Raw genomic sequence first — 72089 nt, forward strand, 5'->3', positions numbered from 1 at the left:
ATATATATATATATATATATATATATATACTTATATAGAAAATATTACAAATTCGGCGCCCTTTTTTGCTATTTTCGCTCCCCCTACACCGAAAACCTGGATACGCCTCTGCATGAGGGTACCTGGGTTTTCGGAGGTGTGGAAAGAGGATCAGGCAAGTGTTTTTGTTAGAGGTTACGGACTGGACAGCTGCAAACTCTGGAGCCCATTATTCATAGTAAATCATATTCTCCCTGGAAATCACATAATCTCTGATGGTTGGGCCTCCTACAACAGTATTAGCAATTTGGAATAGCATCTACACTCAATCAGTGGTGGGTACATGAGCGCCATTTTGTTGACCCGGATGATGCTGACATCCATACTCATAGTATAGAAAATCTATGGATGAGGGCCAAACGGAAGCTGAAACGACAATTCGGAGCCAGGCAAATTCTATTTCCATCTTACTTGAAAGAATTTGTATTTTGTTGTTCTGTTGTAGGCAGGAATGTTTTCAGCTCATTCCTTTTGGTGCTGGCTAAAATGTATCCAGTCAAGTAGGTAATGTTTAAAGTTATCGAGTAGGCTACTTTTTACGATGCATGAAGATTACTAAATTTAAATATAACCCAAGTTTAACTTTAGGATTATCAATAAATTACGTCACACTACTGCAGTAAAGAGGGGGATTGAACTTTAGTCACATGTTAGGAGGAGATGGGACATCTACTTAAAAATTTTGACATCATTTACAGATGACCCCCCCCCCCCCCCCAAATAAAAAAATTGCCAACAATGTTGGAACTTCAAACTTAGTGTGATGTATGTTGATAGAGAAACAAATCTCTACGTTGTATGTAGCCTTTATAGACCTACTATATACATACAAACATAACACATACTTCCATAAGCTGCCAAAATATATCTTGTTTCTTCTAATACAGTATTCATTTATCCAGCATAAACTAAACAGTAAAAAAAATGTCCAAACTTTGTTTCTTATCCAGTTGTCAGCAGTCAGTATGCAGACATTTGTTCTGGACGTACCTGCAGTGAGTGTATTGCCCAAGACTACAGCTGTGCCTGGTGTAAACAAAAGGTATCATCTGATGTAGTAGGCCTACATTGTATTTTTTTATTTATTTTCTTTTTTCAAAGTCACAGTATTAAATCAATTTTTAAAATGTTAGCTTGGAAGTTTAGTGATATCATGAAAGGTAACATGTCTTTAAATGTATACAATAGAACTTTAGTTCTTCAAGATGTCAGCATGAGACACGCCTAGAGAATGCAGGATGTGACCCTCAGTTTATTGAAAAAACCATCACTACACAATCATTTATTAAGGTAAAATCTATTTATGTTCTTTCTAACCAAACTTTTGTGCCTTCACTTGCTTGTAACATACCACCCCTACCTCATGACACCTCCACAAACATGACCCCCCCCCCCCACCACAAAAATGAACATGACAGCCCCACAAAGATACCACCCCACAAACATGACACCCCCCCCCCCCACACACACACACACAAACATGACACCCCCACAAACATACCACCCCACAAACATGACACCCCCATCTTTGCAGTTTATACCCTACAGAGACAGTGGAATCAGTAATCCACAAACCACCTCCCACTTTGTGGATGTAATGTCTTAACCACAATCCCTTACAACCCCCCCCCCCCCCCTCCAATCAGCAGGCATGATCAAGCTTATGACACTCAAATGAAATGTATTGTATGAGTATACTGTTATTACTTTTAACAAAAGTGTTTTAGTCACTGTCTAACAGAATATACAATCAATGACCAAAACAAGTTATAAAATCATTGAATAGGGGTCTATAAATGACATGGCACTCCTAAGAGGAGGAACAGAATTTGGTGATAATATGTGATGATAGGGAGGAGGTACGTTAGAAAATATGACTTCAATCTAAAAGTTCTAAAAACACTGATTGAAACAAGTTATAACACACCCGAAAGTACACAAACAGTATTATAAAGAAAATCAAATACAAAGTAAGTTGGAGTGTGTTATTATTTTAATCAACAACACATCAGATAATTTTAAAACTGTTAACATGAAGGATTTTTTACCACTTGTAGATTTTAGATGAAAAATAAATCTGAACATCAAATTTTAAAACTAATAATTGCTGGTAGAATTGATTTTTTTAAAGAAAAACAAAAGTAATTTTTTATTAATGTTAAAACAAAGTCAAAACACCAACTTTAAAGAATAAATACTAAAACTGAGACAATATTTTGACTACATATTTTCCCTAGAAAAAAAAACTAATTTAAATTCATATGTGAGTGGTGGGTTAACCCTTAAAGCGCGCGCCACATGGCTTTACGCGTTATAAGTTATGTAACAGCAAAGCCACAATCGTGGCTTGGCGGGCTTTCAGGGTTAATAAAAGTAACAATAGCTGGCTAAAGATGGAGAGACTTCTCCATAACTAGGCACTGTCAGATTTAATGGCATAGTTTTTCTTTGTTCCCCCAATTTAGAATGAACCTGTGCGAGACAGTAACTCAACCAATCGGGATGCCATCCAAATTCAGCCACAAAAAGTTGCTCTCACTACCAGAATTAGTGAGTCAATTTCTATTTTTGTTGAAGGCTGAACAGCTAACACACTTATGTCTTTATTTTTTACTGCCAAAGTTATTGATTGCTTTTTGCTTTTAATCTATAACTGTTTTCATTACAGGAGAGGACAGAGTTATCCAATTGGTCTTCAGGGCTGCCAATAACTTCCCTGTTGATTTGTATTTTCTCTTTGACAACTCTCTCAGTATGGAAAAGCAAATTCAAACCCTGGGCACACTGGCAAACAATATTGGTAAAAAAAAAGTCTCTCTGATTATTAACTACAGTTTAGTTTGAATGTGCAGCTTAACAAATCTGCCAGGTCAAATGTTATAAATGTTGGCCAGATATTTTATTAACCTAACCAAGTTGATTTAATAAGCTTGCTTTGTCCCTCTGTTATGATTATAGCAGAAGGGGAATGACACGTTGAGATTAAAGAATGATTAAAGTGTCTTCAAGTTGCTTCTATTTGTGTTGCCAGGGCTGTCTATTAGAAATATCTCCAGTAACTTCACCATGGGATATGGGGTGTTTCAAGATAAAGTCATTCTTCCCTTCACAGACACAAGTCCGCTTAAGTAAGATTTCCTGCACATTTATGCTCTTGTGTTTATTGTTCCACTCATGTTGATCAAATTTTTTTTGTTTTAGAATTCTAACGTGTTTGTAAACTCTTGCGCTGCAAAAGCAGAATTTTTTTTTTTCAAGCTGGTTAAAAGAATGACCGTTTTTAAGGACTTGTCATCTTCACTTGTCCCATGTCTTATGTTGTCATCCCATCTTGTCATCTCATCTTGTCATCTCATCTTGTCATCTCATCTTGTCATCTCATCTTGTCATCCCATCTTGACATCCCATCTTGACATCCCATCTTGTCATCCCATCTTGTCATCTCATCTTGTCATCCCATCTTGTCATCTCATCTTGTCATCTCATCTTGTCATCTCATCTTGTCATCTCATCTTGTCATCCCATCTTGTCATCTCATCTTGTCATCCCATCTTGTCATCCCATCTTGTCATCTCATCTTGTCATCTCATCTTGTCATCTCATCTTGTCATCTCATCTTGTCATCTCATCTTGTCATCCCATCTTGTCATCTCATCTTGTCATCCCATCTTGTCATCTCATCTTGTCATCCCATCTTGTCATCTCATCTTGTCATCTCATCTTGTCATCTCATCTTGTCATCCCATCTTGTCATCTCATCTTGTCATCTCATCTTGTCATCTCATCTTGTCATCTCATCTTGTCATCCCATCTTGTCATCTCATCTTGTCATCCCATCTTGTCATCTCATCTTGTCATCCCATCTTGTCATCCCATCTTGTCATCTCATCTTGTCATCTCATCTTGTCATCTCATCTTGTCATCTCATCTTGTCATCTCATCTTGTCATCCCATCTTGTCATCTCATCTTGTCATCCCATCTTGTCATCTCATCTTGTCATCTCATCTTGTCATCTCATCTTGTCATCTCATCTTGTCATCCCATCTTGTCATCTCATCTTGTCATCTCATCTTGTCATCTCATCTTGTCATCTCATCTTGTCATCTCATCTTGTCATCCCATCTTGACATCCCATCTTGACATCTTGTCTAATCGTCATGTCAATCAATTAACTTATTGAACCACCACTACAACTTGCACAGGTTGCAGAATCCCTGTGTTGGAACAAGCAGGGGTCAGTGCGCTCCTCCATTTGAGTTCAAACATTTGCTGACTATGACTAATGATATCAAGCTATTTACAGTGAGTTATTGAATGTGTCAATATCAAACAATTTAAAGAGAGTTATTAAAGGTGTTGATATCAAATATTTTACATTGAGATGTTGCATGTATCAAAGGCATTAATAGTGAAACCAAATAGCTGTTAATTTTTATTTTCTACCAGAATGCAGTACAAAGCACTTCCTTAACTGGCAACTTGGATCACCCTGAAGGTTCTACAGATGCCATATTGCAAGCCGTTGCATGCCAGGTGAGATGGCTCATGAAGTACTTGAAGCAACTGTAAAATCCATCCTTTAAACATGTCAGCTATTTTTAAAAGTAGAGTTGGAATCTAACTGTTGACTTGATCTCATGTTTTAATTTCAGTTAGAATTGACATTTTGATTTATGTTTTATTTTCAGCAAGAAATTGGGTGGAGAAATAAGAGCCGTAAATTGTTGATTTTTGCATCAAATGATAGATTTCATTTAGCAGGTGATGGCAGGGTACGTGGACCATCACTTGTTGCACAAAATAAATGTTTGTTAATATGTCAGTAGATGCAATAGATTTATCTAAAATTGGACCATAACTTGTTGCACAAAATAAATGTGTTAGTAGATGCAATAGATTTATCTAAAATTGGACCATAACTTGTTGCAGAAAATAAATATGTTAGTAGATGTAATAGATTTATCTAAAATTGGACAGTTTAACACTAGTCATCACATCTGTCTTCACTGTTGAGAGATAGCTTGTGTATGATCTGTCATCACTGACAGCTTGTGTATTGTGTGTTCCAGCTAGCTGGCATTGTCCTGCCAAATGACGGCCATTGTCACTTGGATTCACAAAAGAGATATTCAAAAGAACTTGAGCAGGTAAAGAGAATGTCCATTGGCTTGACCTTGAACACATATTAAAATATTTATAGTTTTAGCATGATCTTTAACGCATTTTTAAAATATTTTTTCATTTGTTTAAGTTTAATGGAATTTTTTTTTAATAATTTAACATTGGTAGATCTATATATTTTCCTCATTAAAGTTATACAAGTGTTTAAAATATTTTGTTTATATAAATTCAAAATACAACTTTTCCATGTTATTCTTATGTGTCATAAAATAACACAGGTACTATGAGAATATGAATTAATTCAACTTTCCCCATCTAGGACTACCCATCTGTGAGTCAGCTATCCCACATTGTGAACAAGAATGATGTACACATCATTTTTGCTGTCACTGAAGCTCAGGAAAAACTTTTTAAAAGTTTTTCTGAGAGAATTCCTGACTCAATAGTGGAGATTTTACATGAATCTGGCGGGCCAACAAGCCAAAACATCAAAGATATTATTGAAAAAAAATACAAGGTAAACAGTTTGTCTTGACAGATTAACCCAGGCTTGACTGTTAAAAGCTCATCTATAAATAATGTCCTGCACTTCAGGAAAAGGGATTTAAACTATATTAATGATGTTCTATATGGGGGGGGGGGGGGGGGGTAGAGAAATGCCACTAGTATTTGTTATTTAAAAATTGTTAATTTCCTTAAAATTATAGTTATATAAGGAAATGGATGGAAATATGAGACATCATTGTAGAAGGGGTCTTGCTTAGGTTGATATTTGGGATAGGATATAAAACGGATGGAATTTATATGTCATTAATGGGTGACTTAAAATTAACTTAAACTCTTTCAACAAAGAGCATATAATTTGTCCATAGTCTAGACAGTTAGCAGTTGACCAATAGCAGGGGAGAGTATACATGCATATTTAACTGTCCTGTCCAAAGTCCTCTAGTAAGACTTTAGAAATCTGAAGGGAGACCAAATGCTTGCCATTGACATCTTTAGCACCAAATTTATACTTTAGAAATCAAATTTGACTTTCAGCAAGCTAAAGAGTGGTGTAATATGCCATCATTTGAAGGCTGTTGTAACAGTAACGTATAAGGATTAGAATCAGTATAGAGGACTGACCCTAGTGATAGTGCTGCTAACCTTTAGAGTGATAGGACCTAGTCAGTTTTTTTCCGCTTTGGTTTACACTAACCTATCCTCTGCACTTGTGGTCACTTTTTCCTAATCTTCATGGTCATTGGTCCTGTACAGCGACATTATGGTTCACATATGCAAAAAGTATTAATCTTGTGTTAGGATATGTTATATCTCTATAGAATGTGGTCAGAAAAACTGACTGCTCCCATTCAAATTAAACTGGGCAAGATTGTACAAATGTACAGAAATTAACTTTTATGAACTATAGACCTACTACAAAAATACTGCTTTATAAAATATAGAACTACTACAAAATTACTTCTTTATAAAATATAGAATTACTCCAAAACTACAGCTTTTATGAAATATAAATATCCAGTACAAATATCATTCCCTCAACAGGAAATGTTATCAGAAGTAGAAATCATGCACACATCAGTGGAAGGTATTGATGTCCAGGTTAGGGCAACAAGTCCTAAATGTGATCTGTGAGTTTTTTTAGGCTTATATTTTTTTTAAAAGATCAAGATTTAGGTTTTATTTTGCCAACAGTTACTTTCAATACTAATGCAATTGTCAAATATTAACTATATATGTTTAAAACTATTTGCATTATTTCATTTTTTCATCATAAATATATTTTAATTCTAGGCTGAAAAAATCTAAGTAACGTTTTAATATATATTTGGATAAAGAATAAAAATGTACCTTTCATTGACACATTATTTGTTATCATTGCTTTAAGTTTCTATAAACTTCAATATTTCAGTTCAACATATTCATAGATTAAGAAAGAATCTACGGATTATTCAATTATTTATTGCTGTTACATAGTCATTTTTGCTATTTTAAAAGTGTCAATACCATATTTTGCAGGTCAGAGAATCTTAACAAATGTAAAGGCATTAAAATTGGCGATGAGGTAAAGAAAATTTGAAATCCTTTTTTGTTGTTGGTCTGATATTACAGTGGGTTGTAGTCACTAAATATTCTGATCAATCAACTATTGGCATGCTAAGATTAAATTTGTGGATATTTAACAAAGAAATTATTAAAAGCATTTTAAAATTTCATTTCCATTTCTTTTCCCAAAATGTGTTTGATTTTTAAATTGTAAAACATCAAATGAAATATGAAGCTCTAAAGTTATAACTTTCCTGTAAGATTTAAACAGCATTTTATACAGTTTTATCAGTGGAAACTACCTCTTGTTCCCTAGGTGCTTCATTGCTAATTTGATAATAATTTTTTTTTAACAGATCACATTTGAGGTACACATCAAAGCTACGCAATGTCCTAAAGTCAAAGGTCAAAAAAAATTTATTGAATTTAACCCAAAGTCTTTGAAAAGTGACAAAATGATCCTGGAAATTGACATCATTTGTGATTGCCCATGTGACTCTGATAATTCAACTTGGGTAGGTAACTCTTTTTCTTTTTTTTTTAACCTTCTTGGGACGACCGGGCCAATCTATCGGCCGTCGGTTTTATAACCAAAAAGACGCGCAGCCGATCTATCGGCTGGGTGTCAGCCGTGATAGTAGAAGCCGCACAATTGGCTTTCTAGTAACATATCAGCCAATCAGATTGCTAACTATTTTAGTACATATCTAGCACTTCAATGGCAGCTTCCATTGAAAGTTTACTTATTTTTTTGTTTTTTATCTATTGTTTTTAGTGCCGTGAGTCCTATCGTAAATTTTCTTATGTCCAAAAGTCCAGTCATCAAAATATACTTAGAAATTCTAATGTAGAAATAATAATCAGTAAATTAGTACAGATTATTGAATAGATGTTTGTTGATTATTTAGATTAGCATTACAGAGAGAGAAAATGTGTTTTTATAAAAATTAATGTAATTTAGTTCAGTCAAATTTTTTTCGTGCATAAATTATGCAAATCAGAAAGCTTACATATAAATATGTTGAGATTTTTATTAGATTCATCAAAATCCTATTAGCTCATTCAATAATTAGTTTATTTTTTTCAAGTTTTTTGTGTGATACAAGTGCAAAACTTGAAAGTAGGCTCTGTCTTCTTAGCACCGGCTCTCTAATTTAGCTACGTCTTAAGAGGGTTAACAAGAGGATAAAACAAAGTTCAAGAACTGTTAAAAAAAATAGCACCTTGTATTATATATACATATCTTAGTGATGTCCCTTGAATGTCTAGTCTGTGTTTACTGTGTAGTTTATATCAGTGAGTTTACTATTAATAAAGTCTTGAGAGAAGATGTTATTTGAGCTGTATTCTCTATGTCTAATAAAGTATTGACATTAACTTGATGGTGTCTACTGTTATATTCCAAGTGCTAGAAAAAGAGCAATGTAACACCTAAACTAGATCTATGTATTTTGTAATATTGCTGCTGTTGCTCTATTTAGGAGTACAACAGTAAAGATTGCAGTAATGGAAATGGCACTTTAAAATGTGGCATGTGTGAGTGCCACAAGGATTACTTCGGTGCATTTTGTGAGTGTGACCAGAAAGGGCTGATCCTGGAAAACTCACCCTGCATAAAGTATGTCTGATTTTATCAACCTTTCAGATAGTTCAGTCTAACCTTAAACTCACCCTGCATAAAGTATGTCTGATTTTATCAACCTTTCAGATAGTTCAGTCTTTAATCTAACCTTAAACTCACCCTGCATAAAGTATGTCTGATTTTATCAACCTTTCAGATAGTTCAGTCTTTAATCTAACCTTAAACTCACCCTGCATAAAGTATGTCTGATTTTATCAACCTTTCAGATAGTTCAGTCTTTAATCTAACCTTAAACTCACCCTGCATAAAGTATGTCTGATTTTATCAACCTTTCAGATAGTTCAGTCTTTAATCTAACCTTAAACTCACCCTGCATAAAGTATGTCTGATTTTATCAACTTTTCAGATAGTTCAGTCTTTAATCTAACCTTAAACTCACCCTGCATAAAGTATGTCTGATTTTATCAACTTTTCAGATAGTTCAGTCTTTAATCTAACCTTAAACTCACCCTGCATAAAGTATGTCTGATTTTATCAACCTTTCACATAGTTCAGTCTTTAATCTAACCTTAAACTCACCCTGCATAAAGTATGTCTGATTTTATCAACTTTTCAGATAGTTCAGTCTTTAATCTAACCTTAAACTCACCCTGCATAAAGTATGTCTGATTTTATCAACCTTTCACATAGTTCAGTCTTTAATCTAACCTTAAACTCACCCTGCATAAAGTATGTCTGATTTTATCAACTTTTCAGATAGTTCAGTCTTTAATCTAACCTTAAACTCACCCTGCATAAAGTACGTCTGATTTTATCAACCTTTCAGATAGTTCAGTCTTTAGTCTAACCTTAAACTCACCCTGCATAAAGTATGTCTGATTTTATCAACCTTTCACATAGTTCAGTCTTTAATCTAACCTTAAACTCACCCTGCATAAAGTATGTCTGATTTTATCAACTTTTCAGATAGTTCAGTCTTTAATCTAACCTTAAACTCACCCTGCATAAAGTACGTCTGATTTTATCAACCTTTCAGATAGTTCAGTCTTTAGTCTAACCTTAAACTCACCCTGCATAAAGTATGTCTGATTTTATCAACTTTTCAGATAGTTCAGTCTTTAATCTAACCTTAAACTCACCCTGCATAAAGTATGTCTGATTTTATCAACTTTTCAGATAGTTCAGTCTTTAATCTAACCTTAAACTCACCCTGCATAAAGTATGTCTGATTTTATCAACTTTTCAGATAGTTCAGTCTTTAATCTAACCTTAAACTCACCCTGCATAAAGTATGTCTGATTTTATCAACCTTTCAGATAGTTCAGTCTTTAATCTAACCTTAAACTCACCCTGCATAAAGTATGTCTGATTTTATCAACTTTTCAGATAGTTCAGTCTTTAATCTAACCTTAAACTCACCCTGCATAAAGTATGTCTGATTTTATCAACTTTTCAGATAGTTCAGTCTTTAATCTAACCTTAAACTCACCCTGCATAAAGTATGTCTGATTTTATCAACTTTTCAGATAGTTCAGTCTTTAATCTAACCTTAAACTCACCCTGCATAAAGTATGTCTGATTTTATCAACCTTTCACATAGTTCAGTCTTTAATCTAACCTTAAACTCACCCTGCATAAAGTATGTCTGATTTTATCAACTTTTCAGATAGTTCAGTCTTTAATCTAACCTTAAACTCACCCTGCATAAAGTACGTCTGATTTTATCAACCTTTCAGATAGTTCAGTCTTTAGTCTAACCTTAAACTCACCCTGCATAAAGTATGTCTGATTTTATCAACTTTTCAGATAGTTCAGTCTTTAATCTAACCTTAAACTCACCCTGCATAAAGTATGTCTGATTTTATCAACTTTTCAGATAGTTCAGTCTTTAATCTAACCTTAAACTCACCCTGCATAAAGTATGTCTGATTTTATCAACTTTTCAGATAGTTCAGTCTTTAATCTAACCTTAAACTCACCCTGCATAAAGTATGTCTGATTTTATCAACCTTTCAGATAGTTCAGTCTTTAATCTAACCTTAAACTCACCCTGCATAAAGTATGTCTGATTTTATCAACTTTTCAGATAGTTCAGTCTTTAATCTAACCTTAAACTCACCCTGCATAAAGTATGTCTGATTTTATCAACTTTTCAGATAGTTCAGTCTTTAATCTAACCTTAAACTCACCCTGCATAAAGTATGTCTGATTTTATCAACTTTTCAGATAGTTCAGTCTTTAATCTAACCTTAAACTCACCCTGCATAAAGTATGTCTGATTTTATCAACCTTTCAGATAGTTCAGTCTTTAATCTAACCTTAAGCTCACCCTGCATAAAGTACGTCTGATTTTATCAACTTTTCAGATAGTTCAGTCTTTAATCTAACCTTAAACTCACCCTGCATAAAGTATGTCTGATTTTATCAACTTTTCAGATAGTTCAGTCTTTAATCTAACCTTAAACTCACCCTGCATAAAGTATGTCTGATTTTATCAACCTTTCAGATAGTTCAGTCTTTAATCTAACCTTAAACTCACCCTGTATAAAGTACGTCTGATTTTAACAACCTTTCAGATAGTTCAGTCTTTAGTCTAACCTTAAACTCACCCTGTATAAAGTACGTCTGATTTTATCAACTTTTCACATAGTTCAGTCTTTAATCTAACCTTAAATCAAATATGTTTGAGTTAACTTGAATTATTTTTAAAAAACGCAACATCTTAAACTATGACAATTTTTTTCTGATGAATCCCACATTAAAAGCATATAGAAAAGATCTTGCAGGCAGTAACGAACTCTTTAAATTTTAACGAGCATGTAAATTGTGTGGCAGACCAGGGGACAACTCCTCCCTCGAGTGCAGTGGACAAGGCAAGTGTGAGTGTAAGGTCTGCAAGTGTAATGATGACTACAGCGGGACTTACTGTGATTGTTACGACAAGGGCTGTGAACTTTATAACAAAGAAATATGTGGAGGTAGGCGTGGTTACTGTGATTGTTATATGTGGAGGTAGGTGTGGTTACTGTGATTGTTATATGTGGAGGTAGGTGTGGTTACTGTGATTGTTATATGTGGAGGTAGGTGTGGTTACTGTGATTGTTATATGTGGAGGTAGGTGTGGTTACTGTGATTGTTATATGTGGAGGTAGGTGTGGTTACTGTGATTGTTAGGAAAATATCAGTGGTGTGTGGTGGAATTGCCAACAAGTTGATAAACTGTAGTGACAATTTAAGCGCAATTTCTTTATGTTATCCATAACAATTTTAAATCGAGATAAATCATATATTCAGCAAATAAATAATGCAACACAAGTAGTTTTAATAATTCAAAACAAAATAGAAAAAATATTTATTAACGAGATTTTAAAAAATTTGCGGACATGTAGGGGGTATTTTATATATCTATCTCTATATTGCTATATAGTACTGTAGTGTATTATGTATAATGTAATATTTTTTAAAAATTTTATGACCGAACAAGCTGCGGTAAAGCTGCGGACACACATCCAGAAATGACGAATTAATAATCGCAATTCCAGTATGGAAATTGCCCTAAAAAGACATTAACAATGATGACATGTTATATACAAAGTTGTCAAAATTTAGTATTTTGGACTATTAGGGGAATCCCACGAACGCAGAAATATGTGGAGTTTGGTTTGTTTACTGTGACTGTAAAAACTGAATTGCAAAGAAATGTTATGCACAATTTTCCTAAGCTGTTCACATACTTTGTATAGACACATATTTTAAAATTTTGGTTATCTAAAAATTATTTATTGGACAACAAATGTGAGATTTCTGCCTACAGGACCCTCCCGTGGCAAATGTGTCTGTGGTCAGTGTCTTTGTCAGCCAGAGTTCTCAGGAAGTAACTGTGGATGTTCCAACTCAAACCAAACCTGTATGCTCAACAATGTAGGTTTCTCTGTCAGTCTTGTAAACAATGTAGGTATCTCTGTCAGTCTTGTAAACAATGTAGGTGTCTCTGTCAGTCTTGTAAACAATGTAGGTGTCTCTGTCAGTCTTGTAAACAATGTAGGTTTCTCTGTCAGTCTTGTAAACAATGTAGGTGTCTCTGTCCGTCTTGTAAACAATGTAGGTGTCTCTGTCAGTCTTGTAAACAATGTAGGTTTCTCTGTCAGTCTTGTAAACAATGTAGGTGTCTCTGTCAGTCTTGTAAACAATGTAGGTGTCTCTGTCAGTCTTGTAAACAATGTAGGTGTCTCTGTCAGTCTTGTAAACAATGTAGGTGTCACTGTCAGTCTTGTAAACAATGTAGGTGTCTCTGTCAGTCTAGTAAACAATGTAGGTGTCTCTGTCAGTCTTGTAAACAATGTAGGTGTCACTGTCAGTAAACAATGTAGGTGTCTCTGTCAGTAAACAATGTAGGTGTCTCTATCAGTCCTGTAAACAATGTAGGTGTCACTGTCAGTCTTGTAAACAATGTAGGTGTCTCTGTCAGTAAACAATGTAGGTGTCTCTGTCAGTAAACAATGTAGGTGTCTCTGTCAGTAAACAATGTAGGTGTCTCTATCAGTCCTGTAAACAATGTAGGTGTCACTGTCAGTCTTGTAAACAATGTAGGTGTCTCTGTCAGTAAACAATGTAGATGTCTCTGTCAGTAAACAACGTAGGTGTCTCTGTCAGTAAACAATGTAAAAATTTCCATTTGATTGTATCAGAAAACAATGTAAAAACTTCCATTTGATTGTACCAGTAAACAATGTAAAAACTTCCATTTGATTGTACCAGAAAACAATGTAAAAACTTCCATTTGATTGTACCAGAAAACAATGTAAAAACTTCCATTTGATTGTACCAGTAAACAATGTAAAAACTTCCATTTGATTGTACCAGTAAACAATGTAAAACCTTCCATTTGATTGTACCAGAAAACAATGTAAAAATTTCCATTTGATTGTACCAGAAAACAATGTAAAAACTTCCATTTGATTGTACCAGAAAACAATGTAAAAACTTCCATTTGATTGTACCAGAAAATGTGCAGTGATGCAGGAGACTGTGTCTGTGGTGGCTGTGATTGCAAAAAAGGCTACACTGGACTTTTTTGTGAAAACTGTTTTGTAAGTACACATATCTTAACTGTCTGACTGCAAGTGAAATATTCAGTGGTTTGTTTTATTTAATGCTTTAAAGAACTACTTGAAACAAGCAATGATTGTATTGTTATATATTTGCTCCCAGCAAATTTTATTCACTATAGATATATGGTTTCTGCCCTAGACATGTGGCAGCTTTAACATTGACTCACTATTTCCCTTCAGTTGTGTGGGGACACAGTGTGTGTGTGTGACATTAACATTGACTCAACATTTCCCTTCAGTTGTGTTAGGACAGTGTGTGTGTGACATTAACATTGACTCACTATTTCCCTTCAGTTGTGTGGGGACACAGTGTGTGTCTGTGTGACATTAACATTGACTCACTATTTCCCTTCAGTTGTGTGGGGACAGTGTGTGTGTGACATTAACATTGACTCACTATTTCCCTTCAGTTGTGTGGGGACAGTGTGTGTGTGTGACATTAACATTGACTCACTATTTCCCTTCAGTTGTGTGGGGACAGTGTGTGTCTGTGTGACATTAACATTGACTCACTATTTCCCTTCAGTTGTGTGGGGACACTGTGTGTGTGACATTAACATTGACTCACTATTTCCCTTCAGTTGTGTGGGGACACTGTGTGTGTGACATTAACATTGACTCACTATTTCCCTTCAGTTGTGTGGGGACAGTGTGTGTCTGTGTGACATTAACATTGACTCACTATTTCCCTTCAGTTATGTGGGGACAGTGTGTGTGTGTGTGACATTAACATTGACTCACTATTTCCCTTCAGTTGTGTGGGGACACTGTGTGTGTCTGTGTGACATTAACATTGACTCACTATTTCCCTTCAGTTGTGTGGGGACACTGTGTGTGTGACATTAACATTGACTCACTATTTCCCTTCAGTTGTGTGGGGACAGTGTGTGTCTGTGTGACATTAACATTGACTCACTATTTCCCTTCAGTTGTGTGGGGACACTGTGTGTGTGACATTAACATTGACTCACTATTTCCCTACAGTTGTGTGGGGACAGTGTGTGTCTGTGTGACATTAACATTGACTCACTATTTCCCTTCAGTTGTGTGGGGACAGTGTGTGTCTGTGTGACATTAACATTGACTCACTATTTCCCTTCAGTTGTGTGGGGACAGTGTGTGTCTGTGTGACATTAACATTGACTCACTATTTCCCTTCAGTTGTGTGGGGACACTGTGTGTGTCTGTGTGACATTAACATTGACTCACTATTTCCCTTCAGTTGTGTGGGGACACTGTGTGTGTGACATTAACATTGACTCACTATTTCCCTTCAGTTGTGTGGGGACAGTGTGTGTCTGTGTGACATTAACATTGACTCACTATTTCCCTTCAGTTGTGTGGGGACACTGTGTGTGTGACATTAACATTGACTCACTATTTCCCTTCAGTTGTGTGGGGACAGTGTGTGTCTGTGTGACATTAACATTGACTCACTATTTCCCTTCAGTTGTGTGGGGACACTGTGTGTGTGACATTAACATTGACTCACTATTTCCCTTCAGTTGTGTGGGGACAGTGTGTGTCTGTGTGACATTAACATTGACTCACTATTTCCCTTCAGTTGTGTGGGGACAGTGTGTGTGTGTGTGACATTAACATTGACTCACTATTTCCCTTCAGTTGTGTGGGGACACTGTGTGTGACATTAACATTGACTCACTATTTCCCTTCAGTTGTGTGGGGACACAGTGTGTGAGACGCTGTGTGTGACATTAACATTGACTCACTATTTTCCTTCAGTTATGTGGGGACAGTGTGTGTCTGTGTGACATTAACATTGACTCACTATTTCCCTTCAGTTGTGTGGGGACAGTGTGTGTCTGTGTGACATTAACATTGACTCACTATTTCCCTTCAGTTGTGTGGGGACACAGTGTGTGTGACATTAACATTGACTCACTATTTCCCTTCAGTTGTGTGGGGACAGTGTGTGTCTGTGTGACATTAACATTGACTCACTATTTCCCTTCAGTTGTGTGGGGACACAGTGTGTGTGACATTAACATTGACTCACTATTTCCCTTCAGTTGTGTGGGGACAGTGTGTGTCTGTGTGACATTAACATTGACTCACTATTTCCCTTCAATTGTGTGGGGACTGTGTGTGTGTGACATTAACATTGACCCACTATTTCCCTTCAGTTGTGTGGGGACAGTGTGTGTATGTGTGACATTAACATTGACTCACTATTTCCCTTCAGTTGTGTGGGGACACTGTGTGTGTGACATTAACATTGACTCACTATTTCCCTTCAGTTGTGTGGGGACACAGTGTGTGTCTGTGTGACATTAACATTGACTCACTATTTCCCTTCAGGTGTGTGGGGACAGTGTGTGTCTGTGTGACATTAACATTGACTCACTATTTCCCTTCAGTTATGTGGGGACAGTGTGTGTGTGTGTGACATTAACATTGACTCACTATTTCCCTTCAGTTGTGTGGGGACACTGTGTGTGTCTGTGTGACATTAACATTGACTCACTATTTCCCTTCAGTTGTGTGGGGACACTGTGTGTGTGACATTAACATTGACTCACTATTTCCCTTCAGTTGTGTGGGGACAGTGTGTGTCTGTGTGACATTAACATTGACTCACTATTTCCCTTCAGTTGTGTGGGGACACTGTGTGTGTGACATTAACATTGACTCACTATTTCCCTACAGTTGTGTGGGGACAGTGTGTGTCTGTGTGACATTAACATTGACTCACTATTTCCCTTCAGTTGTGTGGGGACAGTGTGTGTCTGTGTGACATTAACATTGACTCACTATTTCCCTTCAGTTGTGTGGGGACAGTGTGTGTCTGTGTGACATTAACATTGACTCACTATTTCCCTTCAGTTGTGTGGGGACACTGTGTGTGTCTGTGTGACATTAACATTGACTCACTATTTCCCTTCAGTTGTGTGGGGACACTGTGTGTGTGACATTAACATTGACTCACTATTTCCCTTCAGTTGTGTGGGGACAGTGTGTGTCTGTGTGACATTAACATTGACTCACTATTTCCCTTCAGTTGTGTGGGGACACTGTGTGTGTGACATTAACATTGACTCACTATTTCCCTTCAGTTGTGTGGGGACAGTGTGTGTCTGTGTGACATTAACATTGACTCACTATTTCCCTTCAGTTGTGTGGGGACACTGTGTGTGTGACATTAACATTGACTCACTATTTCCCTTCAGTTGTGTGGGGACAGTGTGTGTCTGTGTGACATTAACATTGACTCACTATTTCCCTTCAGTTGTGTGGGGACAGTGTGTGTGTGTGACATTAACATTGACTCACTATTTCCCTTCAGTTGTGTGGGGACACTGTGTGTGACATTAACATTGACTCACTATTTCCCTTCAGTTGTGTGGGGACACAGTGTGTGAGACGCTGTGTGTGACATTAACATTGACTCACTATTTTCCTTCAGTTATGTGGGGACAGTGTGTGTCTGTGTGACATTAACATTGACTCACTATTTCCCTTCAGTTGTGTGGGGACAGTGTGTGTCTGTGTGACATTAACATTGACTCACTATTTCCCTTCAGTTGTGTGGGGACACAGTGTGTGTGACATTAACATTGACTCACTATTTCCCTTCAGTTGTGTGGGGACAGTGTGTGTCTGTGTGACATTAACATTGACTCACTATTTCCCTTCAGTTGTGTGGGGACACAGTGTGTGTGACATTAACATTGACTCACTATTTCCCTTCAGTTGTGTGGGGACAGTGTGTGTGTGTGACATTAACATTGACTCACTATTTCCCTTCAGTTGTGTGGGGACAGTGTGTGTCTGTGTGACATTAACATTGACCCACTATTTCCCTTCAGTTGTGTGGGGACAGTGTGTGTATGTGTGACATTAACATTGACTCACTATTTCCCTTCAGTTGTGTGGGGACACTGTGTGTGTGACATTAACATTGACTCACTATTTCCCTTCAGTTGTGTGGGGACACAGTGTGTGTCTGTGTGACATTAACATTGACTCACTATTTCCCTTCAGTTGTGTGGGGACAGTGTGTGTATGTGTGACATTAACATTGACTCACTATTTCCCTTCAGTTATGTGGGGACAGTGTGTGTGTGTGTGACATTAACATTGACTCACTATTTCCCTTCAGTTGTGTGGGGACACTGTGTGTGTCTGTGTGACATTAACATTGACTCACTATTTCCCTTCAGTTGTGTGGGGACACTGTGTGTGTGACATTAACATTGACTCACTATTTCCCTTCAGTTGTGTGGGGACAGTGTGTGTCTGTGTGACATTAACATTGACTCACTATTTCCCTTCAGTTGTGTGGGGACACTGTGTGTGTGACATTAACATTGACTCACTATTTCCCTACAGTTGTGTGGGGACAGTGTGTGTCTGTGTGACATTAACATTGACTCACTATTTCCCTTCAGTTGTGTGGGGACAGTGTGTGTCTGTGTGACATTAACATTGACTCACTATTTCCCTTCAGTTGTGTGGGGACAGTGTGTGTCTGTGTGACATTAACATTGACTCACTATTTCCCTTCAGTTGTGTGGGGACACTGTGTGTGTGACATTAACATTGACTCACTATTTCCCTTCAGTTGTGTGGGGACAGTGTGTGTCTGTGTGACATTAACATTGACTCACTATTTCCCTTCAGTTGTGTGGGGACACTGTGTGTGTGACATTAACATTGACTCACTATTTCCCTTCAGTTGTGTGGGGACAGTGTGTGTCTGTGTGACATTAACATTGACTCACTATTTCCCTTCAGTTGTGTGGGGACACTGTGTGTGTGACATTAACATTGACTCACTATTTCCCTTCAGTTGTGTGGGGACAGTGTGTGTCTGTGTGACATTAACATTGACTCACTATTTCCCTTCAGTTGTGTGGGGACAGTGTGTGTGTGTGACATTAACATTGACTCACTATTTCCCTTCAGTTGTGTGGGGACACTGTGTGTGACATTAACATTGACTCACTATTTCCCTTCAGTTGTGTGGGGACACAGTGTGTGAGACGCTGTGTGTGACATTAACATTGACTCACTATTTTCCTTCAGTTATGTGGGGACAGTGTGTGTCTGTGTGACATTAACATTGACTCACTATTTCCCTTCAGTTGTGTGGGGACAGTGTGTGTCTGTGTGACATTAACATTGACTCACTATTTCCCTTCAGTTGTGTGGGGACACAGTGTGTGTGACATTAACATTGACTCACTATTTCCCTTCAGTTGTGTGGGGACAGTGTGTGTCTGTGTGACATTAACATTGACTCACTATTTCCCTTCAGTTGTGTGGGGACACAGTGTGTGTGACATTAACATTGACTCACTATTTCCCTTCAGTTGTGTGGGGACAGTGTGTGTCTGTGTGACATTAACATTGACTCACTATTTCCCTTCAATTGTGTGGGGACTGTGTGTGTGTGACATTAACATTGACCCACTATTTCCCTTCAGTTGTGTGGGGACAGTGTGTGTATGTGTGACATTAACATTGACTCACTATTTCCCTTCAGTTGTGTGGGGACACTGTGTGTGTGACATTAACATTGACTCACTATTTCCCTTCAGTTGTGTGGGGACACAGTGTGTGTCTGTGTGACATTAACATTGACTCACTATTTCCCTTCAGTTGTGTGGGGACAGTGTGTGTATGTGTGACATTAACATTGACTCACTATTTCCCTTCAGTTGTGTGGGGACACTGTGTGTGACATTAACATTGACTCACTATTTCCCTTCAGTTGTGTGGGGACACAGTGTGTGAGACGCTGTGTGTGACATTAACATTGACTCACTATTTTCCTTCAGTTATGTGGGGACAGTGTGTGTCTGTGTGACATTAACATTGACTCACTATTTCCCTTCAGTTGTGTGGGGACAGTGTGTGTCTGTGTGACATTAACATTGACTCACTATTTCCCTTCAGTTGTGTGGGGACACAGTGTGTGTGACATTAACATTGACTCACTATTTCCCTTCAGTTGTGTGGGGACACAGTGTGTGACATTAATATTGACTCACTATTTCCCTTCAGTTGTGTGGGGACAGTGTGTGTGTGACATTAACATTGACTCACTATTTCCCTTCAGTTGTGTGGGGACAGTGTGTGTGTGTGACATTAACATTGACTCACTATTTCCCTTCAGTTGTGTGGGGACAGTGTGTGTCTGTGTGACATTAACATTGACTCACTATTTCCCTTCAGTTGTGTGGGGACACTGTGTGTGTGACATTAACATAGACTCACTATTTCCCTTCAGTTGTGTGGGGACAGTGTGTGTCTGTGTGACATTAACATTGACCCACTATTTCCCTACAGTTGTGTGGGGACAGTGTGTGTCTGTGTGACATTAACATTGACTCACTATTTCCCTTCAATTGTGTGGGGACTGTGTGTGTGTGACATTAACATTGACTCACTATTTCCCTTCAGTTGTGTGGGGACAGTGTGTGTGTGTGTGACATTAACATTGACTCACTATTTTCCTTCAGTTATGTGGGGACAGTGTGTGTCTGTGTGACATTAACATTGACTCACTATTTCCCTTCAGTTGTGTGGGGACAGTGTGTGTCTGTGTGACATTAACATTGACTCACTATTTCCCTTCAGTTGTGTGGGGACACTGTGTGTGTCTGTGTGACATTAACATTGACTCACTATTTCCCTTCAGTTGTGTGGGGACACTGTGTGTGTGACATTAACATTGACTCACTATTTCCCTTCAGTTGTGTGGGGACAGTGTGTGTCTGTGTGACATTAACATTGACTCACTATTTCCCTTCAGTTGTGTGGGGACACTGTGTGTGACATTAACATTGACTCACTATTTCCCTTCAGTTGTGTGGGGACACAGTGTGTGAGACGCTGTGTGTGACATTAACATTGACTCACTATTTTCCTTCAGTTATGTGGGGACAGTGTGTGTCTGTGTGACATTAACATTGACTCACTATTTCCCTTCAGTTGTGTGGGGACACAGTGTGTGAGACGCTGTGTGTGACATTAACATTGACTCACTATTTTCCTTCAGTTATGTGGGGACAGTGTGTGTCTGTGTGACATTAACATTGACTCACTATTTCCCTTCAGTTGTGTGGGGACAGTGTGTGTCTGTGTGACATTAACATTGACTCACTATTTCCCTTCAGTTGTGTGGGGACACAGTGTGTGTGACATTAACATTGACTCACTATTTCCCTTCAGTTGTGTGGGGACACAGTGTGTGACATTAATATTGACTCACTATTTCCCTTCAGTTGTGTGGGGACAGTGTGTGTGTGACATTAACATTCTCACTATTTCCCTTCAGTTGTGTGGGGACAGTGTGTGTGTGTGACATTAACATTGACTCACTATTTCCCTTCAGTTGTGTGGGGACAGTGTGTGTCTGTGTGACATTAACATTGACTCACTATTTCCCTTCAGTTGTGTGGGGACACTGTGTGTGTGACATTAACATTGACCCACTATTTCCCTTCAGTTGTGTGGGGACAGTGTGTGTATGTGTGACATTAACATTGACTCACTATTTCCCTTCAGTTGTGTGGGGACACTGTGTGTGTGACATTAACATTGACTCACTATTTCCCTTCAGTTGTGTGGGGACAGTGTGTGTCTGTGTGACATTAACATTGACTCACTATGTCCCTTCAGTTGTGTGGGAACAGTGTGTGTGTGTGACATTAACATTGACTCACTATTTCCCTTCAGTTGTGTGGGGACACTGTGTGTGACATTAACATTGACTCACTATTTCCCTTCAGTTGTGTGGGGACACAGTGTGTGAGACGCTGTGTGTGACATTAACATTGACTCACTATTTTCCTTCAGTTATGTGGGGACAGTGTGTGTCTGTGTGACATTAACATTGACTCACTATTTCCCTTCAGTTGTGTGGGGACAGTGTGTGTCTGTGTGACATTAACATTGACTCACTATTTCCCTTCAGTTGTGTGGGGACACAGTGTGTGTGACATTAACATTGACTCACTATTTCCCTTCAGTTGTGTGGGGACACAGTGTGTGACATTAATATTGACTCACTATTTCCCTTCAGTTGTGTGTGGACAGTGTGTGTGTGACATTAACATTGACTCACTATTTCCCTTCAGTTGTGTGGGGACAGTGTGTGTGTGTGACATTAACATTGACTCACTATTTCCCTTCAGTTGTGTGGGGACAGTGTGTGTCTGTGTGACATTAACATTGACTCACTATTTCCCTTCAGTTGTGTGGGGACACTGTGTGTGTGACATTAACATTGACTCACTATTTCCCTTCAGTTGTGTGGGGACAGTGTGTGTCTGTGTGACATTAACATTGACCCACTATTTCCCTACAGTTGTGTGGGGACAGTGTGTGTCTGTGTGACATTAACATTGACTCACTATTTCCCTTCAATTGTGTGGGGACTGTGTGTGTGTGACATTAACATTGACTCACTATTTCCCTTCAGTTGTGTGGGGACAGTGTGTGTGTGTGTGACATTAACATTGACTCACTATTTTCCTTCAGTTATGTGGGGACAGTGTGTGTCTGTGTGACATTAACATTGACTCACTATTTCCCTTCAGTTGTGTGGGGACAGTGTGTGTCTGTGTGACATTAACATTGACTCACTATTTCCCTTCAGTTGTGTGGGGACACTGTGTGTGTCTGTGTGACATTAACATTGACTCACTATTTCCCTTCAGTTGTGTGGGGACACTGTGTGTGTGACATTAACATTGACTCACTATTTCCCTTCAGTTGTGTGGGGACAGTGTGTGTCTGTGTGACATTAACATTGACTCACTATTTCCCTTCAGTTGTGTGGGGACACTGTGTGTGTGACATTAACATTGACTCACTATTTCCCTTCAGTTGTGTGGGGACAGTGTGTGTCTGTGTGACATTAACATTGACTCACTATTTCCCTTCAGTTGTGTGGGGACACTGTGTGTGTGACATTAACATTGACTCACTATTTCCCTTCAGTTGTGTGGGGACAGTGTGTGTCTGTGTGACATTAACATTGACTCAACATTTCCCTTCAGTTGTGTGGGGACAGTGTGTGTGTGTGACATTAACATTGACTCACTATTTCCCTTCAGTTGTGTGGGGACACTGTGTGTGACATTAACATTGACTCACTATTTCCCTTCAGTTGTGTGGGGACACAGTGTGTGAGACGCTGTGTGTGACATTAACATTGACTCACTATTTTCCTTCAGTTATGTGGGGACAGTGTGTGTCTGTGTGACATTAACATTGACTCACTATTTCCCTTCAGTTGTGTGGGGACAGTGTGTGTCTGTGTGACATTAACATTGACTCACTATTTCCCTTCAGTTGTGTGGGGACACAGTGTGTGTGACATTAACATTGACTCACTATTTCCCTTCAGTTGTGTGGGGACAGTGTGTGTCTGTGTGACATTAACATTGACTCACTATTTCCCTTCAGTTGTGTGGGGACAGTGTATGTATGTGTGACATTAACATTGACTCACTATTTCCCTTCAGTTGTGTGGGGACAGTGTGTGTCTGTGTGACATTAACATTGACTCACTATTTCCCTACAGTTGTGTGGGGACACAGTGTGTGTGACATTAACATTGACTCACTATTTCCCTTCAGTTGTGTGGGGACACAGTGTGTGACATTAACATTGACTCACTATTTCCCTTCAGTTGTGTGGGGACACTGTGTGTGTGACATTAACATTGACTCACTATTTCCCTTCAGTTGTGTGGGGACAGTGTGTGTCTGTGTGACATTAACATTGACTCACTATTTCCCTACAGTTGTGTGGGGACACAGTGTGTGTATGTGTGACATTAACATTGACTCACTATTTCCCTTCAGTTGTGTGGGGACAGTGTGTGTGTGACATTAACATTGACTCACTATTTCCCTTCAGTTGTGTGGGGACAGTGTGTGTGTGACATTAACATTGACTCACTATTTCCCTTCAGTTGTGTGGGGACAGTGTGTGTCTGTGTGACATTAACATTGACTCACTATTTCCCTTCAGTTGTGTGGGGACACTGTGTGTGACATTAACATTGACTCACTATTTCCCTTCAGTTGTGTGGGGACACAGTGTGTGAGACGCTGTGTGTGACATTAACATTGACTCACTATTTTCCTTCAGTTATGTGGGGACAGTGTGTGTCTGTGTGACATTAACATTGACTCACTATTTCCCTTCAGTTGTGTGGGGACAGTGTGTGTCTGTGTGACATTAACATTGACTCACTATTTCCCTTCAGTTGTGTGGGGACACAGTGTGTGTGACATTAACATTGACTCACTATTTCCCTTCAGTTGTGTGGGGACACAGTGTGTGACATTAATATTGACTCACTATTTCCCTTCAGTTGTGTGGGGACAGTGTGTGTGTGACATTAACATTGGCTCACTATTTCCCTTCAGTTGTGTGGGGACAGTGTGTGTGTGTGACATTAACATTGACTCACTATTTCCCTTCAGTTGTGTGGGGACACTGTGTGTGTGACATTAACATTGACTCACTATTTCCCTTCAGTTGTGTGGGGACAGTGTGTGTCTGTGTGACATTAACATTGACCCACTATTTCCCTACAGTTGTGTGGGGACAGTGTGTGTCTGTGTGACATTAACATTGACTCACTATTTCCCTTCAATTGTGTGGGGACTGTGTGTGTGTGACATTAACATTGACTCACTATTTCCCTTCAGTTGTGTGGGGACAGTGTGTGTGTGTGTGTGACATTAACATTGACTCACTATTTTCCTTCAGTTATGTGGGGACAGTGTGTGTCTGTGTGACATTAACATTGACTCACTATTTCCCTTCAGTTGTGTGGGGACAGTGTGTGTCTGTGTGACATTAACATTGACTCAACATTTCCCTTCAGTTGTGTGGGGACAGTGTGTGTGTGTGTGACATTAACATTGACTCACTATTTCCCTTCAGTTGTGTGGGGACAGTGTGTGTCTGTGTGACATTAACATTGACTCACTATTTCCCTTCAGTTGTGTGGGGACAGTGTGTGTCTGTGTGACATTAACATTGACTCAACATTTCCCTTCAGTTGTGTGGGGACAGTGTGTGTCTGTGTGACATTAACATTGACTCACTATTTCCCTACAGTTGTGTGGGGACAGTGTGTGTCTGTGTGACATTAACATTGACCCACTATTTCCCTTCAATTGTGTGGGGACTGTGTGTGTGTGACATTAACATTGACCCACTATTTCCCTTCAATTGTGTGGGGACTGTGTGTGTGTGACATTAACATTGACTCACCATTTCCCTTCAGTTGTGTGGGGACACAGTGTGTGTGTGTGACATTAACATTGACTCACCATTTCCCTTCAGTTGTGTGGGGACACAGTGTGTGTCTGTGTGACATTAACATTGACTCACTATTTCCCTTCAGTTGTGTGGGGACACAGTGTGTGTATGTGTGACATTAACATTGACTCACTATTTCCCTTCAATTGTGTGGGGACACAGTGTGTGACATTAACATTGACCCACCATTTCCCTTCAATTGTGTGGGGACACAGTGTGTGACATTAACATTGACTCACTATTTCCCTTCAGTTGTGTGGGGACACAGTGTGTGACATTAACATTGACTCACTATTTCCCTTCAGTTGTGTGGGGACACTGTGTGACATTAACATTGACTCACTATTTCCCTTCAGTTGTGTGGGGACACAGTGTGTGACATTAACATTGACTCACTATTTCCCTTCAGTTGTGTGGGGACAGTGTGTGTGTGTGACATTAACATTGACTCACTATTTCCCTTCAATTGTGTGGGGACACAGTGTGTGACATTAACATTGACCCACCATTTCCCTTCAATTGTGTGGGGACACAGTGTGTGACATTAACATTGACTCACTATTTCCCTTCAGTTGTGTGGGGACACAGTGTGTGACATTAACATTGACTCACTATTTCCCTTCAGTTGTGTGCGGACACTGTGTGACATTAACATTGACTCACTATTTCCCTTCAGTTGTGTGGGGACACAGTGTGTGACATTAACATTGACTCACTATTTCCCTTCAGTTGTGTGGGGACAGTGTGTGTGTGTGACATTAACATTGACTCACTATTTCCCTTCAGTTGTGTGGGGATACAGTGTGTGACATTAACATTGACTCACCATTTCCCTACAGTTGTGTGGGGACTGTGTGTGTGTGACATTAACATTGACTCAACATTTCCCTTCAGTTGTGTGGGGACACAGTGTGTGAGACGCTGTGTGTGACATTAACATTGACTCACCATTTCCCTACAGTTGTGTGGGGACTGTGTGTGTGTGACATTAACATTGACTCAACATTTCCCTTCAGTTGTGTGGGGACACTGTGTGTGTGTGTGTGTGACATTAACATTGACTCACCATTTCCCTTCAGTTGTGTGGGGACACAGTGTGTGACAACCATTTGTACAGAGCCTGTGCTGTGACATTAACATTGACTCACCATTTCCCTTCAGTTGTGTGGGGACACAGTGTGTGACAACCATTTGTACAGAGCCTGTGCTGTGACATTAACATTGACTCACCATTTCCCTTCAGTTGTGTGGGGACACAGTGTGTGACAACCATTTGTACAGAGCCTGTGCTGTGACATTAACATTGACTCACCATTTCCCTTCAGTTGTGTGGGGACACAGTGTGTGACAACCATTTGTACAGAGCCTGTGCTGTGACATTAACATTGACTCACTATTTCCCTTCAGTTGTGTGGGGACACAGTGTGTGTGTGTGTGACATTAACATTGACTCACCATTTCCCTTCAGTTGTGTGGGGACACAGTGTGTGACAACCATTTGTACAGAGCCTGTGCTGTGACATTAACATTGACTCACTATTTCCCTTCAGTTGTGTGGGGACACAGTGTGTGTGTGTGTGACATTAACATTGACTCACCATTTCCCTTCAGTTGTGTGGGGACACAGTGTGTGACAACCATTTGTACAGAGCCTGCGCTGAATGTAACTTCAAACAAAACCAGTGCCCCTCTGGCTGTCCTGATGTACAGCTCGTTGACTCCATCAAAGGTGGCTCATATTTTTTTCTAAATACATCAAAAAATTGTATCTGTCTCAGATAAACAGTTAGAACAATTAAAAATAAAGATAGAAAGATTACAGGCAGTTTGTTGTCAACAGATTACGAAGGATCTGTGTGCTCAGTCAAGCAAGATGACGGATGTTTTATGGCATTCCATGTTCAGTCTTCAGAAAACAATGTAACCATTATTTTACAAAAAACTACAAGTAAGCTTGATTTTTATTCATGTAGGCCTACTCCTATCCTAAACAAAATCATACAGTATATAAATGATTCACAATAAATGTAAACCTTACTGCCAATACATAAGCTATGAAACTTAAAAATGATGCAATTTTCTATGCTATGTTTTTTCTAGCCTGTCCTGAGCCAGTGGATATTCTACCAATAGCCATTGGCGTGGTGGGTGGGGTTGTTGCCATTGGCCTGCTCTTATTGTTGCTCTGGAAAATCCTGACTACCATATTTGATAGGGTCGAGTATTCCAAGTTTCAAGAGGATCTCAAACAGTGCAAATGGGCACAGGTGAGGGACAAGTTTAAACATCATCAGTGAAAAATCTGGCAAATGAAATAATGCCACAGTATGTTTTTGAAGGGAGAAAAATCTATCTTTTAACTAGCACACCAAAAGAATTAAGTGCTAATTAACACTGATGTTTAAATAACATCCTTACAATGTAAGTTTAAAAACAAAAACCATTTCATGACATTTTTAACAATCAACGTTTTCAATTTCAGCAAGACAATCCTTTCTATAAAGGAGCTACAACAACATACAAGAACCCTATGCTGGATACAAGTCAACCTCTATAATAAATGTTATCCAGTTCTTCATATGCTGAATCACTGTTAACTTAATTCTTCATATGTGCTATCTTTTAATGAAGTTCTACATGACCTAATAATGTACACTGATCCTTTGTTAACCTAGTAATAATATGTGTTGACAAGCTGTGGACCTAATACTTCATATACTGACACTCTATTGACCCAGTTCTTATACTGCCTGAAGTATGGAAACTCTTAGTTTTCAAATCTCTATTTACCCACTCTTCTGTCACTAAAAGGTTTCCAGAAATTAATTTTCTCATTCTATGATTTACAATTAGCTGACACACAAAATGCCATTTTAGAAAATTCTTAATCTTAACAGTTAAGCAAAACAGTGACAGCTAGGGGATAGATTATGGTACTTTACTATCAGCTGGTGGTAAATTTTTGGTACTTTCAGTGACAACTAGTGATAGATTTTGACTTGCTGTAATACTGATGGGGATGGTAACTAAATATCTATTCTGGTGCTATTTCTCTTTGTTATTCTTTGCTCTTGTCATACAGTTGCTAACACTTGAAGCTTTATTGTAAATCTTGAACATTGATAGCTAACTTAATACACTTTGCTAACATGTATGTTATGTTTGTTTTGTTGGGCTAACATTTGTGTTGGGTTTGTTTGATTGTGCTAACATTTGTGATGTGTTTGTTGTTATGTCAACATTTTTGATGTGTTATCATTTATGTTGTGTTTGTTTTGTTGAGTTGAATGCCCTGCATTGTTTGATGTGTTATCATTTATGGTGTGTTTGTTTTGTTGAGTTGAATGCCCTGCATTGTTTGATGTATTATCATTTGTATTGTGTTTGTTTTGTTGAGTTGAATGCCCTGCATTGTTTGATGTATTATCATTTGTATTGTGTTTGTTTTGTTGAGTTGAATGCCCTGCATTGTTTGAATGAAGATGAAGTCTTATGACAAATATTACTATGAGGAGACAATCAGTTTTGTATTTGGTGTTACAGTTGACTATGAAGGCTGATGACATAAATTATACTAGTTTTTATTTTGCTGTACAATCTAATGAGGACAAAAGAAAAAATTATTTATCTGATTGTTTTTATGCATTATATTTTTTTAAATGACTATAGCTTCATAATACTCATAATACTTATTTTGTTTGGTGTGGAAAAAATGTGTAGTTAATCAGTTTGCTTAAATTGTGATCAACATTGAAATACTTTTTTTTTCTTAGCCTTTTTTAGTGTGTGTGTGATGAAATAATAGTTGTCTTATCATTTATTTTAGCAATCTGTATATTCTTTGTGTAACCTATAATTAAGATTTTAGTATAATACTTATATAATATAAAATTTAAAGTACCCATTGAATTAAAGTTGATCTCTTTTCTGACATGTTTAAGTCATGAAATAATTGTGAAATACAAGCATAAAAAGCCTGATAAAATTAGAATAAAAATTATTAGTGAACCAAAAGAAACTGTCTTATTTCAAAGAGTTTTTGTACAAATTTTCAAATACATTTAAATTTTACATTTTTTTTTAAACTTGGTAGATTTGGTAAAATTATAAATATTTGTCAACAATGAACTTTTGAAAAACATTGTTTCTTATAATAAATTGAATCATGAAGTTAAAAGATTATTGTAAAAAGTTTTAAATTGTTCAAAATAAGCAGGAAAATTTTCTGTATTTGTTTTATTATCTACAGCCTTCAGCATTACATTAAAAAAAAACACTTTTTGAGTGCCAAAGTCTTTCTCCAATCATGGCCAAAGGTGGAGTGTCAAAATCTTTTCTATGGCCCCTATAAAATATGTAATAAATGCACTTTATATGTGGCCTAAGGGAATTTGTAACACAAATTAAAAACAACCCATGCAGGGAATACCTGTGTCATCTGATTAAGTTATAAAAATGATCTAGGGATGGTTTTATTCAAAGAAAGTACAATAGTGTGCTTTGTTTTTTTAAAAACATGGTTTACCTGCCTTTAGCTTCATTGGCTAGTAGTCAGGAGATTTTAAAATTTTGTTTTAACAGTAAATAGTGTATTTATTTTGTGCTAATAAAGAGTATTTTACACAGAATGTTTTCAAGAGTAAATGTTGAAATGTCCATACAATAAATATTATTTGTTAATCAGGCTGATTTACTTAATACACACAATAGCATGTAGAGGGTTGTCCATAAACGACCACGAACTCCTTGGGGGAGGGGAGCTCAGACTTGATGAGTGGAGAGCAGAAAATGTGACAACACACGGCTGCTTTTTAAAAAGTAATGCTAGAACTGAATTTTGGCTATTTTTTCACATCTTTAAAAGACTTTTTTTCATAAAATGGATTAAAATTGATCAAAATACTTAATTCTGACCAAGCTCAGTAAATATTTTAGAAAGAAACCGCTGTGTAATAAACCAAAACACTGCTATTTTGAAAGGGTAGTAGGCTGAAGTATGATGTCTAATTGGGGGGTGGGGGATTTAAATCATTTTGAAAAAGGATGACCTCTAGGGGATTGTGGATCTTTACGCACATGCTGTAGAAGATGGAACTCAAATATCTAAAACCTAAAAAAAAAAAAAAAAGGAATGGGAACAGCTATATTGTTTGAAAGTAAGACAGACTGAACAATGTGTTAGTTGCCTAGCTGCTTCTTGGATTTACAAAAGTGGACAGCCACATATCGAATCTAACACCAAAATAACTACATTTTTAAACAAACATGAAACTCTTATCTTGCATATAAAAAGTGTGCGTTTTTAAATAAAGTCATATTCATTCCTACACCGAGCTCATTATACCCCAAACAAAGATTTTTTACTCATCCCCCTTTCCCCAGTTAAATGTCATCACCAAAAGCCAGAACCCAACACTTGAAATGATGTCACTGTCTATCATCCTTTTCAAAATTCAGTTTCTAAAATTGCAAGTGCTGTCAAAAATTCAGAAAGCCTCCTCCCCCTCGACTCAATAGTTTGCGCCTCCCATCTGCAGATAAGCGACCAATTTTACAGAATTAGAGGTCATGAACACAAAGAGGTCTGACGACTTTTTAATCTTTTAATTATTAATCTATACATAAAAAATCAATTTATGTTTGTTTGCCTTTTATGCATTACTACACCTTTCATCCGATCACCATGAAACTTTAGGAAGTTGTTGAGAATACACATGGGAGGTATCTGCAAGAAAATCTTTTTTACTTGCGATTTTTTCTCTATATGGCATATAAGAAATAAAAGTCAGATGCATTTTGACACCATTCATCAGAGTGCCATGAAACTTTGGGGAGTTGATGAGAATACTCCAGAAAAGGTTTTTGCAGAAAAAAACTAAAGACACGATGGGCAACAATAATCGCTGACAATATCAAATCAGGTGCTTCCTCCAGCGCCCCTGCATGCATTCTAAACAGTGCAATAGATGATGGATAAGATGGGGCATTTTAGTCGCTCACTAAATTGAATCCAGTGCGTTCGCTGGCACCCCAGCAGGGCGCAATTCAGTGCACATGGATATCCCGTGAGCGCTATAGTGCCCACGTTCATTTAAACAGTGTGATAGACTATGCATAAGATGGGGTTTTAGAGTCATTCACTAAACATAACCAGGTGCGTCCTCTGCCACACCAGCAGGGCGTGATTTGGTGCTCTGCGCTATCCTGTGGTGCCTACGTTAGTTTTAAGGAGCACCCTACAATACTGACAAGAGAGCAGAGTCAGGGGCCGTATGCGGCGCCCCTGGAGTAGTGTAATCAGGGGCTCACAAGAGTGCCCCTCTACGTCTCTGACACTTAAGCGGTGAGTGATTAACTGTGATATTACGGTGAGTGATTAAAGTACACTCAAGGCAGTAGTGTAGTGGGTAAACCCGTGCCCCCATAAATATGATCCAATCGCAGAAATTGTTTACATTTAAATGACTCAGTTTTAGAAAGAAGGGTTACGCTTCTAGAATATAGGATTGGCAAAGTATTAATGAAACCCTCCTAATATAATATATTTCGTCAGACTTTATTTGTCTATAATATGGGGAGGACTAGTATTAATTATAAATTACATCCTATGAGTACATAAAATAATAATGCTTTAAAGAATTTTCCTCATTCAAATATGTGTTTTTTTTACTTTAACCGTCTTGTCTTTAACTTAGCATGGGTTGTTGACTGATGTTGTTGGTAATGGGAAAATCATTCAAGAGCGAAAACAAGCTATTAAAATATTAGGCCTAGCCATATGATGAATTTCTAGAGTTCATAAATAAAAAGTTTTTAAAATTTTAATATTATTAACTTATTAAGTAATAAATAATATGGATGATTAAAGATAATGATTTATCTAATACTAGACTTTAGATTTAGATTCTTAGGTAGATCTAGATCTAGATTCTAGAATAGTAGTATTAGGTTTTTTCTGCCAGATTTTTTAAAAAATGTTAGTGATTTGTAAATGTAGGGTAAGGTTTTGCAGATCAATGTTGCTGTTTTGGGTGCTCTCCCTTGAATAAGATAATATTGTGTTTTGGGTGTTCCTTGTTTATAATATTTATATTTCATTTTATACTTCATATACTACAAATATATCGCAAAAATATTTTTAAAATGCATGTTTTGTTTATATTTAATTTTATATTATAACATATTCATGATTTGTTGTATTATTTCTAGTAATAAATAAAATTTTAGAATTTATAAAAAATTACAGTAAGCACCTCCTGCTTTTAGAAAGTAACAAGGCGTCTGTTGCTAAGTATTCGCCATCTTTGATAAACAGTTGCTGGTGGCGCTTAGTAACACGCTAGCGCCTTTCGTTCTATGGAAAGCACTTGCGATTTTTTAAACTTCTAATCACATACCACTTTATTTTTCCAGTTAGTAGATTCCAGTGATAATGGGTAAAAGATGCATTTGTGAGATCTGTACTTGTGGGTAAGAAATTGTATATTTATCTAAAATTAGCAATAAAAATTTATTTTTACGATGTATTATTGCTGATCTACATCTTGTCTTCTACGTTTTTTTCTTTAGAGCACATTCGAAGAATGATAAATTACGAAATTTAAAACCAAGTTTGACTATTCAATTCAATTCTCCTGCATAACAATTTGAACATAGATTTAGATCTATGATTTATTTAAATTTTTGTAATTTATATTTAAGAGGCAGTAGTAATTATTTTTTTACATTGGTTTACAAATATTACAATGGACACCAGCGAGAAAAGTCTCAAAGGTATTTGAGAGGTGTATAAATTCATTTAAAAATCATGCACAGCGTAGTTACAATTAATATGGTTATAAAATCCTGTCTGTCTGGTTTTTTTTGGACTTTACTAAAGATTGGATGTATTTGATGTTTATAATATTTTCGGTAACTAAATAAAAATTTTAAAAAAAGCAAAAACAATTTGGTTTTCACGTGTAATGGCGACATAAACAATGGCATCCTGCTATTGGATAGGCCGCCATTGATTTTATTGTACACATTGTAAGCTAAAAATAGAAAACTAGGTCATGGGGTTTTTAATTTGCATTGTTATTTAAAAACTTGATCTGCAACGTTTTGTAAACAAATAGTTATCGATCACTAAGTTACTGTACAGCCAATCAATATTTGTCTTACGAAAGTGAAACATCCGGTTATAACTTAGGCTTGATGAAAATAAATAGAAATGTAGCCTTAAACTCAACAAATTATTTTCAAGTTCTCTGGATTTGCAACTTTTATAGCATTTATTCTAAAAATATAAAATTTCTAAATTAATTTTAGGCTTAAGTTTTTATTTTTTATTTTTTTTTACGGTCTAAATCTAAAAAGCACGTTTTTATTCCATGTCAACAATATTATGGAAGGAATCTCGTCAACTCGCTCGCCTCCATTAAATACAATTCAATATACATACAATATGCCATGGCTTGGGGACTTATGTAATAAGTATAAATGATTGTTCAGTTTATGTTTAGCAAATTAATCTTTATTCTTTAAGCATAATTATTTCTTTAAACATGTAGACGTCACCACTGTCCACATCGTCCATGGCGCCCTGGAGGAGATTATGGGGAGTGTCTGGTGACCTCCTACAACACAGCCTACAAGCCACACCCATTACAACCCAGGGAGAGCTGTAAGCCAGACAATTCAGCTTTAAGAAGTGAAGAGCCACTTTCAGACAAGACAACGTTTAGGTAATGTACATTTAGTAATACATGTTAGGTATGCTTGCTCAACAATGTTGTTACAGTTTGACTGTTATGTGCAAAACCTCATTGGAAGTTTGTATTATTCCGATATGGTTAAATGGGGATCAATTTCTTCACTTGTAATAAGACCTGTAGTGTTCCTTCAACACAACAACACAATGCCAAGTTCCAATATTATTACAGTTTATTTACAATTTACACCTATCACAGTCTACTCCTAATTCTGTCCACCTCTGCTGTACTATACATTACTTCTATCTAACTAATCTCCAATCAACTATCTCCTCCAACAATATCTATCTACCACAACTTCTGATCTAACATTCAACTTTACTACATGCTCAATGACCGATGACGACTGACTGCTAACTTTATCTATGTGCAACTCACTGCCAAAGCTACAATGGTCAGCTGACCATCTCACATGACTGGTCATCCTCTTGCATCTCATTGGTTCATACCTATTCTCCTACACGTCTGCTATGTGTCTGCTATGGCTGTTGTACATTTTCTGCTGTCTGTTGACCTAGCACCATCAGAGTCACTGAAGTTTTCTTAAGAGAATTTTTGCTTGTAACTGTTAGTAGGTTAAAACTACATTTTGTTACATTTCTTTTTTCATTACAATAAGTGTCTAGTTTGTGATGATTGATCTCAAATGTTTCATTCCTGCAGGACATTCTTTGTGATGGTGAACTGGCACTGCCAATATCAATGTGTGCCACTTTTTTAACCCTTTAAATAAAAAAAATTACAGCCCTGAATTAGCTGTGTCCAATGCTTGTCTGACTTTAGCTTTGCTATTGCCTCTACTGTTGCACTTGGCTGTCTGGCTTTTGTTAGGCTATCGTTTGTACCATTGTACTATCTACGATGCCTGAACTATGTAGCATATCATCATGTGTGATGTGAGCCAATATCAGAATAATCTCAGGTGCAAATCATATTCAAACTAGTCATGGCCTGCTTTATCATTGTGTGTCCATGTGTGAATCACATTTTGTGTCCATGTGTGAATCACATTTTGTGTCCATGTGTGAATCACATTTTGTGTCCATGTGTGAATCACATTTTGTGTCCATGTGTGAATCACATTTAGTGGTTAGTAGTAACATCCCCATGGACTGGAATCCCCATGGAAAAAGGAAAGTGGGCCGGCCAAAGATAACATGGAAAAGAACGGTTGAGGAAGAGACGAAAACAGCTGGACTCGCATGGGCACAGATTAAGGGAGCAGCCCAAAACCGAGTCCGCTGGAAATGTGTAGTTGCAGCCCTTTGCTCCCAAGGGGCCACAAAGGAATGATGATGATGATGATGAGTAACATCCGCATGATGAATCACATGACAGAAAGTTCATGATGTATTACATGAACACATCGTGACATAGAAAGTTCATGATGAATTGCATTAAAACATTCTTGTTCAGCAATTTTCTTAATAAACTAAACCAAAATCTTTATTAAAATATGCAGTCTTTGACAGAGGAAGCTGGACCTACCCTAGCTGTTAACTACACACGAAGCACCTTCCCAACCCCACCCTCCCTAACTAGCTGTTAACTACACACGAAGCACCTTCCCAACCCCACCTTCCCTAAGGCCAGGTTTTCAGTTTAGTGGAGTGGCGAGTGCATAACAAGGCGCCACATTGTGTGTCTGTGTGCCTGGATCATTATCCTGTTCAGATCGTCTTTACATTTCTCGTAATTTCAACCATCTCTTTCTAAAGAACATCGTCTATTTTAACATCTATAGTGTCTGACTGCAAACTAAATGCACTCGTGATTCAGTCGTATTTCTGTGATGTTAGTTATTTATTATCTACATCTCATACAACGGTTGAACAAGGCAGGGAGGAGGTTGATACAGAGAGTGTGATTAGACCAATTTGTTGCCACGATGCTTCTCTGATAACTTGACTGGAGGTTTCGTTAAAATTTCTTGTCACCCAAAGCTAACCAACTGGCAGGCAGCCAGCAAACTATCTCTTGTTTATCATAACTATTGACCATCACAGTCTATTCTTTAAAGTGCTCAAACATTCCCCACCCACCCGCACGCCACACCCACCCAGTTGTCCGTCCCACCAAGAACTCTTAGAATGGAATGTTGCACCGAGTCACAAATGTCTTCTTGAATGTGAAGCCGAGTATTGAAAAGTCGCTTGACGTCTCCGCATTGTTCGTTCTCACTGTAGACAAGGCGAAGAGAGTCCACAAATGAATCTGTGACGTGGAACCAACCTGGCACATTGAGCGGATTCAGAGGACGCGAAAAACAATGACCACCACGCCGGCTCAGGTTGGGTTCGGTGCACGTGATAAAGATAAACACGGGCTTTACTAGTGCTGGGAAAATCGCCATTTTGAGAAGTAGCGTCTGTCTGGGTGACGTCATAAGGCGACGATCGTCATACTGAGCACCAGCTACAGTTCACCTGAAGGCTGTTTTTGACAGCCATGCAGTGTTTCTTTCTGGCATCTCTTGGGGGGGGGGGGGTGTAACACCACGGTAACAAATTGCTTTTGTGCCAGCTCAATTGATGATTAATTACAGTTAAATAATCATTTAAGTACAAATCGACATTATTACAAGAGGGTGTGGGGAGTGGGAGGGAGTGACACCACGAAGTGCCGCACCGGGTGACACTCGACATAGCGACGCCACTGCTCATAACAGTGACGTTATGACAGAGTGTAGTGACAATATGACAGAGTGTAGTGACAACATGACAGAGTGTAGTAACAATATGACAGAGTGTAGGGACGTTATGACAGAGTGTAGTGACAACATGACAGAGTGTAGTAACAACATGACAGAGTGTAGTGACGGTATGACAAAGGATACACTATGTTGTCTAGCGCACGTAGTCCTCCCACTACAAATAACAAAATATAGGCCCTGTGTTTCATAACCACGCCTCAAAGATTATGACAAACTATAGACTTGCTATGGGTATTGTTTCTTTCAGGCATCTAACCGCTCCACTTCCGAAAGAATGTTATGAGCCATTAATCAAATTAATTAATTAATTTATCTTCAATTAGTTTTTGAAAACTTGCCAGTACTCGAGTATTGTAGGGCTACTCTCTAAACCTCACATATACACATGATTTGCCTACGTCATACTCAACTTCTGTAGGCCCTAGCCAAACTTTAGTTCTGTTTTGGATCTGTGTGTGCAAGGTTGTGTTTGTCGTTTGTCCAAAAAAGTTCTGTTTGCATCTGAAATCTGACTTGGTAGGAGACTGTAAACATTAGCCTGGCCTTAATGTCCACAGCCGGCCACCTTACAAACGTCCACACTAAAGTAGGCACTGCCGTACTAAGTACTGAATTTATAAAATAGTATAGATTATTTTTTTATAGACCACTTAACTATAGAATACTATAGGTATAGGCCTTTATTAAAATAATTTATAACATATAGTATAGAGTTACAGTTTAGATTTAAATATATTACAGCATAGTATTCCTACTATCTATTAGCTATAGTATTAGTATTGCCTACCATCAGTGGCGTAGCGAGGTCGGGTGTCACCCGGTGCGGCACTTAATGGTGTCACCCCCCCCCCCCCCAGAGGCGTAGCGACCCTTCCCGGGGACAAACTTTCAAATTTTCGATTTGCACCCCCCCCCCCCAACTTTCGATTTGCACCCCCCTCAAGTTTTTCTCTATATATTTTGCTATTTTTTGCCTTGGTGTCACCTCCCTAAATGGTGTCACCCGGTGCGGTCCGCACCCCCCCTCGCTACACCTCTGCCTACCATAGTATACTGTAGTACAGAACTAGACCTATTGCAGCAAAAAGTAAATAAGACAAACTCAGTCACTACATTAGCTTTTCATAATGTTTTCAATCACCAGCACTACTACACAATTGTCTCAGATTTGTTATAAAGTCTAAGAGAAGCAAAGGCATGCATGTCATTTGTAATTGTCCTTTGGGTTACATTTTGTTCCATCATGTATGTAACCCCTCCCCTCTACTACCACTGATGTTCTGTTCTCTAGGCCTTACACTACTATACTGAGCATAATCCTGTGCCTAAGTTGTTAAAAAGCTAGTTAGACTAAATATTGTTTATTTTGGCTCTGAAGTTAAAAAGTTAGACTAAAGATTGTTTATTTTGGCTCTGTTTGAAGTTGGCCCACTCTTATTTTCCTAACAGAACGGATTACATCAAGCACCCACTGGATAAACCATTTATCCACCAACATGAACCATACAAGAGGCCAGCAGGGGAAATTGATACCTTGACATCTTACCATAGAGATTACACAGGTAAGCAACATTATGTGACATCTTACCATAGTGATTACACAGGTAAGTGGTGACATCTTACCATAGTGATTACACAGGTAAGTGGTGACATCTTACCATAGAGATTACACAGGTAAGCAACATTATGTGACATCTTACGAAAGAGATTACACAGGTAAGCAATATTATGTGACATCTTACCAAAGAGATTACACAGGTAAGTGGTGACATCTTACCAAAGAGATTACACAGGTAAGTGGTGACATCTTACCATAGAGATTACACAGGTAAGCTCCAACAAACAGATCTTATTTTCTCCATCTGAGATTGCTGTTTACCATTCTGATTTCACACAACTTATATTCTGAGTCCAATGTTATCTGCCCACCAAAGTTTATCAACAACAACATTTGTTCAACTAACAACATTTGTTCAACAAACGACATTTGTTCAACAAACAACATTTGTTCTACAACAACATTTGTTCAACAACAATATTTGTTCAACAACAACATTTGTTCAACTAACAACATTTGTTCAACAAACGACATTTGTTCAACAAACAACATTTGTTCTACAACAACATTTGTTCAACAACCAACAATTGTTCAACAACCAACATTTGTTCAACAGAAAAGCATGCGCCACCAGCCCAAATGATCAAACATGATGGCCAGAGACAACTCCCCGCCAGGTTTGAAGGAGAGCCTACATACAAGAGTGAGTTTTTTTATAGCACACTTGACAAGATTTTAACAGCACAATCCCCAATTGATAAGGTTTTAACTACACAGTCCCTAGTTGACAAGATTTTAACAACAGTCCCTAGTTGACAAGACTTTGACTCTTGAAAATGTTTGACTGTGTACTATTCAAGTTGTTTTTGTTTTATGTCTATTGAAAATGTTTAACTCTGTACTATTCAAGTTGTTTTTGTTTTATGTCTATTGAAAATGTTTGACTCTGTACTATTCAAGTTGTTTTTGTTTTATGTCTATTGAAAATGTTTGACTGTGTACTATTTGGTTGTTTTTGTTATATGTCTATTGAAAATGTTTAACTCTGTACTATTCAGTTGTTTTTGTTTTATGTCCAATGAAAATGTTTGACTCTGTACTATTCAGTTGTTTTTGCTTTATGTCTATTGAAAATGTTTAACTCTGTACTATTCAGTTGTTTTTGTTTTATGTCCAATGAAAATGTTTGACTCTGTACTATTCAGTTGTTTTTGCTTTATGTCTATTGAAAATGTTTGACTCTGTACTATTCAGTTGTTTTTGTTTTATGTCTATTGAAAATGTTTGACTCTGTACTATTCAGTTGTTTTTGTTTTATGTCTATTGAAAATGTTTGACTCTGTACTATTCAAGTTGTTTTTGTTTTATGTCTATTGAAAATGTTTGACTCTGTACTATTCAGATGTTTTTGCTTTATGTCCATTGAAAATGTTTGACTGTGTACTATTCAAGTTGTGTTTTGTCTTGACCTAAATAGTTGACTACCGCAAGTGGCCCATAGAGAGACATCAAGCTAAAGCCCCAGATGGCTGGGTCCCTCCATCACAACCATTTGAGGGCCAAAGTACTTTCACGCGCGACTTCAAAAAGTACAATGAGCTGCCCCGCAAGAGCATGAGGCCGGCCGAGGGCCACCATATGTCGGATGCACCTTTTGATGGCAACACAGGCTACCGTGATGATTACATTCGCCACCCCCTGCAGCCCCGTGATGTCAGAGAAAAGGATCTGTACAAGGCGCCCAATGCTCCGTTTGATGGGATGACCACGTTTAACAGAGATTACACCAAGAAGAACGCTCCCAAAACTGAATCCTGCAAGCCATCATCTGAAGCCTTCCAGTCCGACGCCCCGCTGGACGACCTGACCACTTTTAAGAATGATTACAGGAGATGGAATGGAGAGAGGCCCTACGTGCATCACCAGGACCAGTACAAGAAGCCTGAGGGGGAGATGGACCACAACACCACCCACCGTCTGCAGTACAAGCCCCACCCAGTCCAGAAGGTGGCCATTATGAAGCCAGGGGAGGGACGGGTCATGATCCCAGGGGAGTTTAACGGGCTGACCAACTACAAGAGTGATTACAAACCCTGGGGGATACAGCGAGAGCAGCCTAAAGCAAGGGATGGCTGGGTCCCCAACAACATTCCCTTTGATGGCACTCCAACCTACAAGGCACACTACATCCCTCATTCCATCGCTCCGACAAAGAGCATGAAGCCAGATGCCTCAGCTTTGACCAGCGATGCACCCTTTGATGACACCACAATGTACAGAACCGAGTATGTCAGGAAGCAGGCCGATATTTGTCCAGCAGCCATCATTGATACCAACAGCTCACGCTACACCTATGTGGAGACAGATAGCCGAGGACACAAGCAGTACATGCCTGTCTTTGAGCAGACCAGCTCGCTCCATCACTCCAGCTCTGGTATACCCAAAATTCCAGCAGCTATGGTCGCTGCTTGAGTGAACACGAGTCTAGCCAAGATTTTCTTTTACTTTTACATTTATTATTTCAATTGTAGATTAGATTCTAGACAGATATTCTAAAAGATAAAAACAAAATTCAATTTTAATTATTACTTTTGAAATTAATGGTAAAATCTATTCAATATTATGCAATTGTTAATGTTTTTATAACTAGAGCCTACATTAATTTTGTCATGCTAGATTACGTGACTTAATATTATGTATTGTTTTGCATTAACTTGGTAAAACATAGAAAACTATAGACAAGACAAAAAAAGTATCATTTTTTACCATCCAGCTTTTGTTTGAACTAGCTATTGGATTAGAATGTATAACATCATAGATCTTTTAACCCCAAAACTGTTTTCATTCATATACACCATCTCTCTGTCCTTTTGGAGAATTTCTATTTTATATTTATATTATTTTGGTTGCTTTGACTTCAATGTTGGAACAAATGTGATTCACTACTACTAGGCTCTGTTCTGTGTAAGCTTTAATTGAGGGGTGGGGCGGTCACCTCAAGGGTGATCTGCAATTTGTAACTCAGGTGGGGCCAACATTTATCTTTGCTAATGAAGTTGTAGGTGGGGCCAACATTTATGTTTACTAATGAAATTGTTTTATGGAAATCTATGTAGCCCAGGCGGTGTTAATCAACCTACTAATTCTAATTGTTTAATGTGCGTACATGCATCCGAGTTTGTTTGTTAATGAAGACTGTGATGATGATGCAGCCATTCCCAGTGTGATAAACCACCTGCACATGTTAATGGACACAGCCTGCATCTGCTGCCGATCATTTTTTCTCTAGTGCTTTGTATTTAACTCTGATCAGATATCTTGCAATATATAATCCCTAGAAATATTGTTCTAATAAAACCTACCTATACAATTTGGTTATGTATAATTGAACTGTCAACGCAAACAAGACTTGAAATACGAGTCAGTATAATGTTCAAATATAAAGTTGTATATAAAAATAAAACTTGTGTGAAGGTAGCTCATGATGTTTGTGTTTTTTGTTAAGTATATTAGTGTCTCACTTTACATAATATTAAATATATATTGTGGGGTATTTAAAAAAAAAAACAGTGACCACTGTACTAAATATATTGACTCGATAACAGTAAGATGATCAAATTGATTAAAGTTTGAAGAACATCGAGGGTCACAAAGTCAAGGAACAGTGCAAGTGTGTTGTTTAAAATCACTGGGCAACGCAACAACATCAAGGGACATAACTGGTTCCGCTGGGTGAGTTATCGTTCCTTACCGTTGCCAGTAACAAGAGGCCAGGTAAGGGAATTAAAAAACACTGGAAAATCTGCGGGTTAAAAAAGCGAATCCAGCTATAAAAACTGACATTTTTCCTACTGTTGTCTTTCTTATAATGTCAAAGAAAAAAATCTAGCATAGAGAAAGTTTTAATTTTAAACTCAATATCTTTTTATGACATAAAATAATCAATGGATAAATGATTGATTTAATTGTAAGCAGTGGTAGGCCAACTTCCGACTTCGTGAAGAAAAAAAACAGGCATTAGTGGAAACTTTATAAGGTTTTGAGTTCATATTTTTCTCTGACATACAGATCTACTATAAACTACGGTCGACTGCTTGTGTTTTGAACAGCTCTTTATATTTAGACGTTTTGTATTAGATCTATGTATAAGTAAACCATCTTAAATGAATGAAAGCAGACTACAAGTAAGAAAGAAATATTACTATTGTAAATCTGTATCAGTCCTCACAAGCCGATGATGAAAACTGTAATACTAAAGCGAACACACAACTGACGCTATAAATTACGTGTCTGCAGTGTTTCTTCCAGACTTTTTTCTCCGGGGGGGGGGGGGGCGGTAGACTTTCTTCGGGGGGGGGGGGGCGGACACTGTTAAAAGTATATATTTTCTATATAAATTATATAAATTTCATTTCGTTCGGGGGGGGGGGGGGGGGGCGGTAAAAAAATTTCGGGGGGGGGGGGGGGGGGGGGGCAAGCCCCCCCCCCCCCCCGAAGAGATGCCTGGAAGAAACTCTGCGTGTCTGAGGCGGAAAAAAAAAATTCAACAGCTCTTGTTTTTTTCTCGCCACAAACCTAACACTGTTACACTCGTCACCAATCAGCATCGGTCTGTTTTAAAATGTCAGCCATCAAAGAATGACAAAGCGATTCTATCTCGGCGTTAGAAAGTGTATGCCGTTTTGTTGTGTAGACAAACGTAGACTATGCTTGACTGACCTATCGCCACCTACAACAAGGAGTGTTCTGCGCGTGTTTCACGGCTCTTTAAGCTGTTTTAATCTTATCTCGCTATAGAAATCCGCCACACAGTTCCCCGTGCTGCCATTGTGTGGTTGTCTAAATAGTGAAATACCGACAGAACTTTTTCCAGGGCAGGTCATCACCGGCAGGGGTCGTGTGTGTAGAAAGGTGTTGCGCACCGTCCAATGATTTCTTGGTTTCAACAGAAAATGATAAACGTTTAGAGTAGCCTAAATGTCGATCACTATAGAAAACGAACGTTGTCGAGTAGTACTAACTTAAACTAAGACAACCATTGGCTAATTTCACCTTTTTATGATGGTCTGAACATCAATTGGCCTAATTCCTGTCAGGACTATTTTTTACCATCCTATAGTGTCGGGTACAGAATGGGACATTTTACACACCCTACCACATATAGGCCTGTTAGGCCTCTACAACAAACCGATGGCCCCTCCATTCCCCCCCCCCCCCCATCGCGAGACTATATAAGAAGTAACCCTCACCCCACCTACAAACCACAACATATTACACTTCGACATATTAAAATCAAATCGCTTACGACCTCTATAATAGCGAAACAGCTCCAAAGTCGCAAACGTTTTTTTTATAGAAAAAGAAAGCGAAAGTCGTCTGTGAAGGCCTTATAATTATAGGTTACTTTACGTACCCCCCCCCCCCCCCACCCCAACTCTAACCATTTCTTAAGCGAAACAAAATAAAATTAGAAAAATGAAAATGAAGAATGATAAAGATAATTTAACAAGCTCTATATAACACAGCTTTAGCTCTATACCTTCCACCAACCCATTCTTCAACATGATAGACAGATGCCCCCCCCCCCCTTTCGTGTTACAGGCCTATAGTCTGTAGCCTAGTGATTTAAAGAGACGACATGTACATAAGCCTTATGGTGCCAGACTATCTGTGTCTGCCTGAAATAACTTCAGTTGATCGATATATCGAGCTGATCGATTTTTTCTTATAGAAACGTGAGGGCTAACGGCAGGAGTGAACATAATGTTGTGTGACAGTAAATGTTGGAGTGACGACAAATCTATTGACACGGACTCTGTGTCTATTTCCACCTGAAAACTCTAACTACACGTGTGATCAGCTCTGTTTGAATATCTCAATGATTGTCGATTGCTATTGAGTATTGATTAACGGTTTTGGTGCTTTAAAAAAAATATTTGGAGGGGGGGAGCTATTTGATGTTAGATTTCACAAATATAAAAACATCGTGTGGAAGAAAGGCTACAGGGTAGCTACGTTGTCACTTAAGAATATGGCAGGCTCTATTGATTTACATACAATTAATATGCCTGCCTACAGGTGGCTTAGGGTAAGATGGGGACAGAGTTTCTTTCAGACAATCTCCTCCCGGGAGGAGTTCAAAAATTAAGGGGGAGGTTAAATAATATATTCTCTATAGAAATTATAGTTCTACATTTTTTCGCAGAGAGATGTCTGAATGCCTGAAAAAACACTGATTAGGAAAGGCTGGAATGTAGATCTATATATATATATGTGTGTGAGATTTTTTTGTGAAAATACACCATGAGAAAAACAAATTCCTGCCGACGCCAATGCAGTTTGCACATTTTTACCAGAGGTGCTAAGTGGTGCACTTTGTTACAGGCTAATGTTGATGTTACAGAAAAAAAAATACAGCCTTCTATGATAAATCAGATCTTGCGTATTTGTAAAGATCCGAGTGAAGCAAGAAGGGTTGGTGTCAGTCACTGTGAGAAAGGAGTGTCTATTCTGCTATTTCATTAAAACGGGCTCACTTTTTAAAATCTTCATACAAAATCTTCTGTGACACAAATCTGATTAAAAAATTAAATAGCTCAATATTCTAGTTTAAAAAAAATTATTTGTTCTTGAAATAAATTGATTTGCAGCTTTAATTTTATTTTCTTCATAAATACAAAAATAATATTATAATCCAGTAGAAGAAATATTGGAACATTATTTTAATTTAATTTTAAAATTAAATTAATAACAAACTGGGACCTAAAACACATATCTACAATTATACAAATAAAGTAATAAACTCGCGAGGAGCAGCATTACAATTATAATATTATATTTTAGCAGTTAAATAAATAATATAAAATAAGATATAGTTTTTGCAAATTCAATCTCGACATCTTCTGGTAATTAACTTTGTTATTATTTCTCAAAGCCATCGCACTTTTCATTGGCCCTCCTGTGTCTCTATGTGTCAAAGTCATAATGCCAGGTCACGCGTCCATAGTTACCAGCCTAACTGTGTGGTTGACAGTAGTTGACACTAAACTAACATCGACTTTGTGACCATTGAATTGAGAGTCTCTACTACTCTGCATTGAATAAGTATTTATTACTTATCCGTTATGAGTTTTCATCAAAAGAATTTGTGGTGCGGAAAATAACTCAAATGAATTTATTCAGAAAAGTGAACCATCGTCATTACTGACTCATTACTCATTCTGTGTCAATTTGTCGTTGACTTGGGCATAACGACGACAAACTGATTGCAAAACAAACTGATGAACCGTCGTGCAGGCCTATTGATTTAATTCAACAGCCAAACAAATGCCACTACAGCGGTAAGACTACTAAATTAATTCAGCGCTGTTTTACTTTAACGTGTTGCTTGGAGACAGCTATTTGTTTCCCGAGAACTCATCAATAATTTGATTTTCCTGATCAGTGTGCATTGGGCTGAAGCTAACAGAGATATGATAACGCTACATCCGCCTTCTATCAACTCAAGTTTAAGTGTAAATATAGACTTAACTCATTCAAAGAACTGGATACATTTTGTGTTTTTATAAACTAAATTCAGTGAAAGATGTGGGTCTGGTCCTCTTTCTTTTACTTTTAAAGTTGTTAAAAAATTAGGCCTATAGTTTTTTTAATATTATAGAGTAAGAAAAGGGGCTTATGATTTATAATCATGTCAATAAAGATTCTCTGGTATGTTTAGAAGTTTAGAATAGTTTAGATAATTACATTTTGGACTAAATAATATATTATACTTTCAGCACTGAGCCTACTTAATATTTTATGTTATTATGCCTCCTTATGTTCATCATTAATAATGAAGACTTAATGAGTCATTAATAATATTAAGGACCCATTAAACCTCAGATTTTCTAGGTACTAAAGTGGTTGAGTACACAACTGCTTTATAAAAGCCTAAAATTTAATGTTAGATCCTCTACTACATACAATCTGGTCATGTCTCTTACTACACGTCACAGCTTGTAAACTCATTTCAGTTGACAGACATTATTACAATCCACTAACAAATTGTGTGCTAAATCTACTTCACCAGGCCTTAATCAAAACAGATATTTTTTAAGGGTAATAAATAAATAACAATGAAAGCCTACTTAAAAACTAAAAAAATAATTATGCAGGCCTACATAAATAATTGTTAAAGCATTATATTGGTAACAAAGAATAACTACATACGCTTCATTAGCTACAGTATTTTTAAAGTGATCATCGATAGAAACTTGACAACAATATTTTTTTACTCCACTTAATTAATCAAAATGGCCATTTACCATTATTTAACAGAGATGCCAGTAGTGACAGCCTTTTGAACAATGGGCCACGGTCTGAATATGTAAAGCGCTACCAAGAATACCCAATTCAAAAAACTACAAGTTACAGGCCTTCCAATGAAGTGGTGAGAGGTCAGGGAAAAGTTGAGTCAGAAACAGTATTCAGGTATGTATTTATACAAATGTGTATAGTGTATACACATAAAAAACTGGGTAAATAAGAGCCATCCCACACATAAAAAACTGGGTAAATAAGAGCCATCCCACACATACAAAACTGGGTAAATAAGAGCCATCTCTCACATAAAAAACTTGGTAAATAAGAGCCATCCCACACATTAAAAAACTGGGTAAATAAGAGCCATCCCACACATACAAAACTGGGTAAATAAGAGCCATCTCTCACATAAAAAAACTGGGTAAATAAGAGCCATCCCACACATTAAAAAACTGGGTAAATAAGAGCCATCTCTCACATAAAAAACTTGGTAAATAAGAGCCATCCCACACATACAAAACTGGGTAAATAAGAGCCATCTCTCACATAAAAAAACTGGGTAAATAAGAGCCATCTCTCACATACAAAACAGTGGGTAAATAAGAGCCATCTCTCACATAAAAAAACTGGGTAAATAAGAGCCATCCCACACATTAAAAAACTGGGTAAATAAGAGCCATCTCTCACATAAAAAAACTGGGTAAATAAGAGCCATCTCTCACATAAAAAAACTGGGTAAATAAGAGCCATCCCACACATTAAAAAACTGGGTAAATAAGAGCCATCTCTCACATAAAAAAACTGGGTAAATAAGAGCCACCTCACACTTAGGTAAAAATGAACCTTTACAAACATGTACAACAGATTAAGCAGTTAAAGTATGTTTTTTTTAACTGTTTTTGGTGTCGTCTTTCTTGGGTGTCAACTTTGATAATGTTATAGTTTAGAAATTCAGTGTACCATTTGTTTAGCCTGACAAAACATGGTTGGGTTTAGCTCTTTAATTAATTAATTATTTAATTAAGTTTTAGGCTAAGGTTAATTTTTTAACCAAGTAGTTTACCAAGTAGTTCTGCATGGTGTAAGAAACATAAATCCTTAAATTTTACACAACCTGGTTACATAATGTTTAACTTAACAAGCCAAGCTGCTGTTATTGCATCTGAATTTGTTTATTTTTAATTTAAACACCAATATTTCAAATGATTGTTAATGTAAGTGCTCTCTTACTTTGTTTTTTGTTGTGCAGGAGAGATTACCCAGAACATCCTTTGCAAAAGCGTGAAAGGGCACGGCCTGTTGATGGAAATTTAAGACCTGAGGGTCATCACGACTTTACCTCATCCTATCAAAATGAGTTCCCTGGTAAGAATCATACTTTGATCTTCAACACTACAACATTTTGCTTCTCAAATATTTACCAGTATATGGAGGCACTAGTTTATGAAATGGCACAAATTGACGATCCTCCCAGTGAAGTACTCCGTGGATGCAGACATTGTCAACAATTAATTTAAAAAAAACATCACAATGAAACATGCAATTCTCTGATTCCATTTAGTATCCGGGCATGTAATGTCAACATTATACACCTATTTAATGTTTTCTGCACGTGCATTCTTTGAATTTGTATTTAGGTCACCCACTTAAAGTTTGAATACATTGTGTTTGCATTACACCCATTAAATTTCTTTGAGAGAGTATGGGTTCTATTTTTAAAATGTAATTATTCAGAAAAAAAAAAGAAGGTAACATTATTTTAAAGTATAACTTTAAATTTAAGATGCACATTTTAGTAAAGAAAATCCCAGTTTTAATTAAGGCAAACTTGCAATTTAAAATTTAAATATTTTAGAAAGGACAATAGAAAAAAGAAAAGCATACAAGCCAGATTTTGAAAAATCTCCTCTAGCTGCCTTTGATGCGCAACCTTCTTATCGAGGTAAGCTGGTATGTCAGACCATGGTTATAGAAAACATGTAAGAAAACAGGTTAACATTTACAAGGTTTATAGCTTCTAATTTTAACAATAAAACAATTATTAAAACTTTAATAATGACAAGCTTTTAAATAAGTACAAAAGTTTTCTTTAGCTATAGTAGAAAAAGTAAATGTTTTAGTTGATCTAGGAATCTAGTTTCTGCTACAGTTAAAGAAAAATTTTTATGATTATTTTCTTTTTTGTTCTTGCATTTAGCAGCTTTTTATTAAAAAGGTTTTAAAAATTGTTTTATTTTCTAAAGCAATTAGTAGATGCTGTAAAGATAAAGGTGTAAATAGATATATAAGCTTTAAAATCCAATCAATTTTTTTCCCATCCATTTGTTTTTAAGTTGAACCCCACCCCACCCCCCCCCCCCCACACACACACACATACACAACTGAATTACAATTGTCTGACCCTCTTTGGAGTCCATGGTCAGCTTTCCGGTGTGGAACATTTGTGGACAAAACTCACCTGCCTGATCCAGTGTTTGCTAGTTATCAATCTTGTAATCTCCTATTGCATTATTGAATAAAGTACTCATTAAATCAATATTTAGAGACTAATTTAATATCTTATTTGAATGAAAATTATATATTCTTGCATCATCATTGGAAATTTATTATCTTGAAATTTTAAAATAAATCATTGCTTAAGAAATAAGTCTAAATTAAGTTCTAAGATTTGACTATAAACCTCCCCACCTACCTGCAAATAAATTGTGACCTAAGTAAAAAGATAAACAATTTGAACTAATATATTCAAAGAAGATATTCATTTACAATGGGATAAAAAAACTGAAGCATCTAAAACTATTCTTGTCATGCTTTATATTTCTGCCAGACGACTACCGTGAGTGGGAATTACCTAAGAAGAGTCCCAAAGAAATACATCAGTGGCAACCACCAGCCCAGCCTTTTGAAGGAAAGACAACCATCATGAATGATTATAAAGAACACCAGGTCTCACCACGTGTGGATCATAGACCCAATAATAAGTGAGTGGCCATCAGCAGCTGTTTTTTAATTACCCAATTCTTCTTCTACTTCAATCACTGTTTCACCTGGCAACTTCCTGTTTTGTTTCACTTTTAGACCAATTCATTCAGAGGAACCATTCAATGCAAGCACCGACTACAAAGATACATACAAAGAGCACCCACTTCCACAAAAATTTTATCGTGAGAAAGAACAATGGCAGAAGCCTACAGTACCCATTGATAGCACCACCATCCAGCAGAGGGACTACAAGGGTGTGTACGCACCAAAGCAGAAAAGTTTGCGGCCAGACATGAACCCTGTCAAGTCGGATGCTGCAATAGAGAGTGAAACCACTCATACCCTTGCTTACAAGCCCCATGAGTTACCCAAGAGATACAGGCATGAAGGAGAAAAATATAAACGTCCAGATGGCTACATGGACCTCAACACCACCAACTCCATGCAGTTTACTGAGCACCCACTACACAAACAGGAGATACACAAACCTGATTCATCCCATCTACTCCGAGGATCAGGAGAGATGTCTAAAGATACCAATTACACCAAGGACTACCTTGAATATCCAATCAATCGAGTGTCTCCTCTCAAGCCAAAAAATGATTACCAGGCCCCCACTGTTCCCATGGAATCTCAGACAGAGTACCAGGCTGACTTCTATGGCAGGCAGCCAATGCCCAGAGAAAACTTCAAGCCCAAAGATGGTCCATTTCATTCCGACCAGCCCTTCGATGACAGAACAGATTACAGAGATAAGTTCACAGAGTACAAGGTCAATCCTCGACAGCAGCGCCCCAAAGATGTTTATACAAAACCTACGGCACCATTAGATTCCAGGACAACAGCCCAGGATTCCTACCAAGGTCCGTATCAAGCCAAACGTGACAGCTTTAAACCAGACACCAACATCATGAAATCTGATGCCCCTTTTGATGACAGCACAACAATGAACCGAGACTTCAAGGCACATGAAGTTCATCGAAGGGACATTCCAAAACAACAGCAGTACCAGAAGCCATTAGGAGATATGGATTTGATAACAAGTCACAATACCCACTACAAAGAACACCCACTACAAAAACACACCATTGAAAAGCCAGGTTCCTCACACTTGCTCTGGGGCTCTGGTGAAATGAACAGCAAATCAAATTATCAAGGAGATTACATAGAGCGGCCTATAGAGCGTCGTAAGAATATGAAACCAGAAAATGAATATATGCCTCCTACAGCACCTATGAACAATGAAACAACACACCGTGCTGATTTCTTTGAACGCGAGCTTGGACCACGAGAAAACTTTAAGCCTAGAGAGGCTCCAATGAAATCTGATGTTCCCATAGATGACAGAACTGGGTACAGGGACTCGTATGTTCCACATAAAATCACCCCCAGAGAGATGAGGCCTAGGGAGGTCTACAAGCCGTCCACGGTGCCATTAGATGACAGGACAACTGTGCGGGAGTCTTATCAAGGACCTTTCCAGCCTAAACGTGAGAGCTTTAAACCTGAGACTAATCTCGTCCAGTCAGGAGAGCCCTTCCAGGGTGCCAGCATCACAAACACAGACTTCAAAGAGCACAGACTGCCAGATAGATACAAACATAAGGCAGAGGCTTACCATAAGCCTGATGGGATCATGGACTTGACCACAACAAACTCCACCACATTCCATGAGCATGCCTTACAAAAACACACAATAAACAGACCTGAATCATCTGGCTTATTAAAAGGTTTTGGGTCCATGAGAAAAGATACCAATTATCAAGGAGACTTTCAGCACCCCCCACCAGTAAAACGTGAGATTGTAAAAGCAAAAAATGACTACATTCCACCTTCTGCCCCCATGGATTCAACGACCACCACGCAAGACGCTTACACTGAGCATGGCATATTCCCCAGGATGAACTACAAGCCTAAAAATGATTATTTTAGACCTGATGTTCCATTTGATGACAGAACTGATTACAGGGACAAATTTACGGAACACCAGATTAGTCCGAGGCAGCTTAGGGCTAAGGAGACTCACAAGCCCCCGTCAGCACCCCTGGATTCAAGAACCATCACCAACCAGTCCTACATTGGTGTGTACCAGCCAAAGAGAGAAAGCTTCAGGCCAGATCAAAACTACCACAAGCCTGACATACCAATAGAAAATGACACAACTTTTGGCAGCAGCTTCAAACAATGGCCCCTGGGAGAAAGATTTCAGCACAAACAACAGCCATATGTCAAGCCTGATGGAACAATGGACTTAACTACTGTCAACAGGTTTGTCAAGTTAAACCATTGCAATTAAGTTTATAATTGAAAACATTAGCTTCTTAGTTTTCTGTTCTACAAAGAGATTTGTTTTATAACTTGCAGGGAGACATACAAAGAAGTTCATGGGCAAAGACCTCCTATGGCTAAAATTGGTTCTTCAAATGCTTTAGCTATGTCAGGCACTTTTGAGAACAATACAAGTTACAGTACGGAATTTGTGCCCAAACATATGGAACAACGAAGGGTATAGTTCTTTTTGTTTAGAACAGCCAATAAATCAAAAATGAAAATAAAGTTTGAACATTGTTAAAGATTTCTTAAAAAATGTTCTTGATTTCTTTTAGCTTGTAAAGCCAGACAATGATTACCAGCCTTCAAAGATGCCGTTTGAAGACAAAACAGAATACAGGTCCTCACACGTGGGTTATGTTGCCCCTAGAGAAAAGAGTTTTCGGCCAAATCTTTTGTCTGATGCATTAGGACAAAGAGATCCAGCCAACCCTTACCACATTCAAGATGACTGGCGACAGATGCTAAACATGGCTAATGAAACAACTGTTAGAGGATAAACAAAAAACCTTTTGTTGGAGGTGATCTGTGATACGATTTGTTGAATGGAAAGAACAGTTGCAGTTAAAGTCAAAATGTAACATAGTTTTAACTTTCACAGCTACTGTTTAATCTAAATTATTTATTGGCCTGTAATTAATGTAAAATTTAAATTAAAAAACCAAAACTTGTCACAGGATATAATTTTTGCTTCTACAACTAATTTTTTTCCATCACAAAATGACCTGATTGATTTAATCATGATTATAGTTTTCAAAAAAAATTTGCTTAAGTGACAACTCATATTTTTAAAAATATGTGAAACAAAATGTTTGGATTTATTTTTTGTGATTTTGTAATGTAAAATGAGTGTATTATTAATGCCACATAAAGATATTATAAACACATATATTGTGTGGAAACCAATATGATATAGAATCTGTCAGCAATGTTGAGTGTCTAGAAATTATTCATGTCAAATTAGGGAAGATGAGCAGTTACAGAACTAGTAGACTAGCATAGCTAGTTATACCTGTAATAGGGTGGGTTACTCTAATAATGCAGCCATTAATATAGGGTGTGTTACTGTGGAATGTATAGTCAAAGTAATTTACTTGATGTGAAACCTACTTACTTATTACATGGCATGTTATGTACATAGTACTTGAATTTATTTCAGGTTGTTTATTTACATAATACATATGCACATCTTCAATTTTTAATAGAGGTGATGGTTACTTTAAAAAATAAATTATAAACTGTATTGGGCTGGGTGTATTTTTTTTGGGGAGATGATGTTTGTGCACTGTTTTTTTTGCCAATAAATTATATTTGAAACACTCAATGTGTGCACTTCTGTTTGATCAAATCAAATATCCCCACATTATTCAAAAATGGTTTACTTTAATATTTAGCTAGATAAAAAGGTGTATGTGTTTGTATAGCTGAGACAATGTATGGAAGCTGAAACTGGTTACTCAACATCCTAGGGCACTGCATATTAAAGATAGAGAGATCTAAAGTTATCATTGCCAATCCATAGTCTTTTTGGCAAGACACAAAAATGGAGACAAATATTTCTAGGAAATAATATTAGTTATTATAACCAGAGTTTCTTCCAGACTTTTTTCTCTGGGGGGGGGGGGGGGGGGCACTTGAAATTTTTTTGGGGGAGGGGGCGGACACAGTTAAAAGTATATATTTTCTATATGAATTTCATTTCGTTCATGGGGCAGTAGACCAAGAGATGCCTGAAAGAAACTCTGATTATAACCAAAACAATCCTCCAAGAACAATAACTAAGGCTAAGGTTAACAGGTTAACATAACTAAAAACTATTTTTAAAGTAATGTTGTTAAATATTATATAGATTTATTTAGCTGCTTGGAAATAACTACTTTTACAAAGGAAAATAAAGTAGCGGTTCTCTGTACACCTAAGATAGGTCTACCTTCATAAATGAAGACTGCAGAGGGAGTAAAATATCAGAATTCTAGGCACCAATTTTACCAATCAGGACACCATTAACATTATGATAAAATTGTTTTATTTTTATCTGGCACCCAGGACGTCAGTTTTTTAAACTTTGCCTAGCATGAGCATGAGGGCGAAATACAGAAAGTCTGACGAACTAATTCAAACATTGTTAATAGTTATTGACTTTGTTATGACTAACTCAATCATAACTGCTAGATTCTAGTTAATATTTATAGAATTGCGGTAAATTAGAATCAGAAATTGTGTGGGGAAAAATAAATTGTTGATAGATCTACATTTTTTGTTGTTAATCAAAGTTAAAAATCATCGATTTCTAAATCGATAGTAGAAGAGAAGGAATCTCGGTTCTATCGTTTTGAGTTTAGACGTTTTAGGTATATCTACGTAAAATCGCCCGCGACTAGTAATGTGAAAAACAGGTGACTCCTTAAATTTTAATAATTATTACATTTTGAGGAGGTTATGTTTTGAAAAATACAAAAATTAAAATGTTTCCTTGTTTCATTTATGATTTATGTAGTAATATGTAGGCTACTATCATACTAACTATGATAGTACTACTATCACCATGAGTGACTTGATCTATGTAGTATGTAGATCTACCTGTTTTTAAACAATTGAATTAAAACTTTTCAGTAATAAATGAAGACGACTAGCGATGTTTCCAACAGATGCAACCATACTTATTTATTATTTACTAGGTAGGCCCTAAGGGCCTAGGCCTATATACTTCTATTAAAGCCTTGACAATGAGGTAACTTTTTCATACATTACTAGAATCTAGCTGCGGGCGATTTTATGTACCTAAAACGATAGATAGAAGTATATTGTGATATAGGCCTATTTGTGTCAAATATTATAGATAAATAAATAATAAACCTAAATCAATGGCTAAATATATCAATATAGACAAGAAATTAACTTTAAACAGCAGTGTTTGCCAGCAGGATTTGCTATATAAAAAGCGGCCATCTGTGAGTTAGAGTGCCTTCCCCTGAATCTTGCGCTAAAAGTTTACAATAAAAAAAATAAACAAGATGGCTGCTATAGTAAATGAGCATGGTTGCATCTGATGAAAACATCGCTAGTCTTTATTAATTACTATTACTGAAAAGTTTTAATTCAATTGTTTAAAATCAGGTACATAAATGAAACAAGGAAATATTTTTGTATTTTTCAAAACAAAAATCCTCCACAAAATGTGAAATAATTAGGCTATAAAAATTTAAGGAGTCACCTGTTTTTCATATTACTAGTTGCGGGCGATTTTACATACCTAAAACGATAAAATACCGGAAAGTCAAACATAAAATTAAAAAAAAATTAATTGAATGACTTTCTTTCAATATTTATCAATTCATTGAAATTATAAATTATTTAAAGATCTAATTCTATAGGCCTTTCAAATTATTAAATTAATTTACAGACCGCTACATAGTAAACTAATTGTAGTGTCTTAGAGTTAGTACTTGAAGTAGATTAGTAAGCTAGATCTGGTAGTCAATGCAAAGTAATTAAATTAGTACGAAAGTCTAGCTAAGCTACTAGAGTCTAGATTACTCTAGCTAAATTAATATTTTATTAGTAATTTTATAAGTAAATTGATATTTTTCCCCAGTGTAGGCTGACTGTACTGTACATCATTTATAGAGTGGAAATATTACCTGGTGGTATTTTACAGCCTAAACATTATGTAGCAGTAAAATCTGGTAGAAGAATAAATGGAGTTACCAAATCATTATTTACCTGTACATGCCTGTCAACATGCAGGACTGAAGCTCAATCACCGATTCATGTTTGCTGAATATGGCTCCTATAAAAATGTTGATACCACTGTAGATGATGAAGCCCAGCAAGTTACAATGTGCCCACAAAAAGGACAGGGCAGTCTGGCAAATCTTTCTGACGTGGTCCCAACCCTGCCTTTGTTTGAACATCCTCTGATGGGTACGTCGAGATGATTAAGTTTGTATTTTATAAATATTTTAAAATGATATCTCAGGATGTCAATATTTTTTGACGTCATTAAATTTTTAGCAAACTTTTTCTCTTCACTAGACAACTGGAAAGAGTGTGATTATATTATGGGTGTGAAGAACTTTGTAGAGAACCAGAATGATCTTAAATACTTGGTTACAACTCTGCCGCATTACAAGACTTTAATACACAATAATCCTGCAGTAAGTTCGAGACTATTAATAAATATTTGATTTTTTAACATATTACTTCAGCTTTATGGTCAATGTGATGAAAAATACAATATTCAAGTGGGCAATTATGCTGTTAATGATGGATAATTAATTATGATGAATTTTAAAATGATGACAAGGAAAGTGTATTTTTCAGGATAGATTCTCTAAGGACATCATGAGATTGAAAGAGCTAGTATGGCAGTGTTGCGAAAACCCAGGCGAACCATCAAACACTGAGCAGTTTCAATGTGATGGGGGCATGCAGACCATCATTTCCAAGTATTTGAACGTCCAAAAAGCTTACAACAAATATGTATGTTCTGCTAGTAATAAATATGGTTTAAAGTTATAAATATTAAACTCTGATGCCAAATAATTTCTAATTTTGTTTACTTGCAGTGTTTGAATGGGTTTAACCCAGATTTTTCTGGTGGCTTGTTGTCTGTAGTACCCACTACAGAGAGGGACTTCCTTATTCATGCTTCAGGCCCCCGTTTCCAGGACATACGTATCCTTTCAGTTCCCCACTACACTAGTTGCTTTACATTTCTGCCAAACATACACCCAACGTATCCTTTCTGTGCCCACTACACTAGTTGCTTTACATTTTTGCCAAACATACTAACGGCCTAGTAGTGCAGTAGTGTCAATTTTCACCATCTGTGAACAATCCTTGACTGCCACCAAGGTTTGAGCCAGGTTCTACATGAGGAAACAAATGTTGTACCAACTGGCCTGCAGCACAGTCAGTATTCATCCAGTGGGCCTGTCTTTCAAGTTGTTAGCAAGTCTTTAACAACACCAGACAAAGGTATTTTCTGTTTGCTCTTCATATTTGTTGCACAGTTTTTGTTATGCTAGCTGATGAATACAAAGTGCAGTTAGTTTCAGATCATGTGATTGTAATCTTCACCCTCACTAGCGTTTTGTGATATTAGATTGCTTAATAATCTGGCAACATAATTTTATGCAACATTTTAGCTTTTATCATTAATTTCTGGTGGATATGGATCTTTTCAGTTTTAATTTGCCTGAGACAGAAACAGAAATGTGTTTTACTGAGTGTGGACTTAACGCTGATGTCATTTGTTGAACAAGCTGACTCAAATGATTTGAAAATATCAGTGACCTCAACATCTTTCAGGTATTTGGGGTCACACAAGTATACATTCACATTGGTTAAATTTTTAGTATTAACAGTTGTTTTATTCACTCACACGCCCCTAGACTTGACACTGTTTTATTCACTCACCACCGTAGACGTGACACTGTTTTATTCACTCACCACCCTAGACATAACACTGTTTTATTCACTCACACGCCCCTAGACTTGACACTGTTTTATTCACTCACCACCGTAGACGTGACACTGTTTTATTCACTCACCAACCAGCCCCTAGACTTGACACTGTTTTATTCACTCACCACAGTAGTCGTGACACTGTTTTATTCACTCACCAGCCCCTAGACTTGACTGTTTTATTCACTCACCAGCCCCTAGACTTGACACTGTTTTATTCACTCACCAGCCCCTAGACTTGACACTGTTCTATTCACTCAACAGCCCCTAGACTTGACTGTTTTATTCACTCACCAGCCCCTAGACTTGACTGTTTTATTCACTCACCAGCCCCTAGACTTGACTGTTTTATTCACTCACCAGCCCCTAGACATAACACTGTTTTATTCACTCACCAGCCCCTAGACTTGACTGTTTTATTCACTCACCAGCCCCTAGACTTGACTGGTTTATTCACTCACCAGCCCCTAGACATAACACTGTTTTATTCACTCACCAGCCCCTACTTGGAGAATGAAATCCTATTGTCTGCTGCTGGTGGCTGTGTTTATCTCTGGGATGTTAACTCCACGTAAGTCCTCATACACATTCCTTTGTTCAGTTCTCACACAAGTTCCTTTCCAAAATAAAATTACACATTCCTTTGTTCAGTTCTCATACAAGTTACTTCATTAATTTCTCACACAAGTTCCTTTTCTAAATAAAATTACATGTTCCCTTGTTCAGATCTTATACAAGCCACCTGGTTAATTTGAAACACAAGTTTCTCTTCTACATATATGGTCGAGTTGGTAAAACTCACAGTTGCTAAACCGATAAATCTCGAGTTTGAACCCCCGGGCAGATGAGCCTTGTCAGCTGGGGACAGCCACTCTTCTAGGAGAGACAACTCCAAAATCAAACAGCTGCTGCCTTGTAGATTGTTCTTGGTTTGACAACGGCTATGGAAGTTTTTGGAAGCAAATCCAAAAAAGAAAAGCAGGCTGAAATTGGAGTTAACGACCTAAATGGTGCATAACCAGTTGACACATATACTTAATTGTGTTTGGGGGAATCCCTTCCAACATTAAAATTAAGAACAAAGAAGAAAAAGTTCCTTTATTAAGTTCTCTTACAAGATCCTATGTTAGTTTTCATACGTGTTCCTTTTTAAATTCTTACAAGTTCTTTTATTTTGTTACTAGTTCCTTTATTAAGTTTAATAAGTTATTTTTTAAATGACTGCAAAAGTTAAAAATGTGTAATACCCTATTGGAAGTTATTACATATTTATCAAACAGGAACTTAAAAACAGCCATAATCTTTAGTGTTAGCTTGAAGGCTGTGTGTTGTTATCAGCTACATTATGTGAGCTTTGTTAATTATTGCTTCTTTTTGTAGGCCCAGGAAAATAGTAGAAAAAGCAGCCCGCTTTGAGAGCGTGAATGAGTGGACCAGTGCATATTTTAGTGGACACCCTCGGCAAGTGGTTGTAGCAGATAGTACATCAGTGGAGTTGTTTGACCACAGGGTGAGTGTATTCTGGTGTATCTCTAACAGCTTAAGCTATTTCTCTATGCTAGTCCTAGTTTACCTGTGGCCTGGAACTGTTCACACTGTGTAACCAACAATTTCTCTATGCTAGTCCCAGTTTACCTGTGGCCTAGAACTGTTCACACTGTGTAACCAACAATTTCTCTATGCTAGTCCCAGTTTACCTGTGGCCTGGAACTGTTCACACTGTGTAACCAACAATTTCTCTATGCTAGTCCCAGTTTACCTGTGGCCTGGAACTGTTCACACTGTGTAACCAACAATTTCTCTATGCTAGTCCCAGTTTACCTGTGGCCTGGAACTGTTCACACTGTGTAACCAACAATTTCTCTATGCTAGTCCCAGTTTACCTGTGGCCTGGAACTGTTCACACTGTGTAACCAACAATTTCTCTATGCTAGTCCCAGTTTACCTGTAGCCTGGAACTGTTCACACTGTGTAACCAACAATTTCTCTATGCTAGTCCCAGTTTACCTGTGGCCTGTAACCAACAATTTATTTCTCTATGCTAGTCCCAGTTTACCTGTGGCCTGGAACTGTTCACACTGTGTAACCAACAATTTCTCTATGCTAGTCCCAGTTTACCTGTGGCCTGGAACTGTTCACACTGTGTAACCAACAATTTCTCTATGCTAGTCCCAGTTTACCTGTGGCCTGGAACTGTTCACACTGTGTAACCAACAATTTCTCTATGCTAGTCCCAGTTTACCTGTGGCCTGTAACCAACAATTTCTCTATGCTAGTCCCAGTTTACCTGTGGCCTAGAACTATTCACACTGTGTAACCAACAATTTCTCTATGCTAGTCCCAGTTTACCTGTGGCCTAGAACTATTCACACTGTGTAACCAACAATTTCTCTATGCTAGTCCCAGTTTACCTGTGGCCTGGAACTGTTCACACTGTGTAACCAACAATTTCTCTATGCTAGTCCCAGTTTACCTGTGGCCTGTAACCAACAATTTCTCTATGCTAGTCCCAGTTTACCTGTGGCCTAGAACTATTCACACTGTGTAACCAACAATTTCTCTATGCTAGTCCCAGTTTACCTGTGGCCTAGAACTATTCACACTGTGTAACCAACAATTTCTCTATGCTAGTCCCAGTTTACCTGTGGCCTGGAACTGTTCACACTGTGTAACCAACAATTTCTCTATGCTAGTCCCAGTTTACCTGTGGCCTGGAACTGTTCACACTGTGTAACCAACAATTTCTCTATGCTAGTCCCAGTTTACCTGTGGCCTGGAACTGTTCACACTGTGTAACCAACAATTTCTCTATGCTAGTCCCAGTTTACCTGTAGCCTAGAACTGTTCACACTGTGTAACCAACAATTTCTCTATGCTAGTCCCAGTTTACCTGTGGCCTGGAACTGTTCACACTGTGTAACCAACAATTTCTCTCTGCTAGTCCCAGTTTACCTGTGGCCTGGAACTGTTCACACTGTGTAACCAACAATTTCTCTATGCTAGTCCCAGTTTACCTGTGGCCTGGAACTGTTCACACTGTGTAACCAACAATTTCTCTATGCTAGTCCCAGTTTACCTGTGGCCTGGAACTGTTCACACTGTGTAACCAACAATTTCTCTATGCTAGTCCCAGTTTACCTGTAGCCTAGAACTGTTCACACTGTGTAACCAACAATTTCTCTATGCTAGTCCCAGTTTACCTGTGGCCTGGAACTGTTCACACTGTGTAACCAACAATTTCTCTCTGCTAGTCCCAGTTTACCTGTGGCCTGGAACTGTTCACACTGTGTAACCAACAATTTCTCTATGCTAGTCCCAGTTTACCTGTGGCCTAGAACTTTATGTTGTGTAACCAACAATTTCTCTATGCTAGTCCCAGTTTACCTGTGGCCTGGAACTGTTCACACTGTGTAACCAACAATTTCTCTATGCTAGTCCCAGTTTACCTGTGGCCTGGAACTGTTCACACTGTGTAACCAACAATTTCTCTATGCTAGTCCCAGTTTACCTGTGGCCTGGAACTGTTCACACTGTGTAACCAACAATTTCTCTATGCTAGTCCCAGTTTACCTGTGGCCTGGAACTGTTCACACTGTGTAACCAACAATTTCTCTATGCTAGTCCCAGTTTACCTGTGGCCTGTAACCAACAATTTCTCTATGCTAGTCCCAGTTTACCTGTGGCCTGGAACTGTTCACACTGTGTAACCAACAATTTCTCTCTGCTAGTCCCAGTTTACCTGTGGCCTGGAACTGTTCACACTGTGTAACCAACTGAATAAAGCCCACGAGAGAGTGATGACAGCAGCAGCTCTTGGCTTCCCTTATCATCTGGCTGTGACAGACTTCTCCCTCTTTGTTATGGACCAGAGATTCACAGCCACACCGGTTAGTACTGACTAAACAAAGCCAATTCTCTTGTGCTAAACAAAACATTATTAGCATAATGTTTCAACTTCTCGGTTGAATGTCCTCAGGTCCTACAGTTTAGCCTGGAGTCCATTGCCTCACCACAGTACATAGAAATCATCAACAACATCAGCAACACTTCAGGTAAAAATACATCATCCCCGCATTCTATAAATACTTTTGTTTACTTTTGTTTGTGTGGATGTATAATTTACTTATGTATACCTTTAGCATTCTCTAAATACTTTTGTTTGTGTGGATGAATAATAAAATGTATACCTTTAGCATTGTCCAAAATGCTTCTGTCATCTCCAGAAAATCTGATTTTCCTGGCATCGCAGCAACCAGCAGAGGTGATGTGTTTCCATGTGAATGTGCAGCAGGGTCTTGCACCCACCTCTACAGTTCTTCCATGGAAAGTTTCACCCATTGGGTAGGTTTCTCTTTCCCCATCTAATGCTGGTGATCATGGGTAGGTTTCTCTTTCCCCATCTTGTGTTGGTGGTCATCATGGGTAGGTTTCTCTTTCCCCATCTTGTGTTAGTGGTCATCATGGGTAGGTTTCTCTTTCCCCATCTAATGCTGGTGGTCATGAGTAGGTTTCTTTTTCCCCATCTTGTGTTTGTGCTTTTGTCTTCCTGCAGTAGCAGAAGCTAATGCATTGCTTTCTTTGACTGCAGGGAATTTTATCACTCTTTAAACACAAGTGACTTTTGGGACTGGAACAGCATGGAGAGAAGGTTTCAGGCATCATTGGCTGGACTGGCAGTCTCTAGACCAACAGAGAAACTTAGTGCCCTCTCAGTTTACCAGGTAATGGACTAGTAGTCACTAGACCAACAGAGAAACTTAGTGCCCTTTCAGTTTACCAGGTAATGGACTAGTAGTCTCTAGACCAACAGAGAAACTTAGTGCCCTTTCAGTTTACCAGGTAATGGACTAGTAGTCACTAGACCAACAGAAAAACTTAGTGCCCTTTCAGTTTACCAGGTAATGGACTAGTAGTCACTAGACCAACAGAAAAACTTAGTGCCCTTTCAGTTTACCAGGTAATGGACTAGTAGTCACTAGACCAACAGAAAAACTTAGTGCCCTTTCAGTTTACCAGGTAATGGACTAGTAGTCACTAGACCAACAGAAAAACTTAGTGCCCTTTCAGTTTACCAGGTAATGGACTAGTAGTCACTAGACCAACAGAAAAACTTAGTGCCCTTTCAGTTTACCAGGTAATGGACTAGTAGTCACTAGACCAACAGAAAAACTTAGTGCCCTTTCAGTTTACCAGGTAATGGACTAGTAGTCTCTAGACCAACAGAAAAACTTAGTGCCCTTTCAGTTTACCAGGTAATGGACTAGTAGTCACTAGACCAACAGAGAAACTTAGTGCCCTTTCAGTTTACCAGGTAATGGACTAGTAGTCACTAGACCAACAGAAAAACTTAGTGCCCTTTCAGTTTACCAGGTAATGGACTGGTAGTCACTAGACCAACAGAAAAACTTAGTGCCCTTTCAGTTTACCAGGTAATGGACTAGTAGTCTCTAGACCAACAGAGAAACTTAGTGCCCTTTCAGTTTACCAGGTAATGGACTAGTAGTCTCTAGACCAACAGAGAAACTTAGTGCCCTTTCAGTTTACCAGGTAATGGACTAGCCGTCACTAGAACAGAGAAACTTCGTGCCCTCTACCAGTTGGACTTGTATGAAGATGTTTCATGTCATATTTTATGTTTCTACCAGTTGGACTTGTATAGAGATGTTTCATGTCATATTTTATGTTTCTACCAGTTGGACTTGTATGAAGATGTTTCATGTCATATTTTATGTTTCTACCAGTTGGACTTGTATGAAGATGTTTCATGTCATATTTTATGTTTCTACCAGTTGGACTTGTATGAAGATGTTTTATGTTTCTACTAGTTGGACTTGTATGAAGATGTTTCATGTCATATTTTATGTTTCTACCAGTTGGACTTGTATGAAGATGTTTTATGTTTCTACCAGTTGGACTTGTATGAAGATGTTTTATGTTATATTTTATGTTTCTACCAGTTGGACTTGTATGAAGATGTTTCATGTCATATTTTATGTTTCTACCAGTTGGACTTGTATGAAGATGTTTCATGTCATATTTTATGTTTCTACCAGTTGGACTTGTATGAAGATGTTTCATGTCATATTTTATGTTTCTACCAGTTGGACTTCTATGGAGATGTTTTATGTCATATTTTATGTTTCTACTAGTTGGACTCATATGGAGATGTTTCATGTCATGTTTTATGTTTCTACCAGTTGGACTTGTATGAAGATGTTTCATGTCATGTTTTATGTTTCTACCAGTTGGACTTGTATGAAGATGTTTCATGTCATGTTTTATGTTTCTACCAGTTGGACTTGTATGAAGATGTTTCATGTCATATTTTATGTTTCTACCAGTTGGACTTGTATGAAGATGTTTCATGTCATATTTTATGTTTCTACCAGTTGGACTCATATGGAGATGTTTTCTGCCAAAGGATTAGACTAGATGAGATGTCAGAGACAATGAAGGTGACGTCCAGCACATCAGCTGAGAGGAGGGGGGCCAGTGACAGGTCCAGTAGATGGGTCCAAAGTTTTGATGACATCACCAGGTGCAGGTTCTTATCTGAGGATGTGGTCACCAGACACCATCTACAGGTGCCATTAGGTAGGCAGCAGTTGGCTGGTGGTTTCTACAGGTGCCATTAGGTAGGCAGCAGTTGGCTGGTGGTTTCTACAGGTGCCATTAGGTAGGCAGCAGTTGGCTGGTGGTTTCTACAGGTGCCATTAGGTAGGCAGCAGTTGGCTGGTGGTTTCTACAGGTGCCATTAGGTAGGCAGCAGTTGGCTGGTGGTTTCTACAGGTGCCATTAGGTAGGCAGCAGTTGGCTGGTGGTTTCTACAGGTGCCATTAGGTAGGCAGCAGTTGGCTGGTGGTTTCTACAGGTGCCATTAGGTAGGCAGCAGTTGGCTGGTGGTTTCTACAGGTGCCATTAGGTAGGCAGCAGTTGGCTGGTGGTTTCTACAGGTGCCATTAGGTAGGCAGCAGTTGGCTGGTGGTTTGTGGGGTCAGACTTAGTAATTTAAAAAAATCCAAAAAGTAAAACAATGATAGAAACCTTAATAATAATCTTTTAAATACACAGAAAATGATAAAGTGGGATTGATCTCCCCTAAATGTATATATCTATATATTTATATAAAGTAATGTATATTTGTTTTTCTGTCCTTTATGCATTACTACACCTTTCATCAAGACAACAATTTATTTATTGATATAATCATTTGTAGAAACACCCCTTTAATTATAAAAGTTCAGAACAAATACTTTATTTTCACAAAAATTAAAAGCTTTCACAGGGACATAGTGATGTCACTTGAAACTAATAGGAATTTATCTAAATGAAACTAAACTTATACCAATAAACGTGATTTAAGGCCAAACCAAAATTAATGAGTTAAAAAGAGAAACAATAAATAATTGAGTTTCTTTATTAAAATATTTTAGTCCTTAAATATTTGATATAAATCTTTGGTTTTTAGCTTCACAGAGAATCTTATTCGAGATCACAATATGTATCTAGAGCTTTAATCTAAGCCATTCTAAAGTAAAAACACAATGAATAATTGAGGTTCTTACTCAAATATTTCAGGCCTTAAATATTTTATATAAATCTTTGTTTTTTTAGCAATGGATTTGGCTAAATTAGGATATAATTTAATTTAAAATAATATTAGCTGAATTTTACTTTCTTACTCTGGCTAAAGTAAAATAACTGGATATATTTTCACTTAATGGTATGTGCTTGGCTGGCTGAGACATTAGTGTAATAGACACCATGTAGGTGTTATGGGTTCAAAACACATCATGTCAATGTTAAATTTTTGGATCTAATTCATTATTAGTTTGACTTTAGCTTTAATAATTTATTCATTTATTATTCATATGAGGTTCTGGCTCAGAAAATATCAAAGAAAGAAATAGATGTTTTTAAAAGACAAAAACGTGTACACTGAGGTGGGACTTCTTTTTAGATCAGAAAGATAAAGTTTTGGACAGCAGGAGAATGGGCATGTGAAGTAGAGCTCACCTGTTTCTGCCACCTCAGCATATGAAGGGATAGCACTTCCCTTTGTCCAGCCAATCAACTAGCATGTCCCTTTGTCCAGCCAATCAACTAGCATATCCCTGTGTCCAGCCAATCAACTAGCATATCCCTTTGTCCAGCCAATCAACTAGCATATACCTTTGTCCAGCCAATCAACTAGCATGTCCATTTGACCAGCCAATCAACTAGATTATCCCTTTGTTTCAGATGAGAACCTGATGGACGCCATTTTCTCTCCGCCTCTAGATGCCAGTCCACCTGTGGTGAGCTTTGGTTCCCTAGATCTAGCAGCATTTAGTCTGTAGATCTTTGGTTCCCTAGATCTAGCAGCATTTAGTCTGTAGATCTTTGGTTCCCTAGATCTAGCAGCATTTAGTCTGTAGATTTTTGGTTCCCTAGATCTAGTAGCTTTTAGTCTGTAATTATTTGGTTCCCTAGATCTAGCAGCATTTAGTCTGTAATTATTTGGTTCCCTAGATCTAGTAGCATTTAGTCTGTAATTATTTGGTTCCCTAGATCTAGTAGCATTTAGTCTGTAATTATTTGGTTCCCTAGATCTAGTAGCATTTAGTCTGTAATTATTTGGTTCCCTAGATCTAGCAGCATTTAGTCTGTAATTATTTGGTTCCCTAGATCTAGTAGCATTTAGTCTGTAATTATTTGGTTCCCTAGATCTAGTAGCATTTAGTCTGTAATTATTTGGTTCCCTAGATCTAGTAGCATTTAGTCTGTAATTATTTGGTTCCCTAGATCTAGCAGCATTTAGTCTGTAATTATTTGGTTCCCTAGATCTAGTAGCATTTAGTCTGTAATTATTTGGTTCCCTAGATCTAGTAGCATTTAGTCTGTAATTATTTGGTTCCCTAGATCTAGCAGCATTTAGTCTGTAATTATTTGGTTCCCTAGATCTAGCAGCATTTAGTCTGTAATTATTTGGTTCCCTAGATCTAGTAGCATTTAGTCTGTAATTATTTGGTTCCCTAGATCTAGTAGCATTTAGTCTGTAATTATTTGGTTCCCTAGATCTAGCAGCATTTAGTCTGTAATTATTTGGTTCCCTAGATCTAGTATCATTTAGTCTGTAGTAGATATTTGGTTCCCTAGATCTAGCAGCATTTAGTTTGTAGGAGTTGCTGTATTGTTTGGGTGTGGCACGCTGCACTCAAGAAATTGTTCAGGAGGTCTGCTACATCTAAAGATGTGTGACCTGACTTAGGATACTTGTAGTAAAGATGTGTGACCTGACTTAGGAAACTTGTAGTAAAGATGTGTGACCTTACTTGTAGCAAAGATGTGTGACCTGACTTAGGATACTTGTAGCAAAGATGTGTGACCTTACTTGTAGCAAAGATGTGTGACCTGACTTAGGAAACTTGTAGTAAAGATGTGTGACCTTACTTAAGAAACTTGTAGTAAAGATGTGTGACCTGACTTAGGAAACTTGTAGCAAAGATGTGTGACCTGACTTAAGAAACTTGTAGCAAAGATGTGTGACCTGACTTAAGAAACTTGTAGCAAAGATGTGTGACCTGACTTAAGAAACTTGTAGCAAAGATTTGTGACCTGACTTAAGAAACTTGTAGCAAAGATGTGTGACCTGACTTAAGAAACTTGTAGCAAAGATTTGTGACCTGACTTAAGAAACTTGTAGCAAAGATTTGTGACCTGACTAAAGAAACGTGTAGCAAAGATGTGTGACCTGACTTAAGAAACTTGTAGCAAAGATTTGTGACCTGACTTAAGAAACTTGTAGCAAAGATTTGTGACCTGACTAAAGAAACGTGTAGCAAAGATGTGTGACCTTGTGTAACTGTGTGTTGTAGATAAGATGTGCCACTACCATAAAGAGGAAGCTGAAGCCTGTAGAAAAACTACCTTGTCAAGGTTTCTCCACACAGTTGCACCTTGCACTGCTCAAGAATGAAGACATCAGCGACATTTTGAAAAACAGGGTTTGTCTCTTCATTCTTTGATTCTAGCTCTTAAGATCTTGTTAATCCATTCAATGCAACTCACAGGGTTTGTCTCTTCATTCTTTCATTCTAGCTCTTAAAGTCTTGTTCAATTTATCCATCATTTTGAAAAACAGGGTTTGTCTCTTCATTCTTTGATTCTATTGTCTCTTCATTCTTTGATTCTAGCTCTTAAGATCTTGTTAAATTTATCCATCATTTTGAAAAACAGGCTTTGTCTCTTCATTCTTTGATTCTAGCTCTTAAGATCTTGTTAAATTTATCCATCATTTTGAAAAACAGGGTTTGTCTCTTCATTTTTTGATTCTAGCTCTTAAGATCTTGTTAAATTTATCCATCATTTTGAAAAACAGGGTTTGTCTCTTTATTCTTTGATTCTAGCTCTTAAGATCTTGTTAATCCATTCAATGCAACTCACTTTACCTTGCTAAGTTTATTGCCCTGCCTTCTATATTGTATTCCCTACCCTAGCTTACCTGTACCACCTGTCCCTGAATGACCTGCCCCATCTGTCATAGTGTAGATAAATATATATATACATATATGACGAGACATAGAGATTAATAAGGACAGTGTAAACTTGGTATTGATGATAGGCGATATGGTTCGAGAGTATGTGCACATGTTTTTTTGTTTAATAGAATTTGTATAGCATGAGTGTGGCGTGACAATGATAGCAATGACGGAGGACACGAGTCTGAAGTGACAGTTGGGGGTTTGACATGATAGGAAAAGGTCTTATCTAAGTATTGTGATGTATTATTAGTTGCTGATATTAAAGTACAAGTTTTGGTTTGTATTGGACTTGTTGAGGTGTTTCATTAGTGTCGTCAGATATAAGTGCTCCCTCCCTCATCACTTAAATATGGTAGATAGAATTAATTTAACTTCCCCCACCACACCACCCTCCCTGTGTAACCTGCCCTACCCTCCCTGTATGACCTGACCAGCAACTGTTACCTTCAGTCCACTGAATTGACTGAGTTTATTTTCTCAACAGGAGGCTTACCACCAGGAACAGAAGAAGATGATGAGACAAATTGTCTTAGATGAAATGGCTAACAAAAAAAGTCACAGGAAAGAAAAATCAAGGACACCATCAAAAAGAAAATCAAAAATGTTTGTCTGTGAAACACTTGACTCTAGCTCTGATGAATAGAACTTTTAAGTATGGATCTTCTGATGTCTGACATCCAGCATGGATGTTCTGATGTCTGACATCCAGCATGGATCTTCTGATGTCTGACATCCAGTATGGATGTTCTGATGTCTGACATCACATTTCTGCAGCTAAATAGCCTTGAGTACTACCTACCCTGCCTTATCAGGTACAGAATATGATATTGGTTGATTCAGCTAGTCATGTGACTGGTCATCTGTTTTGTAAATATTGGTTGATTCAGCTAGTCATGTGACTGGTCATCTGTTTTGTAAATATTGGTTGATTCAGCTAGTCATGTGACTGGTCATCTGTTTTGTAAATATTGGTTGATTCAGCTGGTCATATGACTGGTCATCTGTTTTGTAAATATTGGTTGATTCAGCTAGTCATGTGACTGGTCATCTGTTTTGTAAATATTGGTTGATTCAGCTAGTCATGTGACTGGTCATCTGTTTTGTAAATATTGGTTGATTCAGCTAGGCATGTGACTGGTCATCTGTTTTGTAAATATTGGTTGATTCAGCTAGTCATGTGACTGGTCATCTGTTTTGTAAATATTGGTTGATTCAGCTGGTCATGTGACTGGTCATCTGTTTTGTAAATATTGGTTGATTCAGCTAGTCATGTGACTGGTCATCTGTTAAATATTGGTTGATTCAGCTAGTCATGTGACTGGTCATCTGTTTTGTAAATATTGGTTGATTCAGCGAGTCATGTGACTGGTCATCTATTAAATATTGGTTGATTCAGCTAGTCATGTGACTGGTCATCTGTTAAATATTGGTTGATTCAGCTGGTCATGTGACTGGTCATCTGTTAAATATTGGTTGATTCAGCTGGTCATGTGACTGGTCATCTGTTAAATATTGGTTGATTCAGCTGGTCATGTGACTGGTCATCTGTTAAATATTGGTTGATTCAGCTGGTCATGTGACTGGCCATCTGTTAAATATTGGTTGATTCAGCTAGTCATGTGACTGGTCATCTGTTAAATATTGGTTGATTCAGCTAGTCATGTGACTGGTCATCTGTTTTGTAAATATTGGTTGATTCGGCTAGTCATGTGACTGATCATAAAGTCTTTCATTAAAGTTTAGTGACTTGAATCAAGTCAGAATATAATTATCTCATTATCTCTTGTTTGTATAATTACTTGTTTATATAATTTTTAAAATTAGCATCACTGATGTGAAGTGATCAGTGTTTCTTCCAGACTTTTTTCTCCGGGGGGGGCACTTGAAATCTTCGGGGGGGCGGTAAACTTTCTTTGGGGGGGGGGCGGACACTGTTAAAAGTATATATTTTCTATATAAATTATATAAATTTCATTTCGTTCGGGGGGGGCGGTAAAAAATTTTCGGGGGGGCTCCGTCCCCCCCGAAGAGATGCCTGGAAGAAACTCTGGAAGTGATAATTAATATTGACTGTGATACACAATTGTAGTTGCAGTAATAAAATATTTTCATTCAATATTCAGTGATGGACTCATTGATCACATTGTGTTCTGTATGTTTGTGTGTCTGTCAGTCTTTCTGTGATGTGATGATCTGTGTGATACTTGTACTGGTATGTTTGATGGTGTTTGTGATGGGTATGCTGGAACGTGTGATGATATTTGTGATGTAAGCAAAAAGGAATGAAAATGCAACATGATTTTAAAAAAAAAAAACTTGTTAGGTCAGGTGGTGTGAAGGTTAAGACCACGAATAAATCTAAAACCTTCTCCATCGACTTACGTCATACGTCTTGGCAAGCTGACTGAAGTTGGGCAGGAAATGAGAAGGATAAAGACTTTATTACAGACGAACGTTATCGGAAAATGTTTACAACTGACGTGCAGACAGATTCGTGCAGTGGCGGATTTTTTAAAAACCGTATAGTTGTACCTCAAGATACGAATTTAATTTATTGCGTAACTTTGCTCGTACGTCAGTTTACTCGTATATTAAAACAATTTTCCCAACTGAAATTGAAGTGCCAGTGATCCATTCCACCCTCCAGAATGCCACCCCAGTTAGAGTTGGGTTTTTTATGTTTTGTTAAAAATAATAAAACTAGAGTGAGCTCCCCTTAATATTTTGTAATGCAACAGAGAGCGAGTGTTAGCCTAGGGTGGCTCTAGGCATACATTTAGTATTGGCAATAACACAACAGGTCTGTGCTCATAGACGAACTTACAAGTGTGTGCCTTGTGTAAACATGTCGAGCGTATTCCGGGCACGGAAACGACATTGGTCAAACCAGAGGTTCCCAAACACGGTGATTTGATGCATGCGTAGTGCAGGAAAGCGGTAGAAACTTCTTGTGGGGAGGTAAAGGAGGATTAGAATTTTTACAATATGTTCCTCTAGGTAGATCTTTATAGTGATGGTTCAGGCAGGGTATCTTTCAGTCATTTTTGTATCCGAGGTGGGGGGGGGAGACAATTTTCGTTCTTTGCAGAGCTTATGACCAGAGGAGTAGCTATAAGAGAGGGGGGTGGGGCGGCCGATCCTAAGGGGGCTCAAACCTGGTGGGGGGGGGGGGTGTTTGAGCCTATTGCGAACTGCATTACTGAATTTTACACAGTCAAGAAAATAGACTACTACTTGCCTTTCTAGACCCATTTTATTGTTATCTACTCCAATTCTTTGACACCAAAATAAAAAGTGTTTCGGAACAGCGACTAGTAAATAGCGCCCCAACCTTTCCAAAATGGGGGGGGTGCTAAATCGCCAACGTGAATAACTAAATAAACGAGGGGGCCGGATCGCCGGAATGGGTCGCTCCGCCTGTACATATTGCCCATCTCAAAGCTTCCCCTCTCCGCCTGTACATATTGCCCATCTCAAAGCTTCCCCTCTCCACCTGTACATATTGCCCATCTCAAAGCTTCCCCTCTCCACCTGTACATATTGCCCATCTCAAAGCTTCCCCTCTCCACCTGTACATATTGCCCATCTCAAAGCTTCCCCTCTCCACCTGTACATATTGCCCATCTCAAAGCTTCCCCTCTCCACCTGTACATATTGCCCATCTCAAAGCTTCCCCTCTCCGCCTGTACATATTGCCCATCTCAAAGCTTCCCCTCTCCACCTGTACATATTGCCCATCTCAAAGCTTCCCCTCTCCGCCTGTACATATTGCCCATCTCAAAGCTTCCCCTCTCCGCCTGTACATATTGCCCATCTCAAAGCTTCCCCTCTCCACCTGTACATATTGCCCATCTCAAAGCTTCCCCTCTCCACCTGTACATATTGCCCATCTCAAAGCTTCCCCTCTCCACCTGTACATATTGCCCATCTCAAAGCTTCCCCTCTCCGCCTGTACATATTGCCCATCTCAAAGCTTCCCCTCTCCGCCTGTACATATTGCCCATCTCAAAGCTTCCCCTCTCCACCTGTACATATTGCCCATCTCAAAGCTTCCCCTCTCCGCCTGTACATATTGCCCATCTCAAAGCTTCCCCTCTCCACCTGTACATATTGCCCATCTCAAAGCTTCCCCTCTCCACCTGTACATATTGCCCATCTCAAAGCTTCCCCTCTCCACCTGTACATATTGCCCATCTCAAAGCTTCCCCTCTCCACCTGTACATATTGCCCATCTCAAAGC

The 72089-nt window shown here is 37.9% G+C and overlaps 4 protein-coding genes across 9 annotated transcripts; all 4 read left to right on the forward strand.

Moving 5' to 3' along the window:
- Positions 1-989: 989 nt before the first annotated feature.
- LOC131928764 (integrin beta-1) lies at positions 990-29838 on the forward strand (the record flags this gene model as incomplete). Its single annotated transcript, XM_059284882.1, is given in 21 exon segments — positions 990-1081; positions 1228-1329; positions 2505-2589; positions 2708-2839; positions 3071-3167; positions 4243-4342; positions 4487-4573; positions 4729-4812; positions 5110-5187; positions 5481-5678; positions 6710-6795; positions 7184-7229; positions 7567-7725; positions 8692-8828; positions 11628-11770; positions 12607-12713; positions 13796-13882; positions 26828-26945; positions 27057-27164; positions 27317-27483; positions 27699-29838. Coding segments are annotated over 21 exon segments (2288 nt in total), but the record flags the coding sequence as incomplete, so codon positions are not given.
- Positions 29839-32505: 2667 nt separating this feature from the next.
- On the forward strand, positions 32506-41716 carry LOC131928763 (stabilizer of axonemal microtubules 2). Its single transcript, XM_059284880.1, has 5 exons — positions 32506-32686; positions 33769-33942; positions 38132-38244; positions 38857-38943; positions 39718-41716. The coding sequence occupies exons 1-5, from the start codon at positions 32649-32651 to the stop codon at positions 40710-40712; spliced, it is 1407 nt and encodes a 468-aa protein (XP_059140863.1). The 5' UTR covers positions 32506-32648; the 3' UTR covers positions 40713-41716.
- A 3503-nt stretch (positions 41717-45219) lies between these two features.
- On the forward strand, positions 45220-53171 carry LOC131928762 (uncharacterized). Its single transcript, XM_059284879.1, has 8 exons — positions 45220-45580; positions 46560-46712; positions 47794-47909; positions 48400-48486; positions 49372-49525; positions 49623-51794; positions 51891-52032; positions 52133-53171. Exons 1-8 carry the CDS (start codon positions 45567-45569, stop codon positions 52355-52357), a joined length of 3063 nt encoding a protein of 1020 aa, XP_059140862.1. The 5' UTR covers positions 45220-45566; the 3' UTR covers positions 52358-53171.
- Positions 53172-53925: 754 nt separating this feature from the next.
- On the forward strand, positions 53926-69545 carry LOC131928758 (TATA box-binding protein-associated factor RNA polymerase I subunit C). 6 transcript variants are annotated; one of them, XM_059284874.1, is made up of 17 exons: positions 53926-53981; positions 55453-55781; positions 55872-56014; positions 56181-56339; positions 56426-56534; positions 56715-56837; positions 57047-57170; positions 57826-57897; positions 58707-58836; positions 61055-61213; positions 61303-61378; positions 61550-61667; positions 61915-62047; positions 63716-63920; positions 65568-65623; positions 67184-67312; positions 68334-69545. In XM_059284874.1, exons 2-17 carry the CDS (start codon positions 55556-55558, stop codon positions 68490-68492), a joined length of 2121 nt encoding a protein of 706 aa, XP_059140857.1. In that variant the 5' UTR covers positions 53926-53981; positions 55453-55555; the 3' UTR covers positions 68493-69545. The 6 variants fall into 6 exon arrangements, with proteins under 6 accessions (XP_059140857.1, XP_059140856.1, XP_059140855.1 ...); XM_059284873.1 differs by having other exon boundaries at positions 53931-53957; XM_059284872.1 differs by having other exon boundaries at positions 53937-54056.
- The last annotated feature ends 2544 nt before the right edge of the window (positions 69546-72089 follow it).

The sequence above is a fragment of the Physella acuta genome, unplaced genomic scaffold (assembly GCF_028476545.2).
Source record: "Physella acuta isolate Inbredline_101_S28 unplaced genomic scaffold, ASM2847654v3 ptg001542l, whole genome shotgun sequence".
Lineage (NCBI taxonomy): Eukaryota > Metazoa > Mollusca > Gastropoda > Physidae > Physella > Physella acuta.

Coding starts and splice junctions, on each gene's coding strand:
- LOC131928763 (XM_059284880.1), top strand. CDS start 32,649: ATGGGTAAAAGATGCATTTGTGAGATCTGTACTTGTGG. Junction 32,687..33,768: donor TGTGAGATCTGTACTTGTGG/GTAAGAAATTGT, acceptor TTAAACATGTAG/ACGTCACCACTGTCCACATC. Junction 38,944..39,717: donor AGGAGAGCCTACATACAAGA/GTGAGTTTTTTT, acceptor TGACCTAAATAG/TTGACTACCGCAAGTGGCCC.
- LOC131928758 (XM_059284874.1), top strand. CDS start 55,556: ATGGAGTTACCAAATCATTATTTACCTGTACATGCCTGTCAACATGCA. Junction 56,015..56,180: donor TAATACACAATAATCCTGCA/GTAAGTTCGAGA, acceptor TGTATTTTTCAG/GATAGATTCTCTAAGGACAT. Junction 61,668..61,914: donor TGGAAAGTTTCACCCATTGG/GTAGGTTTCTCT, acceptor CTTTGACTGCAG/GGAATTTTATCACTCTTTAA.
- LOC131928762 (XM_059284879.1), top strand. Junction 48,487..49,371: donor TGCGCAACCTTCTTATCGAG/GTAAGCTGGTAT, acceptor TATTTCTGCCAG/ACGACTACCGTGAGTGGGAA. Junction 49,526..49,622: donor GATCATAGACCCAATAATAA/GTGAGTGGCCAT, acceptor TTTCACTTTTAG/ACCAATTCATTCAGAGGAAC.